Source organism: Chenopodium album, chromosome 16 (genome assembly GCF_948465745.1).
Source record: "Chenopodium album chromosome 16, dcCheAlbu1.1, whole genome shotgun sequence".
NCBI lineage: Eukaryota > Viridiplantae > Streptophyta > Magnoliopsida > Caryophyllales > Amaranthaceae > Chenopodium > Chenopodium album.
In genome coordinates, this window is record NC_137849.1 from 9393442 (window position 1) to 9461149 (window position 67708).

The 67708-nt window shown below is 34.8% G+C and overlaps 4 protein-coding genes and 2 non-coding genes across 7 annotated transcripts; 3 read left to right on the plus strand and 3 right to left on the minus strand.

Moving 5' to 3' along the window:
* Positions 1–1208: 1208 nt before the first annotated feature.
* LOC145586214 (pectinesterase 31-like) lies at positions 1209–7432 on the plus strand. The gene is made up of 6 exons (XM_081642992.1): positions 1209–1672; positions 1786–1890; positions 2222–2299; positions 3336–3523; positions 5870–6043; positions 6995–7432. The coding sequence occupies exons 1-6, from the start codon at positions 1412–1414 to the stop codon at positions 7155–7157; spliced, it is 969 nt and encodes a 322-aa protein (XP_081499118.1). The 5' UTR covers positions 1209–1411; the 3' UTR covers positions 7158–7432.
* A 2898-nt stretch (positions 7433–10330) lies between these two features.
* Positions 10331–11629, minus strand: LOC145583864 (uncharacterized). Its single transcript, XM_081640824.1, has one exon. The coding sequence runs from the start codon at positions 11627–11629 to the stop codon at positions 10331–10333; it is 1299 nt and encodes a 432-aa protein (XP_081496950.1).
* A 1366-nt stretch (positions 11630–12995) lies between these two features.
* LOC145584859 (uncharacterized) lies at positions 12996–16516 on the plus strand. Of its 2 annotated transcripts, XM_081641644.1 has the most exons (5): positions 12996–13325; positions 13402–13488; positions 15089–15238; positions 15364–15561; positions 16121–16516. In XM_081641644.1, the coding sequence occupies exons 1-5, from the start codon at positions 13101–13103 to the stop codon at positions 16220–16222; spliced, it is 762 nt and encodes a 253-aa protein (XP_081497770.1). In that variant the 5' UTR covers positions 12996–13100; the 3' UTR covers positions 16223–16516. The 2 variants fall into 2 exon arrangements, with proteins under 2 accessions (XP_081497770.1, XP_081497771.1); XM_081641645.1 differs by lacking the exon at positions 15089–15238.
* A 1024-nt stretch (positions 16517–17540) lies between these two features.
* Positions 17541–17613, minus strand: TRNAA-UGC (transfer RNA alanine (anticodon UGC)). The gene has a single exon. It is a non-coding gene; the product is annotated as a tRNA-Ala (tRNA).
* A 12250-nt stretch (positions 17614–29863) lies between these two features.
* Positions 29864–29936, minus strand: TRNAA-UGC (transfer RNA alanine (anticodon UGC)). Its single transcript has one exon. It is a non-coding gene; the product is annotated as a tRNA-Ala (tRNA).
* A 120-nt stretch (positions 29937–30056) lies between these two features.
* LOC145584860 (hyperosmolality-gated Ca2+ permeable channel 2.3-like) lies at positions 30057–53706 on the plus strand. Its single transcript, XM_081641646.1, has 11 exons — positions 30057–30096; positions 33529–33950; positions 34048–34200; positions 34413–34476; positions 34719–34928; positions 43652–43822; positions 45513–45811; positions 47252–47528; positions 48894–49169; positions 51382–51615; positions 53403–53706. The coding sequence occupies exons 2-11, from the start codon at positions 33670–33672 to the stop codon at positions 53562–53564; spliced, it is 2127 nt and encodes a 708-aa protein (XP_081497772.1). The 5' UTR covers positions 30057–30096; positions 33529–33669; the 3' UTR covers positions 53565–53706.
* The last annotated feature ends 14002 nt before the right edge of the window (positions 53707–67708 follow it).

Genomic DNA, 67708 nt, shown 5'->3' on the forward strand with positions numbered 1-67708 from the left:
GTTTGGGTCAATCATAAACAGGTTGAAGACCCCCAAACTTTGACACGACCCGTTTAATAAACGGGTTAGAGAGGCTAAACACGAACACGACCTGTTTATTAAACGGGTGACACGAATTTAACACGTGTAACCCGTTTAGCTAAATGGGTCATGTTCGTGTTAAAAAATTTAACCCGATTTTCTTTCCCTTTTCTTTGTTAGTCAGATTTATATGTGTCTCCTTAACAATTTCAAGCTCTGGGTCATCTTATTCTCCATCAATTTGAGTGGATTAAGGCACAGATTCCATCTAAGAATGAAACACGAGATTACGGAAGCAAATTAGGAAAATGATGAACAAACTAATAGATGAACATAAAATTGAAAAGTTGTATAAATTGATAATCATACAAGAAATTATCAACTGAAATGAGGAAGAAGATGTTTGTGCAATTAACTTTAGATGTATGTGGGTGAGATTTTGAGAAATTGAGAAAAGGGTAGAATACTAGAATGAGCGAGAAAAGTATGAAATAGTGAAACACCTTTATATATGACGGTTAGGTACTAGGTAGAATGTAAAATTAGGTTAATATTTTTGGGGCCATTTTAATTTTTTGGGCCATAATTAATTTTTGGGCCATTTTGTAGTATCTGATTTTTTATGATTTTAAACAGGTTAAGCGGGTAAACAGGTAAACGGGTTAACCCGAACATGATCCGCCTATTGTGCGGGTTGGGTCGTGTTACTTTCGTGTTATAATTTTCAACACCAACCTAACCTGTTTAACTAGTCGTGTCGTGTTGTGTCGACCCATTTAATTAAACGGGTCGAAAACCCTCAACACTAACCCGCTTTTTTCGTATCCGGTTCTTGTCGGGTTATCGTGTCATGTCAGTTTTTGCCAGCTCTAGTTATGGTGCTATTATTTTCGGGTATATGGTGAAATAAGTTTTATTAGTGTATATATGGTGAAATAAATTTCCTCATAATGGTATATGGTGAATTTGTAAAGTATCATAAACGGAAGCCTAACGTCTGTTTAAAAAATAGACATTGTGTGATAATGTGTAAAAACTGAATGGTATATGGTGAATTTGAAAAAAGTTGTGATATTTGACAAATTTTGTTAAAACTTAGTGGTATTTTGTGAAAAATCCGTTTAAAAAAATGTCATTATATAAATATTTTTTTAACTAAGGTTTGTATTATCCCCTAGATTCCATATAAACACCCGACAAAAAAGCTGAAATTCGATCATCTCCATCTTTCCTCTGTTTCTCAGCGTTTACTCTCCGCACCTCTATTCCATTCCCACCATTTTCGGGGTTCGATTCTCTCTCCTCCATTTTATACTCCCCATTTCATACTAACCCATTTATCCCAAATTTAAAAAAAAAAAAGAAAAAAAAAGGTGAAGGAGGAGAGACAATGGCGGCGTCAGGCGCCGCATCCGCGGTGGTGATAACAGTGGCGCAAAATGGTAGTGGCTATTATTCCACGGTGCAGCAAGCGGTTGATGCTGTCCCACTTGGTAACACGCGTCGCACCATCATTCGTCTGTCACCTGGGGTTTACAGACAGCCTGTTTATGTACCCAAGACCAAGAATTTCATCACTTTCGCGGGGTTGTCTCCTGAACAAACTGTTCTTTCTTGGAATAATACTGCCACTAATATTGAACATCACCAGGTTTTTTTTTTATATATATTTTTTTATTTTATTTTAATTGGGGTTATTTTTTGATTTTTAAATTTTTGTGGGTTTTTATTTTTTTGGGATTTTTTTGATTAATTTATGAGCAGGCATCAAGGTTGATTGGAACAGGAACATTTGGATGTGGGAGTGTCATTGTTGAAGGAGAGGATTTTATTGCTGAGAATATTACATTTGAGAATTCTGCACCTCAGGTAACAATTTACTGTTTTTTTTTTTTTATTTTGTAAAAAAATAAATTATGAACTTGAATTCTGATTTTTGTTGAATTTAGCATGTATGAATATATATGATTGAGGATCAGGTTTCGAACTATACTTATTTCGAGTTGTCCGTACTTTAGGAATAATTCTAGTGGTAGAGTGTGTTTATATTTTGTCAAAGTTGTGCTTGTTGAATTGTACATGTATGGTTATAAAATGTGAAATTGGAAGAAAAAGAGGTATGAATATGTTTGAAGTAGAGGTACATGAAATTTATTGGTGGTGAAGTACTTCATATTATGTTTGGGAATGTTTGTCGTAGGGATCAGGACAAGCGGTGGCGCTTAGGGTGACAGCGGATCGTTGTGCATTTTACAATTGCAGGTTCTTAGGGTGGCAGGTATAGATTACTCTCTATTGTTAGAACTGATCTATTGTATTTATAATAATCACTGTAAGTTGATCAAGGTGTTATGTCCATCTCAGAATTTGAAGCTGCAATGATGGTATTGATGGTTCTGTATTTGTTAGCATTGTATTAGAATGCAGTCTAACTATATAGCGAGTAAAAGAAATGCTGCTCTGCTTATGCTAGCATGTGATAGAATGCTGTCCTAGAATAAAAAAGTAATCAATTTGATAGCCACAATAAGAAAATGTCGCTTATCAAACGTGTGCATTTTGGTCGCTGTACTGTTGGAATTATCTCAGGAAATCATGCAATTCTACCTCTACTATGTTGATGCTTTTGTAATCAAGGGTTGACAGAGAGTAAATACTTATTATATAGGGTTGCAAGACTGAGACTTTTTATTTTCATTGCTTGAATCATCATATTTGATATTTTTAAAAAAAAAAAAAAAATTATGCTTTGCGTGAAGTATAGCCAATTGGTAGTTTTCTGGTCAAGAATACTAGAAATTGTTTCCCCTTTATCTAGTGGAGTTTTGTGAGAGGCACCAGGTCTGTGCCTTGTAATGGATGCTAGGGTGTGCTTCCTAATAACTGATGTAGGGTTAGGGTCATATGGGGTATAGCTGATGTTCCTCGGTTCATTGATAATTGCAGCTTTTGGAGTTTTACGTTTGCTAACTCAATATATTTGATATTTTGAAGAATTATGTTGAGACTAACCAAGTTTATTTTTTATTTTTTAATTTATTTTTTAATAATCTTAATAATTATGTATATGTGGTCAAAGTTAGTATATAGCTAATTGACTAGTGTAAAGTCCAGTTTTTGTGATGATTAAAGAATGTAGAACATATTTATCTTTGGTAAATCCTGTGTACTTAAGGATATGCAAGGTGGGCTATGGATTGAAGAACATTCTAGGTAGCATTTCTGCTTCTGAAAATTAGTTTTTGTTATCCTTTTTTTGGTTACTTGAGAATACCCAAGAAGAATTTATTGCCCCTTTTGTGCTTTGTTATCAGGATACTTTGTATTTGCATTATGGAAAGCAGTATTTAAGAGACTGCTATGTTGAAGGAAGTGTAGACTTTATCTTTGGGAATAGTACTGCTTTATTGGAGCATTGCCATATTCACTGCAAGTCAGAGGGTTTTATAACTGCACAAAGCAGGAAGTCATCGCAAGAGACCACTGGTTATGTTTTTCTAAGGTAAACGAGAAGCTTCTTTTAAGTTCATCTGCTATTTAGGCCCTGTTTGGTGGTAGCGTTTGAGGTAGCGGGTAGCGTTTTGACCGGTCAAAACACTACTAGAAAAAAATTGAGAGGGTTTGGTAAGGTAGCAATTTTAGTAGCGGTTAGCAATAAAGGTAGCGTTTAGGTAGCTTTTTTCAAACGTTAAAAATAGTAGCGTTTAGAAGTAGCGGGTAGCGTTTGGCAAATTATTATTAATTTTAAAACAATAATTATATGAATTTTGATATATTTTGGTATTGCAACCGCTACTTTTGCCAAACACTCATACTATCAACCATTACTTTAACAGCTAACCTCTACACACTACTAATTGACCGCTACTCGCTACCTTAACAGCTACCCGCTACGCGACCGCTAAAAGCTACCTGCTACCGCTACTTTTGCCAAACAGGACCTTAAAATCCGTGTTACACATTGGGATGTAAAATGAATATTAATTAAACATTTTTGTTTTGGGTTGAGGTGCATATACCTTCATTTTGTAGCTAGAGCTGATTTATATGGGCATCTATTTCTTTCAGTTTTTCTAAGGTAAACCATTGATTAGTCGTCAGTATTCAAAGTATGACTTATTTTATGGACTTTTGTATGTCTTGTTTAAAATTTGAATTATAGTGCGAGGACAAATTTACTTGTCGCTGAGTGATGTAGGATTTACTTTTATTGCTGATACATGTTTGCCTTTTGCTTTTAATGGTAAGATTGGTAACTATTTCTTTCCCTTGTTCTTTGCTATGTTTTTTTTTCTCTTGCCAAAATTTGTTTGAACATTTACAAGAACATGAAAAATTATACTCCATGAAATCCATGATTTCGGTCCAAAATGAAGTGTCAAGGATTTTAATGTATGCATGAGTTTTCAAGATCTGAGTAAAATGAAGGGTCTGTAACATACTCCCTCCATATTTAAATAAGTGAAATATTTTGACCTTTTGAACTATTTATCTATACACTTTGACTAATGTTTATGAATTATACATAAGAATAAATATAGTCTTGTGGGTACTTGTTGGAATCGTCTCAATGAATAGTTTATTAATATTCAATTGTTATAATTTTTACTTATTAATAATTAAGGATATTATCAGTCAAAGTTAGTCAAAGTTTTGCATTGGCATACATATACAAGAGAAACGTTTCACTTAGAAGGGAGTGTTAGATAACGATGAAATGTTGCTTATTGCTAGTCAATTCGAATATGAATGCAATTAATTAACAAGTCCTTTATTTGGGTACATACCCTTCAGATATCACTAAATGAAGGTTGTATAACTGATTATGACCTGTAACAGGTCTATCTTAGTCTTTACAATGTAATACACTCTAAATAAGCACATAGGGTACTGATTAATTTATAACATAAGTTATAAAGCATTGACCCGAGATTTATTGTGTTAACTGTTGCCTTTCTTTATGTATCAGATTTCTCAAATTTGTCATGTTGAAATAATCACTTAAGTTCAGTTACCACTGTAAGAGATTACATCTTTTTTTTTTATGTTGTTTGGCTATTACTAAGCAAAGTATATTAAAAACCAAAAATCAATGATACATTACTGATGTAGCAACCTAAGCTCAATTAAACCCGACCCTAACTATGTAATAGAATAGCATCATACTCAATCCCTTTACCTTCTAGGAAAGGTTAGGCAATATAATCTTCACTAGCCAGAGATAGCTATACAGCTTCTCACTTGGTAATTGATACCTACAATTAGTGTTTATAGTTCAGGTGGATAGTTTACTAATAGAGAAGAAGCTGCCTCTGAACTTCAGTAGTTTTACAATACATTTTGGTCCTCTGCTGGGTAGTGAATCTCTTTTCAATTCTTTGCAATCATGTGCCATGAACAGAGTCTCTTATCCCGTACTGTGTACATCGTACATCATTTCTTTTTAGGCACTCTCATTTATTGGAGATATAGTTTAATAAACGTTAGACAATATAAATTCCAACATACATCCATGAACTGAACCCACATTTCAGTTTCCAGTTTTCCCAATTTGGATAAAATTGTTGGAGTCCAGTTGTTAAAAGTAGAAATGAAATTTAATGACAGAATATTTGGAATGATCTACTCTTAATTTTGAGTCACACCCTGAACAACATATTGGATCCGAGGCTTGAAATTTCAATCCAGTTGCTTCAGTTCCCTGCGTAAAGTAGTATATCAAGGATGGTTCTAATTCTTGCAGCATACTGGTTCGTCTCTTCTAAGTTTTGCACCACCAAGTTTTGCATCTCCATCAGTAGTCCTGTATATATTTATAAAAGTGACAGTTTGCAACTTTCTTTTTCAGATGTGTGATCACCGGCAATGGGAAGGCATCATATGCATATCTTGGACGGCCATGGGGACCTTTTGGAAGGGTGGTTTATGCATACACTTACATGGACCAGTGTGTTAGGCATGAGGGTTGGCATAATTGGGGAAAGTGTGAGAATGAAAGAAGTGCTTGCTTTTATGAGTACAGGTATGTCTACTTGCTATGTTTATGAACCTCTTTTTTGTATAGATGATAATCTGTTGATGCTCATTTATATGGACATTTAGTGAAGTTCATATGCATGCTAAGATAGATTGTCACCTGAGTCAAGTTTGTTCAGCTACTTAATTCCACTTTTCTTCTGACAAGTATGGCTGGGAACTCATTAATTGTATTTCTGGCAAAATTTACAAGCTATGATTGTGAATTAAAATTCTGGTTCTGCTACCATAATATTCCAAACTGTGATGAATAGCATTAGAACTGACAATTTCTTACATAAATTTAGCATTAACAAGATGATTTCATTGTCGGCACCATAAAACTCCCTGTCTTTAATATTTTATAAGCCACTCAATTGGGGGATAATTTATAAGAACTCAATACCTCACTATTTTAACTTATAATCTTGGTGGATATCATTAAGTTTTATGGGACAAAGTTTAATTTGCTAAATTAAGATAGTAGACTGTTTAATCTAGTACAATTTACTATAGAGATGTGGCCTTGGTACAATTTACTATAGAAATGTGGCCTATTATTCAGGGATAGTGGAAGTAAGTCTTTAACATTTTTTGCTTACTTGATTGTCAAAAAGAAAAAGAACTTCAATAATCAGATTGGACTAGTGCTTGATCCTTGAAGCTGTAGCATAGAAGAAGAAACCCTGGTCAAGATTGTGAATTTGCTTGGATTTTTCAGTTTGCAGGGGTGCACCTTCTAGTTTTGGTGGTGTAATTTATACCAAAATACAAATGTCCAAGACAAAAACTTCTTATTAGTACTCTCGAAAAGAACTAATTTTTTGGTGGAAATTTTGGTTGGCTATGCGCTTATGCCTATGCATCAGCAGATAATAACAGGAAACCTTTTACTTGAAATTTGATGCTATAAATGCTGATATTAACCAACAATTTGACATGTTTGTGCATGGCAAAGGTGTTTTGGACCGGGATGCTGTCAATCAAAGCGGATTGGGTGGGCAAGAGAATTGATGGACGATGAAGCAATGCAATTTCTTGTCCATTCTTACGTGGATCCTGATCCACAGAGGTCGTGGTTAGCCCAGAGAATGGGCATAAGGATACCTTACTCTGCTTAAAGGCTCCTTATTCGCGGTCTATCTATAAAGCTATAGTATTGATGGTGTGGTGTAATCAGATGAATATATTTGGAGGCCCTTTTGAATGAATATACTGGATTACAGGGTGGGGAATTTTCAGGAAGTAGCTTCTGTAAAAGCAGCTGTAGAAGTTGCCCTGTAATATAATGATCGGCAGTAGTAATCATCTGGAATGCATATAATGTGAACTGAAATTGTACCCCTATGAGAAATAGCAAATATATAAAATAAAAGTTAATCCCTCTTTTTTTCTCTTCAAGTGTTCCATTTTGACTCACACATATGCCAAAGAGAATTTTGACAAATAATCTCTCTTACAATCAATAAGTATTTTTTTTTAAAGATACAATCAATAAGTATTAATTAGAAGTGTAAAAGTTGGATATTCAAAAACTATTATTGCAATGATTGCAAGTTTGCAACATGTATTCACATGACTATGTTTAATCTTGTGTATTTATGTGTGTAGTGCTAAAGTCAAATAGGATAACATTATGTACTGTATAAAAAATTATAACAATATGTTGCTTTCCACTCATTACTAAAAATGTACTTGTGGTTAACGTGCTGAATATATTACTAAAATGTACTCATATTACTAAAACTTATAACAATATGTTGCTTTACGAAAATATACTCGTGTTAACATGTTGGATATATTATTTGTAAAAGAAAATAATACAAAATACGACGAAGTACTTTGTATTAAATAATGGAGTCTCTTGGAAATATAAAAATTGCAAAGATTTTGAGGATTAGTTCGGAGAATTGTGGTGAAGTGTTGTCAAAATTATTAAATAGATTTATATATTTTTTATTGTTAAAATGTACTTGTGTAAACACACGGGATATTATTTGCAAAATAAAACAATACAAAGTACTCTATATTACGTACTAAATAATGGAGTCCCTTGAAATATAAAACAAAATTTTTTGTGTATACCTGGTTTACACTAATATTAGTATACATCGAACAGTATAACGGTAATTTTTGGCCAATTTGGTGTAACTTTTTATCTTTTTTGGGTAACTTTGAACCTGATACAATTTTTATGTAAATAGATAATAAGAAAAATTTTATAACGGTAATTTAATTATTTTTAATCACTAATATTTAATTTTTAGTCATTTAAAATGTGATTCTTTACAAATAAAGCATAGATAACTTATATTTGTATTAGGTTACTTTTATACATATTAGGATAACTTTTATTTATTTCAGAGGTAACTTTTGATCACTTTATAGGGTAGCTTTTATAATGGATGTACAATAATTATTGTACACCCGATTTTTTTAAAAGTTCAAGTTAGCGGTATAGTAGTTTTTTTTTTTTTTTTTTTTTTAAACAAGTGGTATAGGTTTTTTTGATACGAAGTTAAAGATATTTAATTAGCAATAAAAAAAAAAACCCGCAATGTTAAATTATGTCTGAACTTATTTTTTCTAAGTTAAAATTATTATCTTAGATCAACTTCAAAATAAAAAAAAGTGTTAAATACGACATACTCCCTATGTCTCTTTATTTTTGCTGCATTTGATTTTGCACGGTCTTCAAGACACGTGTTAAGGTGTTTATATCTCCATTTTCATATGCATAAAAAATTTTAAAAAGTTAATATTAATTAAATTTACAATGAGACGAACCAACAAAATTCTACATAACTATTTTTTTTTTTTGTAGAATAACGGGAATTCAAGGTCAAAGTTTTCAAAGTTTGACCCATATGTTGGCAATGGGGCAAAAAAATCTAAGTATTAGGGTGAAATATTCAAACTGAATCAACTTCGTATGTCTCAATTAGGGGTGTTCATAAATCTGTGCGGACCGAAAAAATGGACTGGGCCACCTCGGACCGTCTCCGGACCGGACCTGACCGAACTAATCGGTCTGGCATTCTGGTCTAGAAATTTATTTTGCCGGTCTTCGGTCCGGTCCAGTCCAAAACCCTATAAAAATCGGTCTTGGAGCGGACCGATTCTTTTATTAAAAATATGCGTGAAACCTTAAATAGTGGTTAAGATTATCCTTAATAAGCTTAGAAAACTTTAAATTTATGAGCTTTTTTGTACTATACAAAAAAAACGTTAAAGTATAGAAATTCCATTACTTTTTTCGAGTTTTCCATAAAATTATTTTAAAATTAGAATTTTTTTAAAAAAAATTCTTAAATCGGTCCAAAGCGGTTCGGTCCGAATTTTGGACCGATTCTTTCGGTTCGTTTCGGGTTTGGTCCTAGCTTTATCGGTCCTGTTTTCGATTCTTAAAATTCTAATTTTCAATCCGGTCCGAGTCAGTCTGGTCCAGTCCGGTACTCCGGTCTTGGACCGATGAACAACCCTAGTCTCAATCATTGAAATTGGAAATATTCAAATATACAAATCTTAAGGTGTCCAGATTGAGATTATTCCTAATCTTAGGGTATGTTCTCTTCAGTTTAATTTCATTTCAGTTCAGTTCAATTTCTAATTTCCTTCTCTCATAAACAATTCATTTCAACTCTATTCAATTCAATTCAATTCCTAATTTCCTTCTCTCATATTCAGTTTAGTTCAGTTCACTTCAGCTCACTTCAGTAAATCAAAACAGGCACTTAGTCAATTAAAAATCTAACAATTTTGAGAGTGAGGTATAACTCAAGTGGTTAGAGATTTCCCCCCGATTTCAGGAGATCCTGCAATCGATTTTTACCATCGCTCTTGTATCTTGTATGTGGCTCTCTAAATACCAAAAAAATCTGACAATTTTGCAAAACTAAAATAACTAAAATGAAAATCCAATAATTAAATTGACGTCAATTTACCAAATCTACAATTCTACATGATGAATTGACTCAATATGTTGACAAGTACTTCGTACAATAATCATAAGTAGTTAAATATAGAGATGCCATTTTGGGCTATCCTTGGATTCCAATTGAGTCATTTCAGGTTGGGCAAATATAATGTTGCCTGACCCTACTAAAGCATGTTTAAATCATGCTAAATTATTATTAGCAATGTATATCAAATTCAGCTTCAGGCCATTTCTTATTATTACCAATGCATATCAATTATCAAATTCTGCAAAGGCCATTTCAGACAATTTCGTGTTACTCTTTACTTTTTTTTTTTTTTTTTTTTTTTTTTTTTTTTGACAAAGAGAACTAAGAAATTAAAAACGTAAACAAATAACACGACGACTACGAGCTAAACCAGCTAGGTGATGAGCAAAGCTAACTTCCGTCCGGGAAACCTTTTGGATGGAAAACCTGCAAAAACCTTGAATAATTTGCCGAATTTCCCGTAATATCCAAACAACTGAAATAGCTGCAGAGGAATGGCCTTCAATGGAAGTCTTAGCAGAACAGCAATCCGTATAAAGTCTCACCCTCGAATAGCCTTTATCCCGAATATGACGCAACCCAAGCAGGCAGGCCAATAACTCAGAATGAAGAGCCGATGACGCCAAAGCTGCCTGGACCCCACCTCCCTCGACCGAAGAACCCAAATTAGAGCAAAAAAACCAGCCCATACCAGCACGTTGGTCCTTATCAAACCAAGAACCATCAGTAACCAGACAGATATCATAAGGGCCTGAAGGCTCATCCAAACAGAGTCTACGCAAGGAAGAAACCCCAAACCCCGGAGGGCAAGAAGGTTGAAGACAGTCAGCAAATTCCCTAGCCTTTCGACTTCTAAAACTCCAATCTTCTGCCATAGCAAAAATCCCCGCAAGAGAATACACCTCCGATCGAAATCTAAGATTATTCCTTGTTAACCAAATAGCCCATAAGAAAGCAAGGAACTCATCTAAACCATCCCAGTTCTTAGCAGTCGCAAAACTGGCAATAGACGTAACCAACCAAGCTTCAAAGTTCTGACCTACAGTCAAAGTCCGAATCACCTCTAGTTGGTGAGTAGCCCTGACCAAACAGGTGAACTCACAATTTTGAAAGAGGTGAGGGGTTGTCTCAAGAGGACAATGACAAAAACAACAAAAAGGAGAAATAGGCACCCCTTTTGAGATCAGAACATCCGCCGTCGGAAGACCTTTGTGAAGAAGTTTCCAAATAAAGATCTTCCATTTCGGAAAGATCGGAAGACCCCAAAATTTCCGCCACCAACATGGCAAAATAGTGGAATGCATCGTCCTCATTAATGGACTATGATTCAAAACCTGAGCATACGCTGATTTAGTAGAAAAAGCACCGTCCCGAGTGTATTTCCAGTACACAAAATCGTCCATTTGCTCATGCGGTCTTTCCAAACCCAAAATAGAAGTGGCAATAGGAGGGGAAAAGAGTTGGCGGATACGAGTACTATCCCAACCATGAGAAATAGGATCAATAATATCCGACACCAGCGAAGGAAGGTCTTCCACTGGAATGGAATCCTTGAAACTTACAGACAGTCCTGGAACCCAGTTGTCAGCAGTAATATTGATCTGAGCACCAGAGCCCACCTTCCACATCACACCTTGAGAGAGAACTTGGGCCCCTTCCAACAGACTCCGACAACCCCAAGAAGGACGTGCAGGTAAAGGAGAAGCTTTGTAGTTTATAAGATGAGGATACCGAGCCCGGAAAACTCGCGTGTTACTCTTTTCATTTCGTATTAATCACAACACTTTGACTTTCACACTATTTATATGCTTACTTTGACTGTACTTTTTTATTTTTTTTTATCAACAAATAAAAACCATATATTGTCATATAAAATATTTTTAGATAAGTCTTTATGTATATTTTTATTATATCAAATTTTTATACGTAGTATTTCTTAATAATATGTAATTACAAATATTATGGTCAAAGTTATACATTGACATATATATCGGTCAAAGTGTAGCGATTATTATGAAAAATAAGGAACATTCGAGTTGGATTTCTTCCTCGGTCTCCAAATATTTGTCCCTCGCCATTGGCGACCCTAAATGTTCTACCCATTTTTTTATTTGTGCTAATATTTGTACTAATTTTTGGGACCCATAAAATGACTGCTTTAAGCTCATTTTTTTGTCCTTATTATATGCTATTCCTATTTTACCCTCACATTTGCAATAAATGTTATGCCAATTTTTAACTACATGTCCATAATAAACAAATATTTTAAATGAACCCACTTGTAATTTTCTTAAGCTATGTGTCCACTCCAATATCCTAATTATTCTGGCACGGAGGGACTAATTTTATTTGAATCTTGCTAACGAACAACCGGGTCGTTAGATAAACATTTAAAATAATTCTTAAAGTGGTATTAATTTTGAAATGCATGACAAAATCACGCGTTGATCGATATCTATGATGTTCATTTTAATATAATATATCTACTTTTAATTGTCTTATCTAACACCCTGGGGCGTTTGATAGCTTTTGCCATTTAATTTTTTTATCCATAAAGTGACTCTCTCTAAGGGCTTGTTCACTTTAGCTTAATTTCAGTTCAGTTTAGCTTCACTTCAGCTCTAATCAGTTCAATTCAGTTCAGCTCTAATCAGTTCAATTCAGTTCAGCTCCAATCAGTTCAGTTCAGTTCAGCTCCAATCAATTTAATTCACTTCAATTCAACTAAGTTCAGTAAATGTAAACTGGCCCTAACTTCTTGATTTTTGAAAATGATTGAGAATTTCTCTTTTTTCATGAACTTTCATTACTCCACTTTATCCACCTTAATTCCCATAATTTTTCATCAAATGGGACAATTAGTTAGAGACGGAGTAGTTTTTTTTACACATCTAGTTAATTAAACATAAACATCAATCCACGTGGCTTTCTGCTGCCATGTCGTCCAATCAACTTATAAGGTATGATTACACTCATATTTCCACTTATCGTCCTTGAACAGAAAAAACACACGATTTCTTTCCTCCTTCCTTTCCTAAAAACAAAAACAAAAACAAAAATAAATAAAAAATTGCCCAAAAATTGCCAAGAAATTCAACAATGGCTGAAATTGCAGTAATCCCTAATCACAAATTTCCAGGTATAATTCACATTAATGCTCAATTTAGTGAAAAACAAGGAAGCAGGGCATTTCTACCGTGCCATGCAGTGAGCAAATTCAAGTCACAGCAGCCAATCAGATTCAAGTGCCAGGCTGTGAATCAACGCCCTTCAACTTACACTTCCCGGAATTCCACTGATATTCCCTTTTACGAAACTCCTGGGGTAATTTTATTTTTATTTTCTTTTAATTTATTTCGAAATTAATAATAATTTTCTGGGTTTTTGGGTATTTTTGCAGGCTACATTTGATCGGTATTTAGAGGATAAACCTAGAGTTTTTAGAGCAATTTTTCCGGATAAAAAAAGATGCCAACAAATTAATGAGGTATTATTTTTATTTTATTAATAATGCTAAGTATTTTGTGAAGATTTCCCACAGTTTTGAGTGTTCGAGGTAAAATGAATAGTTCCAGTAACATAGATAAAGTGTAATTCCAAATTTCTCTTATTCATAGACGAAAGATGTTTTTCAAATGACAAGCTTGTTATTAAATAGACTAAAATTAGTAGAACCGCTAACACTAGTAGTAATTTTACTTCAAAAGTTGCACTGTTCATGATAGAACAACTAACATAAGTAGTGGTTCAGCTGGTTCTATCATGAACAATGCAAATTTTAGAGTATTTATTTAGGGCCTCTTCTCTTCGACTTAATTTCATTTCAGTTTTGCTTCAATCAATTCAGTTCAGTAAATCAGAACATGCCCTTACAAGTTTGCCATTTGAGAAGCATCTTTCGTTTATCAACTAGAAAAACCAGGCTCGCTCCATAGATGATGTGCTAATTGTACAATATTGTCTATAATACTGTAATGTCCATGTAATGTGAGTAATAATTGCATTGTCTTGGATCATTGAATTGTTTTGTTCGTTTGACATGATGGATGGCACGTCGGTCCCTAAGAATCTAGATGTGGTAATAAATGGAGTGTATGGGTTCGTGGAAATTGAAATCGGTATATTCAATATTGTCAAGGAGATAGCAGTTGGTTGAAATATTACTACGAGTCTACGAGTATGTAATACTTGATTTTTGTCTTGGCAACAACGAATATTGTCTTAGAGTTCATTTTGGGTTATGTGTAGAATTAAATATTTTAATATTTGTAAATTGGCTTATGATGTTATTATATGTTCGACAACCTTTGAAAATCTTGACCTTGGTGTCATTTGCATATCATAGATAAAGAAAATGCTTCCTAATAGTGTTCTATGAATTGGATGGATGTTCGAATCTTTTCAAATTCTGTCGTGATATGCATATTGGAGATTATACCCTTGAACCGCGATCCTAACAACTTCGGGTGTGAATTCTAATCATTGAAAGACCACAACGTATGATTGTGTGCTTGTGATTGTGTAGCCTTGTGAGAAAATTATAATCATGGTAAAAGATTAAAAGGTTTCTAATTCTCTGCTGCTTCTGTTATATCTGTTAGCTTAAGCTTCTGTTCCCTGAGAGCATGATGATTATCTTATGTAGACTTTTTTGTAGTTCCCAGCATATTGTTGATAGCATAAGGCTTAATTAATCGGCACCAACCCTTGAACCTTTATATAGTAGATCATTGAACATTGTCTAGATGGAATGATGGATGCCTCTTAAAATAAACGCCTTTCTGGAAATTTTGAATGTCAGTCTCAATCTGCAGATACGTATGGGCCTTCATAGCTCCATTTTAAACTGATAGTCTTGTATGCCATGGTTAGAGAATAAGATTTACTCCATAGTTTAGTTGGTTCTGAGGTTGAATGACATCCTTATATTTCAACCAAATCAGCTTTTGACAATTCGTAGTATTAAGGTCTCACATGTTATTAGGGGATGTAGTTCAGGATTTTATCTGTGCTTGTCGTCTAAACTACTATGGTCCAACTTTAGGTTTTCTTTCTTCTGACCTCATTGTTTTCTTTGCTTTTTGTAGGGAGAATGGAGAGTACACATGCTACCCATACAGTTTTTCTTCTTTACTGTATCACCTGTTGTAGACATGAGGTTAAGGTGTAAAACAAATGGCAAAGATTATCCATCAGGAATTCCACCTGTCATCTCTAAAGTTCTTGAGCTTGATATTGTTCGTCATAAACACCTCATGAATAGAAGAACTTGATCCTTTATGTTTTGTTTTGTCTCTTTAGATCTGCTGATTTTGTTTGCTTCAAACTAAGGGAGTATCACTAGTTATTAACTCTTATGCAGGTGAGATGGGAGCTTCAAGGGCTAGATAATGTGGTGGAACCAGATCAGTTTAGTCTCAGTGTTAATGGAATTTTATATTCAGATAGACGAGGGGTAAGAAGCAGATTGAAGGGTCAATTGGAGATGAAAATAAGTGTTATTCTCCCGCCAGTTCTTGCCATGGTCCCTGAAGATGTTCTCCGAGGTGTCTCAGAAGCGGTTAGTCTCCTAAACTTATTTTACCTTACTGAAAAATATGAGGTTTAATTGTTACAATGATACAACTATGATGTTCGGACTCAAACATATTGTTGGACATAACCTATAAAGGGACACTGTGATATGCTTGTATGTTTCCAAGGTTATTAACTTACTATACAGACAAAAATAAGAAGCTACTTCCTACGTACCAACTCAATGCTGAAACAACAACAGCTTTTCACATACTTCCTCCGTTTTTTTTTTTTTTTTTTTTTTTCAAATTTTGGCTTGCAACATTTCTGTTTTTCACGTTTGCCCATGTATAACTTTAACTGTTTATATCTTTAATTTGCATTTGTAAAATTTATAATTATTATATTTTAGTAATGTAGGCATTGAGTCGAATCTAACAAGATCTCATATGACTATGTTTTCTTTAACTATAAATCGTGAAATGTAATTGAAGTTGAGTATGTTAAATAGTGTACACTATTGAAATGTTGCTAGTAAAAAAAACAAAAAAAAAAAAAAAACAGAAGTACATATCAACTAAGAAAATTAAACCTGTTGTTTATAGGTGCTGAGGGGACTCGTTGAGAACATGAAAGACAAGGTCAACAACAATTTGATAACTGATTACAGTAAGTTTCGCAGAGAGCAACAATTGAACCGAGTCTAGCTTGTAGAGAACTGAGAAAAGATATCATTGTGTGAAGTGGACAATCTGGGAAAGTACCAGCTATGCGAATTGTAGATTAACCCCTCCCCCTCCCCCTCCCCCTCCCCCTGGTTTCTGTTTTCTTTTTTTAATTTCGAGTTTTGTAAAGCAGAATAAGTTTCCAGTTTGTTTAAGAGTTGAATATCAACTTCATTAAGCACGAATGATATCTTGACATTTTGTATATTGGTAATTGTCCTCTCCAATAGTATCTTGTGTTTAAACATGTTCAAGGCTTCCCGTATTATTATTTCACTGATCATGCAACAATGTGATGCAGATAATTTGGATGGTGCTGGTTACATATTTGTTCTTTCAGCAAATTTATAAGATTATTATTAAATATTTTATCATCATCAAATACAATTTCATTAGTTACTAAAACTTACTGAGAGCTTGTTCAACCAAGAGGCTACGTACCTCAAAAGTTTTCTTGGAAATGAAGTCTATGGGGCATTTCAACTCTTGTAGAAGACAGTATGAATCATGTTACAGAGAGATGAACCCTATGGAAGGGTTGCACCATTTGCGCTACATACAACAGGTCTCACACAATGCGCTGTGCCACTAGCAGAGTCTCTTCGCTAAGACTCCCAAGAGGTAGCGCGCCAGGTCTAATCCAAGGGCATACCTGACTCATGATTGATCGTGTCATCCCAGCAGGCCAGCACAACAGGTCAGTTGTGGAAATTGAAAATTATTATCTTTTGATCCCTATAAATTCTTTCACTAGGACCCATACATGGAACAACAGCCAACTCCAAGAGCAAAAATGGGTGCACAGAAATCCCAGTGAAGCAGTAATAGGGATAGTATCTAAATGTGGCCTGTGGAAATGAACCAGTTCATCATCTTGATCCTGACTATTCTTTCCAACAAACATCGAGTAGACAGGTTCACGTAACCTTTCGCGTAACCTTTATTATTTATACTTCTTTGAGGCTTCTTGATCATTGTAACAAGGTAATCAAATTAGTCAGAGATCCGGCATGAACATCCCTCTTGTAGGCATATCTCATCCCTTGATTTCAAGCTCATGACAAGCGACTCATCATAGTCGGAGAGTAGTCCAGAACAATGAGGTCTATGAGGAGGCATTCCTTGACTTTGGAGGGAGCCACAAATCACAACTACAGTTTAAGTTATAAGCTTCAGCTAATCTTTTTTTATCATCCTCTGTAAAACATCCCATTTATTATACTTTGTAGTTTGTACATCTGAGATTACATGAAATTAGCATGTGAATTGTGAAAAAAAAAAAAAAAAGGTATAAAAAATATGGAGATGCGGGGGATCGAACCCCGTGCCTCTCGCATGCAAAGCGAGCGCTCTACCATTTGAGCTACATCCCCATGTGATACTAATTACTAGGAAGTCATTAATGTCTCGAAAATTTTAATAAATGTCATGCCCGTACTTCATACTTGCACTAGAGGCATTGTTAATAAATTCCGTCTAAACAATGATTTTTTTTTGTTTTTGTTTTGTTATTAGGAAGTCCACTTGATTCACTAAGATTAGCTATACTACATTTGAATCCGATCCATGTTGCATATCTGACTTATAATGGGTGAATATTTTAATAAGAGTTTCCGCATTGACAACATACAATGAGGTTCGAATCCGAATTTTCTTTTATGCGATATCAAACTACTTACCATTTGAGCATCAAACTGCTTACTATTTGAGTATCGTAAACAACATGCAATAATTTTAAATTGGGTCATTGGTTGAATTCAGACTGAATCTAGTTGAATATGGTATTATCAGTTTTGAGCCACGCTAAATTATTATAGTATAGAGAATATTTCAAGCATCCCACACTTGAGCCCCACTGTGATCATGCACTTAAGCATGATGGCGTCCAAAGGAAAGGAAGCTAGAGCAAAAGAGTCGCCAACAAGTTTTAGGAACTTGTAAACTGTTCACAGGGTGAAGGTTACACCCCTTCATGATTCAAGAGATCGCTAACTCCATAGTGGTCCTGAACCATGACTGGATATTCGGGATGAAGGTACAAATCCAACCTAAAAGAGATTGAACCTGCCCTAAAAATAGGCATCTACTTTATTCTTCTCATATTCATGTGCGCTTTCCGATCAACATACAATCAATATATCAATCCTAAACCCGTTTAATCTATTTGGTTGATTATTAATGCACAAATAAATCTATTATTGGCAATCACTTGAATTAAAATCATATAGCCTAAATAAAATTACTAATTATCTTATTAAGCGTGATTTCAAGTACAAATTCCCTTTAAACCTGCAAGAGAGGGCGTGATCAAGCAATAACAATAATATATTAAGCAACATAATAATATATTGATACAACAAATCATCATTATCACAATAATCTCATCAAAGCATAATAATATTAGCAAGATCCTAGGCATGATACTGACATGATTAATAACAAATTCTAACATGTCACTAAGCAATAAAAATTAAAACTTTAATCCTAACATGATACTAACATGATAGAAGAAATAAGAATCAACCTAAACATGTACTAGAAAGCAATAAAATAATCCTAACATGATACTAGGAACCATAAAGACATCCTAACATGATACTAGGAATCAAAATAATCTAAGCATGCTTTCTAAAGATATATAACAATGAAATTACTCACTTTGTTGCCTCGTACCTCTTTTCATCAAAATAATACACACGTTAGTAACTTCAATGAAAAGGGATGGACGAATGGTGTTTGAAAAGGGAAGGCTTAGAAAGAGAGAGAAAAAATAAGCTTCTAGCTTTGAGAGAGAGAGAGAGAGAGAATAGAAAGATGATTGTTGATTATTGTTGGTGATTGAAAACGGGGAAATACGACCCTATTTATAGAGAAAACCATCAGAAAAGATCGAATTCTAATTGAAGTAAAATTGCACCCATCGCGGCGCGATGGACCTGTCGCACGATGGTGCTCCCTTTTCCAATATAATTCGATAATTAGAGTCCGTACCTTATCATTTAAAATCAGATTAAATCCTTTAAAACACTTGTTTTATTCCAACTAAAATTCTTTATCTTTTCTAAAAATATAATTATTAATCCTAATCTCTTTAGAACTTAAAATAACCTTTTAGATTATTCTAGAAAATTAAAATAATTCCTAATGACTTTAGGAATGATAATTAATGGACCCTCCACTCGATCATTGGGTCACCCATAAAACTCATTTAATATTTGGGTCATAAGCTCCTCACTATTCATCGGAATTGAATTTATAATATATCGTTGGAAAGCTCTTTTCGAGCTTCAACCAACTACATTATTATTGGACCCATATCATGGACCAAACTAAATTGGATTGGACATTTTCATAAATAAGGTACGAAAAGGGATATTTTCGAAAACAGAAAGTATTTTTATTAAAAAGAGTAATCATGAGACTCTTTCACATTTCACCTCGTTCGATAATCAAATGACGTGAAAAGTACTTATAACTGGGTTTGGTTTTGGGGAGACACAATTTGATGTCTACATATAGCCATATAAATTAAATTCTAGATCAGATTAAGTTAGGTTAATATGAATCAAGTTAGTTTTTGACACTTCTATTGTTGTTACAATTCGCCTAATTCGATGGTGTAACCCTTAATAATATTTTCTTCAATTCAAAGCTTCGTAATGTCTGCAACAACTTATAAAAGCTTGCTTGAATTTAGTGAAGTCTAATTTTGTCTACTTTATTTATACAAGCACCACGACATATTATAGATGGTCAACGATTGGAGTATCAAGGCAATCAAGCCTATATAATACTCGTACGGAATATGAGCCAAAAATTACAATAAACTCTTCACCTTGATGCAATAAAGAGTTACGTGAATGACATTAAATGATGCTAAACATATATTATTTATTTATTCGCCATCAATTGTATCAATAATTCAATACTCGGTATTATTTTAACTCAAAGAGTTGATGATATTGTGCTCCTGATGTTCTTGAAGATAGACCTCAAGTTTGGAGTTTGATTTTAGATTACTTGTTACCTAATTGCTTGATTATTGAAGATATTAATCAAATTGAGCACCATTACGATAGGTTGGGTGGGTCAAATGTCATTAAGGGTTGGGATTCCTTTATTGATTTTAGACTTAAGTCTAGCTAGTTCACTTGCAACTCCCTTCAAAGGGCCTCCCTATACTTGGACGAATAATAGGGATGATGATCAACTCATTTTACAGTGTCTGGATCGGACCTACATGACCTCTGATTGGTTTCATAACTATCCTGATAGTCGTTTATTCAATCAACCGATTCTCAGCTCATTTCTGATCATGCTGCTATATTTTTTTATGACTCCCTGTTTCAAAGACAGTCTACTCGTCCATATCAATTGGACAATTGGTGTCTGAACTATCAAGAAATACATGACTTCATCCTCACTACTTGGCAAAGAAACATCGCTAGCTCACCAATGTTCATTCTCTCTAAGAATCTAGAACATGTAAAGTCACTAGTCAGGAATTGATGTCTCAATAATAAGAAATTTTTGGGAGTTGATTAGATTTTTTTTTTCAAAGGATCTTTCCAATGAGGGAGAGTTATTTCAATCAGTCGGTTACTGATGCCTCTCTCTATATGGAAAATATTGTTACTTCAAAGGAGAGTATCTTACTACAGCTACAATTCTGAGACAACATTGCAAGAAAAACTGGATACTGAAAGGTGATTGCCCGTCTAAGCTACTGTTCTCAAAGGTCAAAAGTCGATAGAAGAAAAATGAGATTAGTTCATTATTTGATGACCTTGGAGTTCTCCAACATGGGCAGGCGGATGTTCAGCGTGTTATTGTGCAATCTCTAAAAAAAACCTTTAAAAGTGATTGCATGCCTCCTTATGATCCAGAAATTGATATCGTCCTGCGTGAATTAGATCTTCCTCGATTCACTTCCTCTCAACTAGCTAAATTGGAACGTCCCTTCTCTGCTTCTAAGATTTGGAATGCAATGTTTGCTTTAGGAAACTGTAAGTCTCCGGATATAGACGAAATTACAGTCATATTTTTGAAATCTCACTAGGACGTGGTGGGAGAGTCGGTAGTTTCAGGAATTCAAAGTTTCTTTCAAATAGGGTTTCTCCAGAAAGAATGGAATCAGTCTCTCATTATTATGATTCTTAAGATTGGTACCCCAACAGATATGGGGCACTTAAAACCGATTAGCCTTTGTATCACAGTGTACAAATGCGCTTCAAAGTGCTTGGTGGCTAGATTGCACCAGTATCTTCCTCTTCTCATCTCGGATTCTCAACACGCCTTTGTTTAAGGACGTGTTATGACGGATAATATTTTTTTGAGCTATGAATTAATGGAGAAAATAAAATTTTCAAAAACTGGCACTAATTGGCTTGCTTCGATCAAAATTGATATGAGCAAAAAGCTTATGCCAGAGTTCACTGGAGTTTTCTTTTGCAGGTCTTAAAAGCCTATGGGTTTCAGGAACATTGGTTACTAATGATTCAACAATGCCTTGCCACAGTGTCTTACAAATCCTTGATCAATGGTACTACCTCAGACACCTTTAAACCTCAATTTGATCTTCGTCAGGGTAATCCCATCTCTCCGTATCTTTTCCTATTCTGCAGGCATGGATATTTTCTCTGGTATGTTCCATTTGGGTCAGGATCATTATCTAGAGGCTCCAATCGATTTCGTTGGAAAGAAGAAAGACCACTTCCAATTTATCATCGACAAAATAATAGGAAGAATTAATTGTTTAAATGCTATTCAGCTTTCTCAATCGCAGAAGTTAATTTTTATTAAGTCTATCCTTGTAGCGATGGCTTCCCATGTTCTTGCTTGCTATGAGTTATCGGTCTCTGTTACAGGGAAAATTGATTCTCTACTCATGTGCTTCTTCTAGGCGCATTCTGATACTAAAGGTATGCATTGAGTTAATAAGGGTACCATGCATCTTCCTCGTGGCTTGGGTGGCTTGGGCATTCGCTGTTTGTCTTCCTTAAACAAGGTGTTGCTTATGAAACAGGTTTGGAGACTCTTTAACAACCCACAGTTGCTAGTCTCTAAAGTTTTTGCTGCGCGTACGACCTTTCTTTCTAACAACCCTCACAGTCGGCCCACATTTTCTGGTCGTTATTCATATGGCCTTCCGAGGGTTACTTAAGGCGGATACTTTTTTAAACGGGGGTGCAACTGGAAAATTGGTAACGGGCAGTCTACCCTAGCTGGTTCGACTAATTGGGTCAATGGTTTAATTCTTGAGTTCAAACCCGAAATTCCTTTGCCAAATTCTGCAGATCATATGGTTAATTTTTTCATCCATCCTTAGACTATAGGGTGGGACACTATTAAAGTAGTCGACTTGTTTGTTCCTGTGGATGCTTCAACAATCCTAGCAATGGAGGTACTTGATGATACGACTCAGAAAGACTTTCATTATTGGGCGAGTACCCCATTGGGAAGGTACTCGGTGAAATCAGGTTATGCAATGCTTCAACAACAAATTTTCTCTACTTCCACACATGGAAGTTCTTTGGTCTCTCCAGTTACAACCTAAATGGAAGTTGTTTTTTTTTTTTGGAAACTACTACATTGTACTTTTACATTTAAGGTGGAACTCTATCAAAGAGGTGTTTTGAGTCAAGATGTGTTATGCGACCTCTGTAGTTCAGAACCAGAGGATTTACAACATCTCTTCAAAATGTGCTTTAGTGCACGATCAGTTTGGAGGGGTGGATGCCTCGGTATCCGCTAGAATTTAATGGAGAACTTTCTCTCTCAGATTGGATCTAATATCATATCTAACTTTTTATTAGTTAGAATGGGCCTTCTAATACTCTCTTAGGTACCTTTGTCGATCCGCTTTGGATATGTGGTTATGTTAGAATTCCAGAATCTTTAGGGATTCTACCGCGTCCCGGCCGTTTGATTCATAGTTCCCGGAGGTAATTGATAAGTGTCACTTATGTCACTATTTTTTTTGGAGTTTCTAGTTAGTTTTTCATTGTTTGATATCTTTTTACTTGGTTTTAATAAGCAAGTTTTATTTCATTTGACATGTTTGCATGTGAAATGTCATAATTGATCAATTTTGGCTTTTCTTGCATATTTTTGGTTGCTTCTTGCATTACATTAAATGTTATTGATTTATTCTTATGTTTAGGAAGACTTGGATAAGTTCATTGCTCAATATTGAAGAAATATAAAACATAAAAGAACAAGTAATGAAGAAATGTACACTAGATTTGCAAATATGGAACTTCAAACGCCTATATCTTTTGATATACAAAACATTTTTGAGTGATTCTAATTGGAGATGAAGGCTTATCTCAAGAGCTTTCCAATGACATTTCATATGCTCAATTCCGATGTAAAGAAAGGGAGTTATGTTCGTTTGAAGCTGAGCAGTTTTGTCCAGCGCAAAGGAGCAAGCGCGCAGTCTAAGAGGAGTGCCCGCTCCAAACTTTCTGGAACGATTCGGCTTCTCACTGCTGCATTTAGGAGCGCCTGTGCACTGACTTTGGAGCGCCCGCTCCTATACGTGCTGCTCGACTTTTTGGGAGCTTCCTAGGCAATTTAGTAAGGGGTATAAATATATTTTTTGCTCATTTTAGAGGGAGAATTTTATTTTTTCAGTAGTTTTTAGGTTAATTTTAGGTTTTTAGAGAGAGAAACTCTGAAATTTAGGAGAGAGAAAGTGAGAAACACAATGGTTTTCATGGATTTTGGATAATCAAAGGAGGAATTTGATGATTTGAAGATCTTCATCTTATATCAATGAGCATTCTTACTCTCTTTTCTCTTTATGCTATCTTTAATTGCTTTGTTAATCATGTTTGAGTAGATTTCCTTCTACTAGGTGTTGAGTGAAGCTTTGTAATGGTTAATTGAGTTATTTGAGATAAATTTAATGATAATTGTGTGATTAAATTGATTGAATTGATGATGGCATGTTGTTTGTTTTAGATTGGATTGATCTCCCATGATAGCAAACTTAATTGCATATTAGCTCTAGTTTGACAAGAGATTGTGAATTAGAATTGATATATTTGATTGCAATTTGGGTCAATTTCTTTTATGCACCTAGTCATAGAGGGATTTAGGCTAGGAATTTGAGAGATTGCTCTTGAGTGTAATTAATTCTCATTTTAATTTTTTTTTTTTGCATGATTGATTATCAAATGGATTCTCATTAGCTTGTTAATTGTTCAAAGTGGATCTTGCCCTAATAGACTTTATAATACCTTGTTCTTTATATGTGTGTTAGTGTAGTTATAATGTCCTCTATCCATAAACCAACTTCGGCCTAGCTTAAGCATTAGATAAAAAATTATCTAGCATTACCGTTCCTTGTGGTTCGACTCTGAATGTAGCACCTCAATAATTCTCTCTTTAGACCTGTGAGTACCCTGAACAATATTCAAGAGAATTACTGGCGTGCCACCGCCACGTGTTCAAACGTTAAGACTATTTCAAAAATTAGCAGCGGAAAAACTAAATCAATTATAAATAAGTTTCAAAACCAACAAACAAAACCAAATTAAGTCTTACAACTTGGAACCATTAAGGCCCTTATTCAAAACTCAAACCAATAGAATTAGTATAAAAATGAAATCGAGTTTAAGTAACTTCAAAAGTAAATAGCAATTAAAATGAGAAAAGCAACCAACACTCCACTCAAGATTCCCACCACCTAGATACGAATGCTGCATGTGAAAGAACCTGTGGTTAATCTGCTCCTCAGTATTACAAGTGTAAAAATTGGATCGTCTCAGGGTTATTGAAAGGCGAAGGCCATGACCAAAGAAAGGCACACAAAGTACATAATCAGCCAAACTGAGTACATACAAGCTGCGAAACATAATAAGAAATCTCTAGCATGCTACTAATAATCAATCATCACACATTATTAAATTGTAGACTCAACACACGACTCAACTATCAGTTTACTAAGACTTCACTATTTAAAAGTAATTAAATCATCATTTTTATTCATTGGATTAAGCAATAGACAAGGTTGTCCAATCCATGCTCCATTTGGAACATCAATAAAAGAAAAACCCCATGCCTCCTTTCGAAAATATCAATAAAACATTCAACGACCATGGGCGCGACTCCGTGACCGTAGCTAGTATGAGATCTCATCTAACTCCTAGTTTTTTTTGAAAAGTATTTGAAATAAGAGATTCGTAAATCAAACGGCCTCAAGAAAAGTGCACGGCTAATACCCCGTGTACCCCAACCCCTGATTGTCATTACTCCAGATGTGCACAAATTTAGAGTTTTATTGCTCTTCCATTTTGCATTTTACGTGATTTACAAGTTTAGACTTAGTGATGACTCATTTGCAAAACAATACAATCAATCCAATATCAATTTAATCAAGTAAATCAAGCTTCCAATTTCAATTCTTTATTTATTAGTGACAAGCAACATTTATTATTTATTCCCTTAACTACCTCGGTGTATAAACACCTTGAGTGCATAAAGCACCCCACAATCTTAACCTCGTCATATAAGACTTAAATTTCCTCCTTTACTCATTCTATCTCCATGATCACGAACGAGTAATAAATGAATCATTTCACCAATCACATACCTTTGCCTCTATGCGCACCTTGCATAATTAGAGCATAAACAATACTTGCAATATAGAATAATGCACAACATAAATCACAATGTATAACCAAACAATTTAGCCCACTCTTCTCTATACATGGTACTAAGTTCTTGAACCGTCCCTAAACACGCATCTAAAAGCAAGTTTTCATAACTCGTACGTACCTTGTGTAAACAATTCGGTTGGCCACTTTAAGAACTAGAAGTCGCCTTCTACAAAGTCCTCTCCTAAACCAAACAACAAGAATCAAATCAACACCCAAGCAAATAAATTTACAGCAATACGAAACTACTTTAAAACCTCTTAAACCATCAAAATAAAGCTTTTAAATTGTTCCCATTAGTCAAAATTAATAATATAACATTCCAACTATAAGTTTATATGCTAAAATCATGAAAATATAGCGTTTAATACAAAATTACAGCAACTTTAAAGTAAGTGAATAATCTGAAAATTTGGTTTAAATATATAAAATAACCCCATAAACATAATTACTTGAAATAATCATTATTTAGTAAGTTAGTGTGTTAAAAACCCAAAAATATACCAATTCAATGCAATTAGAGGCTTCAAAATAAAAAGTATAAAATCTGAAAATTTATTCTTGAGATTATAATTTAAAGTTCAAAGCTTTTTAATCATAAAATACCCACAATAATTATTTTATAGGATTAGAAGCATAAAAGTATGAAATTAACAAAACTTGTTCATAAAAATTGAAACTTTAATAATCTGAAATTTTATTCATAATCAAAATAATTATACTTTAATGTAATTTAAACGTAATATGATTAGATAACTTGGTTAACATATTTTCAAGCCCTAAAATATGAAAAATCAATACTTTAACCCTTCTTTTCTCGTTATACTAATCTGAAATTTTCTATAATAAATTAAACATGTCAAAACTCATAATCAAAATTAAGCAAATATTAGAACTTTAAATCAATTTAATAATAAAAAAAAAATAAAGAAAGAGAGGAAGAAGGGGGGGGGGGGGGGGCGAACTACTGCTGGGTGGCTGTCTGGGCGGTGGTGCTGCGGTGGTCGGTGATGGGGCGGCGAGCAGGTGGCTGGGCGTCGGGCTTCGGCTGGGCAGCAGCTTGAAGTTCGAAGCTTTCTCTCTCTTTTTTTTTCCTTGTGAATACGTGAAGAGGAGGAAGAGAAGTGAGGGGGAAATAAGGGTTTTTGGGGTTTTATATTTTTGTGGGCTTCACTTTCCTACTCCAAGTAGGAGTAGGATTGGTTTGGGCTTGAGTAAGATTTAAATATTGGGCTAATATAAACTTAAAAGGGGATTATAATGTAGACTAAAACTTAATAATTTAGCTTACTAGTAATAAAATCTTATTACTTTATCAAATAATTCATACTATAAAATTCAAATTAAAATATTTATATAAATAATAAATAAATATACTTTAATTAGGTTAAAAATATGGGGGATTACACTGAACTTACCACTAGACTTGTTTAGGGGGTTAGTTTAGGATTTATTAATTTGTTTGACCGAGAGGAGGTTAGTCAACGACCTAATTTTCCCCGCGTTTAGTAATGGACACACATTCAGTTTTTGTAAACACGGACGCTTCTACAAGCACCCCTAATGTTGCGGGGGATGATGATGGTGCCTCTCCTCCACCGGGTTTTTACATAGCTCAGCTTGGACTGGTTACCCACGGGAGTGCTTTACTTTCTCTGCAAATAGATGGGTCTTGGTTCATAAATTCTCAACAAGCTGGGATGGGATGGTGCTTGGATAATGATGACTCGTTGAATAATCGGATCATTGGTGGAAGTAACTTCGAGGTTTGTACTTCATCTTTATATGCGGAGGCATTGTCATGCAGTATAGGTTACAATGGGCTTTTGATTGAGGGTTTCATTACCTTACGATTTTTACAGATTCATATAATCTTGTTACCCTTCTTTGGGGGGATGGGCATGGTAATGTTTCTTATCTTTGGCTCATTCATAAGATTAAACAACTTGGCTCAACCTTTCAGTATTGTAGTATACACAAGGCGGATCGTCAGCGCGTTCATCGATCTCATCAAATAGCTGGAGAAGCGGCAGTTTATTTTATTTACTTTAGTATTAACATGTAATTTGTTTGTATCTATCCTTTGTAAAAAAAAAAAGTTGATGACATTTAACAATCATAAATTCATAATATAAAGTCAAGTGCTTCATCAATATAATGAATATATATGTGTATCATAACAATTTTTAGGCTGCTTTTTATTGACTTGTAACAAATTTTCGTAATCTTACACAAAATACTCCCTTCGTTTCACAATGATCTTCTCATTTTGACCGTACATATTTGCCATTTGCCAACATAATATTTTGACCATAAATATTTTTAATTAATAATTGAATATTAATGACTACTCGTTGAGACGATAGTGTTATTTAAATGATGCTCTCTCATATTATAAATACAAGCTACAAGACACATGCTACGCGTGTACACTATAGGAAATTTATTAATTTACTCATAATATTGTTATTGTGGATTTTTTTCGAAAATCAATACTTACATAAACTTTAAATTTAAGAACGAAAAAAAATTTGTCAATAGGACATCTACTCCACTTTGTGTACCTCAATTAACCTTAAAAAATATTGTTGAACGTTGAGTTTTTATATAAAAGATTGAAAACTATAGAGTAAACATCTACGGTAATAGTACGTATATAGATTAGATAGATGTATAATTTTTCCTTTTATTTTTTTAAAATAAATTTTAAGGTTTTTTTTTCTTTGTAAGGTAGATTTTTTTGATGGAATTATATTGGTATTAATTTTCCTTTTTTTTTTTTTAATAAAATCATGATATAGTTATCTTTCAACAGAGTTTAATGTGGTTTTTTATAATAAAAAAAAAGTAAATGTGGTTTGTGGTTAGTTACATTTTATTTATTTATTTATGAAAAGTAGATCATTTTGGTTTGTTTTTAGTGATAATAATTCTGGTTTGTGGGTAGTTAGGGTTCGTTTGGCATCACTGCGGTTTTCTGTTTTTTGGTTTTTTGTTTTTTAAAAGTATATTATATATGTCACATAATGAATCAAAAATTATTTAGACTTATTAAAATCATGATAATTTTGAAAACTGACAACAGAAAAGTGAAAACACCTTTTTCTTGTTTCCTGTTTTTGGTTTTTAGTTTTAAAAAAAATAGGAAACTGAAAACCAAAAATGATGCCAAACAAGTCCTTAGGGCTTGTTTGGCATCATTTTTGGTTTTTAGTTTCCTGTTTTTTTGAAAACTAAAAACAAAAAACAGGAAACAAGAAAAAGGTGTTTCCACTTTTTTGTTGTCAGTTTTCAAAATTATCATGATTTTAATAAGTCTAAATATTTTTTGATCCATTATGTGACATATATAATGTACTTTTAAAAAACAAAAAACCAAAAAACAGAAAACCACAATGATGCCAAACGGACCCTTAGTTTTTAGTTTTGTTTTTTTATTTGAAAGAATAGATAATATTTTTTTTTTTTAGCAGTTATGAATGAATTTTTTTCATTTTTTATAAAAAAATATTAATTAATGAATAAGTAATTTTGTAAATTGAGAAGGGCATTTTGGGGAAAGACAAATTTATCACCCAAAAGACCCTTTCTCTTTATATAGTAGTATAGATTGTCAAGATTCCAAATGAAAAGATAATTATGGATACTTAACAAGTACCAAAGCTATAAAATTACTTCTTGTTCTTTTCAAGGTTGAACAATCACATGATTCGTAAATAAAACCAGCAGCTATGCGGTTTGTATCTATTGAAAAGTTAATGATTACAAAACTTGTTTATTAAAGAGATCGATTAACTTGTATTTTCTCGTTTAAGTACTCTCTATGGAATATGCCGAATTGCAAACTTACACTGGAATCTAATTTTGTTTATCAAATGGTAAATATACTAATTAAATAAATTAATAAAACCTTTTATTAGATATGACTCATTTGTAATACGAAGTACAACATAAAAAAAAATGGAGATGCGGGGGATCGAACCCCGTGCCTCTCGCATGCAAAGCGAGCGCTCTACCATTTGAGCTACATCCCCTAAATTGTTAATTTTAACTCTTTATTTAAATTTTATTGAGTAAAAATATGATTATTACACCTTATTACAAAAGCCGATTCAATTTCAATTTGTTACACTATTGATTTTACTTTCCTTTCACAGACGTAAGCTCCTACTTCTGCGCCAACACCGTTTGCTGGTTAGTTTCTTCATCTGATTTTTTTTTTTTTCTTTTAATTTCTTCTTATAATTTTTTTTGTTGTATTAATTTTTCTGTTTAGTTCGTATAATTATTTACCCTTTTTTATGTACTTTTTGTTTGATTTTTATGTTGAAACACAGTAACGAATGATCATCACATCACAGATGTTGATTATTTTAAAGTTTTTAATTGCATAAATTAATAGATGTATGAGCTTTGACGATAATTTCACAAATTTGAGGAATTTAGTAAGGGAAATTAAAGGGGTGTAATGGTAAATGTATGAGAGGATAAAGACGTAGTAATCATTATTTTGGTGCATAGGAAGCCATGAAGGGCAGTAGACGGGATTTGATTGTAGGAAGAACGGAACTGTTTTGGCTTACAATTAGGGTGTTATTGAATGATGGGTTTCGTAATTACTTTGTATCTTTGTCAACTTGAAGCAGAATATGGGTGGATTGAGGAAAGTGTTATGTAAGAGAGAAGAACAAAATAAAAGCTAAGAAAAATGAATTTATTTATTTATTTGGCAAATCCCTTATGAACATGATTGCTATGCTGTAAATTGAAATGGACCTTATGAATTTGTTTCATTCTTTAATGTTTATCGCACCGCAGGCCGTGTTTCTCTAGTGTTCTTAAGTCATTTATTCTATTGATGTTGTTGTGACCGAGTAAATTGAATTATAAGTTAAATTGAAAATGAGGTCTTTTAGCTAAGCTGCCTAAGTGGTGACGAAGATTTGGTTCTTGTGAAGATTGTTAAGGAGAGAGGGTATTTGCCTATTTGGTGCAAAATTTCTTCTTAATAAAGATTCTAGGTTGTTGATTTGAGTCAGGATTTTGTCAGGAAGGGTGTTGTTGATGCTGGTAATTTTATTGCTGCATTTCGGTGTGCTCCTATTAGAGAGTGTTTGGTTTGATCCTGATCCAGTGGTATCTAAATTTTGCCATTTAGATTTTGGATTGATGATTATTCGGCTCAAAGTTTTTATTTATTTATTTAATTTTCCTCCAAGTTTGTCCACGCGATTCAATATTTTCATTTAAATGTTCATTTCTTCATTGGTTCGAAGCTGTATATAGTTTTAACACACACTTAAATACACAAGTTGCCTTGAGTATGCTACATTAAGTACAATCTTTATTAGAATTTTTACCTTTGTTGTATAGAATTTCTCATGGAGGTCACGTGTCTCTCTCAGGGTAATGGGAATTTGAAAAAACTCACTATAAATCTCCAAAAGTCCAAATGGCTTTTGGTAATTTTTAGTTATATAATTCCCTACTCTTAATCCAAACTAACTTTATTACCTTCTTTATCTATTTAACAATTATCTTTATACAACAAAGAAAGGGATTTTATATCTCTGGATAAAAGATGCGGTCATTGTTTTACAAATTATGCTTCCATGTTGCTTGGAAAGGGAGTTGCAGATTACATCCCTTGAATTTAATCGCATTGGATAATTTTTTGGTCAGTATATAGGTGATTGAATGAGTGGGTCATATGGGATATTATTAAGGTGATTAGATAGTCTTTAGTGCAATATAAATTTCAGGTAAGATACCTAACAAACAATCTCTATTTTAAGGCATTGCTATTAAAGGAGTTTAGGTGGTTCGAAGCTGCCTTTCTACAAAAGATTTAGTGTTTGTTTTTCTGGAATACATGCTTATAAGTTTTTTGATTTGTCGTATCAACCGAGATGAGTGTGTCATATAATACTGTCTCTTAAAGTCCCATTTTTGCCTATAATATTAAGTTGAAGTAAACATATAAACCTGTTCAAATAATAATACTTTGTAATATGAAGAAAAAAAGACATATTAAGGGTCTGTTTTGTTCGGCTTAATTTCAGTTCAGCTCCGCTCTAATTAGTTCAGTTCCTAATTTCCTTCTCTTATAAACAATTCAGTGCAATTCTAATCAGAACAGGCCCTAAGTACATTATATTTTTGAATTTAAGAAAATATAATACAAGATACATACCTCAAAATAACATCCACATTGATGAGATAGCTTTGAGTTACTTGAATACCGAGTAACTACTAATTCTTCTTAGGAATTATCGACGGGCTTCAAGGAAGAAATCTTCTATTGGTTCCACATCTTTTGCAGAAGTAATTATTTGATTTTTTTTTCTTTTTGGAAGTAAACTATATGTAAGCCTTGAATCCTTGATACAATTTTAAATATTATTTCATGAATTAATCAAACTCTCCCTTTCATGACCTTATTTGGAGTTTTAGTTGCAATGCCATAACATTTTTCCAATGTTTGTGTGGTGGCTAATGACATTTGGTACAAGACCATGGTAGTGATGACTTACTTTCATGTTTCAACTCTATTGGTGAAGCTAGTAGGTATTTTATTTGTTTCAGTTTTCATGACGAGACTTTTAAATGCTAACTATGAGAGTTTAGTAAAGTCCACTAGTATATTCTAGCCTTAGGACAGATTTCTTTTTGTAAAAATTATTATGCTTATGGCATTGGACGGCGTTTTGGGGTTTTTTGTACGTACTCGAGAGGGGGGGGGGTGTGTGCTTCCCGCGGGAGACAGTTCCGCAATGCAACACTCGAACGGCTTGGTCACCTGCAAAGCAACGAATCTCCGGTTTGCAGAAGGTTTGCCTCCGACGATCAAGTTAGTGACCGGAAAAAGGTATTTTAGAGAGAGAAAGTAGAGAGAAGGGAGAGTATTTTTGGGAGTCATTGCACTTTGAGAATATTGGTTGTATCTCAACTAATGTAAATGATTAGTATTTATGGTGCATTGGGACATGTGCCTATTAGTTTATTTAACCCCTAAGTAGATAGGCTTCCCATCGTGTTACGGTTTCTAGGGTTATGGGCTTGAAGCCCATTTTTCCCCTTTTATCATTGAGTGACATTTGTCATGCTCTAATTGACTCATTGAGCGTTGAGATTAGGGACACGTGTCACAGTGGCATTGGTCCACATGTCAAGGGTATTTTTACCCTAAACAGAGGGGGTTTTAGCACTGCTAGGAGGCTGATATGTAGATTTCAGTTTGCAAATGGTGTTAGTTTATTGTTCTTTTACGTAAGCCATCATTGTCAATGCTCTTCATGTGTTGGACTAATAAATAATACTTTCTTTTTGGAAAGACTAAACTTTTGGGTCATTGTGCTGTTACATATCCCAATATACCAGTGCAAAATGTAAAGAAGATTTGGGTGCTTTTGTGAAAAATCTTCTTCTGAGAATGATAATATAGTGATCATGGAGTTAGTTTGTGCAAGGCAATAATGTCTTATGCATTTATCTTTTGTATGTATTAATTTTGCCAAAACTTACTAGAATAGTGTAGTTTTAATGACATGTCTCCACATGATGTATGAATTACAAGTGATCAACTGTTATATCCACCTGGCTTACAATTTTTCTCTTCTATTTCAGAGGATTTGCTGTTTGGAATATTACAGATTTCTTGTGGTCACTCACTAGTCTCTATACTACTTGTGGGGTAACGTAAACGTTGGGATTACAAGGAGGTCTGCAGTTTGCTGCTGGATGTGTTTCTGATATTATCTGAAAGGAATGATCCTCTCAGCACTTTTGACGTCTGTTGGAATAAATCTTGGCCTTTGTTTTCTGTTTTTCACTTTGTACTCTATTTTAAGGAAGCAGCCGAGTAACCTCAGAGTTTATGCACCACGTCTAGTTGCTGAAAGAAAGCTTAAACAAAATACTGATTTCAACTTAGAGAGGCTTTTGCCTTCAGCTGGTTGGGTAAAAAGGGCATGGCAACAATCAGAAGAGGACTTGTTGGAGAAATCAGGTCTGGATGGTGTTGTATTTATGCGACTCTTTACCTTCAGGTAGTCTGGAACGTGGAAAATCTACAAGTCTCTTTTGTTAGTAGAAAAATTATTTTCCTATTTTAAGTTAACTTATTTTTTATTTTATTTTTTGCAGTTTAAAGGTATTTTCCATTGCTGCTATCATCGGTGTTTTCATTCTTCTTCCCATCAACTTTTTGGGAAATCAGCTGGTTATTGATATTTCTGATCTTCCCAACAAGTCTTTGGATTCTTTCAGCATTTCTAATGTCAATAATGGCTCAAACAGGTGAATATTCTTTTTTTCATGAGATGTGCAATTGCAGCATCTTCCATGTGGTAAAATTGATATTAAAAATTTAATAGTTTTAAGTGTAAGCATAGAACAATTTTGCAGAGAGTTCTTGTAAGAACTCCTATTTTCTATGGTCCATTATTGTAACCTATGAAGCAGTTTTTTCTTCAAGTCTGCTGATTTTGTGCATCTTTTCTCCTGTGAAGGTTATGGATTCACTTTTGTGCAGCATATGTTTTTACTGGGGCTGTGTGCTATCTTCTTTATAATGTAAGTAGGGCTAAAACCACCTAAGGGTTATTATAAACTTGTCACTTAAGGTTTATGTGGTTTACTGCTTCAAAATTGTTCATACACTTGCTATTACTCTTTCTTCAGAAAAATTATGGTTTTGCAAGATTCTTTTGTCTTGTGTGTTAATGATATGTTATTCAATGAGTCTCTATATTAAAGGGAGTGTCTGAGGAGAGTGTACATTCTTGTAATATTCCTTAACTGGTATTTCAATGCAGGAAAATAAGGTCATTGCTCTGAAGCGGATTGCTTATTTTTATGCATCCCAACCTCAGTTTCACCACTTCACCATTTTAGTTCGTGGTATTCCTGTCCAGGCTGGGAGCAGTTTAAGTGAAAGCATAGAACAGTTTTTTAGAGAGTATCATCCTTTGACATATCTTTCTCATACAGTTGTTCGTCGGACTAGCAAACTTCAACAACTTATGGTAAGTATAAATTTAGATGTTATAGATTCTTAGCATAACATAGATCTAAGTATAGATGCAACCAATTTTGTGGATTTTTTTTCTAGTCTCATCTTTCGTATATTCTGAAATTCGGACTTATTATTGCAACAACCTCTTCTTTGTTGTTTGCTTATTTTTAGCATATTGGTATGTACTACATGATTGGACATGATTTGTAGATCAAAGTTGTATGTGATGGTTTGTTTTTGCATTGATTAGTCACTAGCTAGCTAATTACTTCCATTCCAATAAGTCATACTTAGATTGTGCAAATCTTTTGTGTATTTCACACCCCATTCCAAAGCTGCTTGTGTTTGCTTCTCTTATGTATTCCATAAAAGGTTTTAGTTACCTCGGTTTAAAACTCTTTTGTCTCTATCAAATCTCTACTCATTCTGAAAGTTTAACTTGATGTTTTTGGCATATAACCATACCATAGTAACACACAATTTGGTTACAAATGTCATACTACCTCCGTTTCATATTATTTGCAACGATTTGACATAAAGTGTGAGTAGAAAATGTCTAATCATTGCAAATAATATGAAATGGAGGTAGTACATATGGCTAGTTAGTCCATGTGCTGGAAAGTTCTATTAGCATAGTTACCATTTAAGAAAGTTGATGGGCTTCCTAATGGTATGAAAGAAAAATCTGCTCCCAATATTCATTTTCATAGCTCGCAAAATAAATGGTGAAGTGGATAATAAGTTTGTTTATTAATCATAGCCAAAGCTATCTTTATCTTCCATGTTTGCTAGAATTGCTACATCCTACTAGTTTTATGACTTTAATCTTTTACTTTTTATAGTCACACAAAGAAGTTCTTAGTTGCTATTAGTTAAGTATTTTGGGATCCTCCAACCACAATTCTCATTTTCTGACACCGTGGGGGTTAGATAGAATTAGCTAAAGACACCACGTCGGTCGGCTGCTCCGACGATACAGTTCTACTTATTCCTAGATATAGAAACACCACTAGGAACAATTGAGAGAACCTTGGATACAGTATCACCACCAAGGGGTTGAGGAGATAGTACTCTACCTAAAATACTAATTATATTTTCATATTCAAAATGCTTGAGTTTCACAGTCATTCAACCTTGCGCCTTGAGTTTTATTAACACTTTTGCCGCCCCTCTCACTGAAATATTGAAGAAAGAGAAGTTTGAGTGATCCTAAGCTGCCATTGAAGATCATGATCACTCATGCACCAATTCTAGCCTTGCCAAGATAAACTCTTTGAGGTAGATTATGATGCTTCGGGAGTTGGTGAGAAACTCAATGAGTCAAGGCGCATGTACTTAACATAAAAGAGGATTTCTATGCAATTGTACGAGCCTTAGATCATTGGAGTCACTATCTTTTGACTAAAGAGTTTGTGCTTTACTCAGATCATGAGTCAGATCATGAGATCATGAGTCAGATCATGAGTCACTTGAGCGTCTTCACATCCAATAAAAACTCCACCGTCGTCATGCAAGATGGAGCGAGTAAAAGGCACTTCGTCCTCAAGCACAAATCTGGGACACAAAACAAGGTTATTGATGCCTTAAGTAGAAGGCACTCATTGCTTTCTATTCTTCAAGTCAAGGTTATTGATTTGAGGTCCTCAAAGATTTATATGAAGATGATGAAGACTTTGGAGACATATGGAAGAATTGTTCAGAAGGCCCTCACCGCTAGTTTCATCGACAAGATGGCTACTTATTCAAGTGTAATCAATTGTGCTTGCCAAGATGTTCACTATGCAAGATGGTACTACATGAGTGTCATGCTGGTGGTCTTGTTGGCCATTTTGGTTGTGATAAGACATTCGGCATTATTAAAAAAATTTCTATTGGCCACACATGTAGGGGTGGCAATTGGGCCGGGTCGGTGTCACTTTCAGGTTCGGGTTGACCTTTTCGGGTCAGAATTCTTGAACCTGATCTTTTCGGGTTCTGGTCAACCCGATTGCAACCTGATTTGTCCTGATTTTATTTACTTATATTTTTTATATAAGAAATTAAGATGATGATTTTTAAACTTTACTCAGATTTGTCTCCTCAGGCTTCACTCACTATTGCACATTATTGCAGTTTCAAAAAAAAAAAAAAATCCTTGTGTTAAATCAGCGGCGAGGAGTGAAGTTTGAAACAAATTGACGGGCGGCGATAAATTTGGATGGTAATAACGTGTTTCACCAAATTCAACCGGAAATTAATCAACATTTCATGAGTCAATTGGATGAATTGGGGAAGATAACAAAAACAGGTTATAAAAATGATGGAAATCCAATTTAGGCATGAATTTGAAAAGAAAACAACATGTACCACAACAATTAGTAAAATGCAAATAAAATAATAATTTGTATCAATTTCTATTTTTCAGATTTAAGAAAAAAAAAAGAATGTGAAAGAGAGATGGAGATGGAGGAAATTTGGGTATCCGTTTTGTGAGTATGTGACTGAGTGAGGAAATGGAGAAAAGTAGGTTTATAAAGCTAGGGTTTAATCTAACTTTGGGCTGATTTAGTTCGGCTGGTTTAGTGATTTGTCCCCATATTATGAGAATGGGGAAGAGCAAAGACTCAAGGTTTGACACCATGTAGCTAAAGTTTGACAAGGTTTGACACCATGTAGAAGCTCCCTCATGTCGGCATCCGATATCCCCCATGTTGGCTACACCAAAATTCAACATTGTCATTTACTCCTTGCATTAACTTAGTTAGTTGTAATAGTGACTAAATCAAGGCTATAAAAAGCCATGAATATAACCGTGAAACTCAAGCATTTTGAATATGAAATTAACACTTTGAGTGTTTTAGGATAGTACTATCTCCTTATCCTCTTGGCGGTGATATTGTATCCAAGGTTCTCTCAATTGTTCCAAGTGGTATTTCTGTATCTAAAATAAATAGAGCTGTATCGTTGGAATAGCCGACCAACGTGGTGTCTTTGGTTAATTCTATCCGACCCCTAGTACGGTGTCAAATTGGTACCAGAGCCAAGGTTTCACTTACATTTCGGCCAACCTCCATTGAAGCTTCCGTGTTGCCGAAATCGACGCCACTTTAATACCCATTGGCGTAGCTTTAATGTAAATACCCACAAGATTAAACCACCCAACCTTCCACTGTAAATTACCCCTTCATTCCTGAATCGCCAACCACCATAAACCAACCCACCGTCGTTTTCACCCTTGCATTATCGTAATTTTCAAAAGAAAAAAAAAAGACTTATGTAGTCGTGAGCTCCACCATATCACCACCATTGATCAATTCTTTGATCAAAATGTAACTGATTCCTTATCCTTGGTATGCTTTGTTTTCACTTTTTCTCTCTTAACTTGCTAAAGTTATTTGCTCTTTTCTCCAGTTTTCACTTCTTTATGAGTGATTTTTTTATAACTAAATACTTTAGGTTACACTGCTATAAGTATAATTGTGTTATTGAATTATTTAAGAAAAATGAAAATTAAAAAAAAGGTTAAGGTGTGAGACAGTGTGTGCAGTAGGAGTTTAATGAGTCCATTTAACTTTTATTCTCTCCACTTTTCATAGCTTAAAATCTACTACATATATTAGCTAGTCTACTAGTAGTTCACATTAGACATTCTAGCAGGGGTTTTTTTTATTTTATTTTATTTTTTATTTTTATTTATTTATTTTTTATTTAAAAAAATGTGAAGAACCAAAGAAAAATAAAAGGTTCCATTTTCAGCTTAAAAAGATGCCGCTGAGAACACGTAGAGGAGGAAATCACCAACCACGTTTGGTGTACGACACAGTAATAGCGGACATGCAAAAAGAAATCCAAAGACTTCAACGTTCTTGCATGTTATGAAGATGGTGTTAATCCTTCCCATCGATTCAGATGAAGAACAATTAGATGGATGTAGATGAAGATTTCAATTCATTTCACCAATCTAAGGGTCAATCTTCAAGTGGAGAAACATCTCGTTCCCGACGACGAACAAATCATCCACGACTCCAAGAAATAGAATTTGGAATCAAAGTTAAAAATCCTGATTTTGAAGGAGGTGTTCTACCGAGGAGTTCATTGAATGGATCCACACCATGGAATGTGCCTTTGATTTTAAAGACATCCTGGAAGAACGGAAGATCAAGTTAGTCACCATCAAATTCAAAAACCATGAATCAATTTGGTGGGAGAATTTAAGGTGACAACATGAACGAGAAGGTCGCAACAAGATTTGCACATGAGATAAAATGTAAGGCGAACTCAAGCGTAAATATTTGTACTGTCATTATCGCCAAGATATGTTTCTAAAGTTTCATCACGTAGGACACGGAAACAAATCTGTGGCCGAATATGTAGCTTAATTTGAAGATTTATCAATGAAGTGTGACAATGCTGAAGTGGAAGAGCAGACTATTGCAAGATTCTTAAGTGGCTTGGATCCAAATGTCTATAAAGTCGTACAACTCCAGCACTATTAGTTGTTTAATGACGTCACTAAGCTTACTTTGGAAGTTGAAATCGAGCAAGCAAAGGAGAAATTGGATTTAAGTTTGTCACTAAGGAGGCTTCTTATCGTGGAAATGCTTCAACGAAGTTTCCATCAAAGGTCAGCAAAGAAAGTTTAGAATCCAATCGCAATAAGCAAACTGCAAAGGCAAGATAACAATAATTCCACTTCAAGAAGATGTTTTAAATGTCAAGGATTTGGACATGTCCAAATTCTCGAATGATATCTTTTGTCAAAGAGGAATTGTTGGGAGAAGAACTAGTTAAAGATAACCCTAAAAAACGACAACAATCAGGGTCTTACACACAGACGAAGGCAAATCATTAGTTGTTCGTTGTATCCTCAATGCCGTTAGTCAAAGAAGATGAGTGGTTACGCAACATTTTCCACACTCGATGTACATTTCATGAGAAAGTATGGGATTTCATTATCGATAGTGATAGTTTGTGAGAATGTGATTGCTGCCACCATGGTTAAAAATTAAAGCTGCCTACAGAGGATCACCCTTATCCTTACAAGCTCACATGGTTAAGGAAGGGGAATGATGTCAAGGTCTCTAAAAGATGTCTCGTTGATTTCTTTATCGGGAAGAAGTATCAAGATAAGGTATGGTGTGATGTCATCCCTATGGATGCTTGTTACCTACTTTTGGGTCGCCGGTGGCAGTATGATCGTCATGCAATTCGCTGACAATGATGGTGTTACAATTATTTTAGCACCACTAATAGGATTTGTTAACAAGACCAAGCCAAGAGAAGAGCTTAGTTGTGTCAGAATTAATGTTTACAATGGCCTTGGAAGAATCCACAATTGCTTGTGTTCTAGTCATGCTCGAGGAAAATAAAGAAGATCAAGGTATACTGGACGAGATCCAACCTCTGCTTCCTGAATTCAATGAACTTCTCCATGGTGTTACAATTGCACGACGATTATAATGCCACGGGCGACCCAAAAGTAGGTGACAAGCATCCATAGGGATGACATCACACCATACCTTATCTTGATACTTCTTCCCGATGGAGAAATCATCGAGGCAGTTTTTAGAGACCCTGACATCATTCCCCTTCTTTAATTGTGTGAGCATGTAAGGATAAGGGTGATCCTTCATAGGCAGCTTTAATTTTTCGACCATGGTGGCAACAATCACAACTACCATTATTGATGATGACATCACATATTTTTCCATGAGATGTACATCGAGTATGGAAGATGTTGCGTAACCACTCATCTTCTTTGAGTAGGGCGACATTAAGGATACGACAAACAACCAATGATTTGCCTTCGTCAGCGTGCAAGACCTCTTGATCGTTGTCATCCTCAAGGTTATCTTCAACCTGTTCTTCTTCTAACAATTCCTCTTTGACAAGAAATATCATTCTAGAATTTGGACATTCAAAAGCAATATGTCCAAATCCTTGACAGTTAAAACATCTTGAAGTGGAATTATTGTTACCTTGCCTTTGCGGTTTGCGACTGGATTCTCATCCTTGTTTGCTAATGTGCTAAAGTTAACCTTCGGTGAAAACTTTGTTGAAGTATTTCCACGCTAAGAAGCCTCCTTAGCGACAAACTTAAATCCAGTTTTCTCCTTTGTTTGCTGGCTTTCAACTTTCAAAGCAAGCTTAGTGACGTCGTTAAACGACCAATATTGCTAGAGTTGTACGACTTTAAAGACTTATGGATCCAAGCCGGTTAAAAATCTTGCAATAGTCTGCTCTTCTAGTCAACATTGTCACACTTTATTGTTAAATCTTCAAATTCAACAACATATTCGGCCGCAGGTTTGTTTCGTGTTCCAGGTCCTGAAACATTAAAAACATATCTTGGCGATAATGACTGTGAAAATATTTACGGTTGAGTTTGCGTTTCATTTTATACCATGTGCAAATCTTGCTGCGACCTTCTCGTTCATATTGTCGCCTTAAATTCTCCCACCAAATGGATACATGTTTTTTGAATTTGATGGCGACTAACTTGACCTTTCGTTCTTTTGGGATGTCTTTAAAATATAAGACATGTTCCACGATGTGGAGCCATTCAACGAACTCATCGGCATGAACACCTTCAAAATCTGGAGCTTCAACTTTGATTCCAAATTTTTTTTCTTGGTGTCACAGACGATGTGTTCGTCGTCGGGAACGAGATTTTTTTTTACTCGAAGATTGATGGGCTGGTGAAATGGATTAAAATCTTCATCTACACCATCTGATTGTTCTTCATGTGATCCATGGGATGGATTAGCACCATCTTCATAACATGCAAGACGTTGAAGTCTTTGGATTCTTCTTTACATGTCCGCTATAATTGTGTCGTACACCAGACATGGTAGGTGATTTTTCCTCTACGTGTTCTCAGTGACATCTTTTTAAGCTTAAAATGGAACATTATTATTTTTCCCTTTGGTTCCCTACTTTTTTTTTTTAAAGCACTAAGTACATGTATTACACGTACAAGAAATAAAACAAGATAAAAAATGAGTCTAAAAAAAACCTACTAGAATGTCTAATGTGAACAACTATTAGACTAGCTAATATATGAAGTAGTAGACTTTAAGTTATGAAAAGTGGAAATAATAAAAGTCAAATGAATTCATTAAACTCCTACTGCACACACTGTCACACAAACACATATTATACTTAAAGCACTGTATACAGAGTCGTGTAAACTAAGGAAAAGAGCAAATAATTTTAGCAAGTTAAAAGAAAAAGTGAACATAACATACCAAGGATACGGATTCAGTTGCATAATTAATCAATGGTGGTGATATGGTGGAACTCATGGCTGGGTAAGTCTTTTTTTTTTTTTTTTTGAAAATTACAGTGACGCAGGGGTGAAGACGACGCTGGGTTGGTTTATGGTCAGAGGAATGGAGGGGTAGTTTACGGTGGACGGTTGGGTAGTTCAATCTTGTGGGTGATTACATTAAAGCTACGACAATGGGTATTGAAGTGGCGTGTTTTGGTAACACGGCAACCTCAATAGAGGTTGGCCGAAATGTAAGCGAAACCTTAGCTCTGGTACCAATTTGACACCGTACTAGGGGTCGGATAGAATTAGCCAGACACCACGTCGGTCGGCTATTCCAACAATACAACTCTATTTATTTTTAGATACAGAAATACCACTAGGAACAATTGAGAGAACCTTGGATACAATATCACCACCAAGGGGATAGGGAGATAATACTATCCTAAAACACTCAAAGTGTTAATTACATTTTCATATTCAAAATGCTTGTGTTTCACGGTTACATTCATGGCTTTTAATAGCCTTGATTTAGTCCATATTACAACTAACTAAGTTAATGCAAGAAGCTAGTTAATGCAAGGAGTAAATGACAATGTTGAATTTTGGTGTTGTCGACATGGGGGGTATAGGATGCCGACATGAGGGAGCTTCTAGATGTTGTCAAAGTGTCATACCTTATCACTTTCATTTTCCAGAAAAAACCAATAATTCTCTCTCTCTCTTGGTCCTCTCCTCTCCACAATACTTCTTCTTACGGTTCTCCTGTAAGTTTGTTGTTAGACCTCTTACATTTTCGGTTCTCCCTGTAAGTTTGTTGTTAGACCTCTTACATTTTTTTACATTCTATATATATTTTTAAAATTCTGTGCTAATATAAACTAGTTTCTGTGAGACGACAACAATAGCAACAATAAAGCCTTAGCCCCAATGTGATTTGGGTAGGGTAACATGTCCTAAGGAATCACTCTTGAAAAGTGAAACACAAAAGGTAACAAAATAAGTCAAGGAAACTAAATAATAAAAGTGAGAAAGTGAAAGTGTAAGAAAACAGGAGAAAACTTAGGAATCAAGAAAACAAGGGTAGTGTAAACTGTAAAGTGAAACCCCTAAAAGGAGAATACAAAAGTCAAATTTAGGAAATTTTATAAAATAGGGAAGGATAGATTTGGAAAGTAAGAAGTAAAGCAAGATATCACAGTTTTTGGTTGGGTTTTTTTATTTCATTTTTTATAAAGTAGGCTTTAAAAGGAATCATATATTTTTATATGTTTGTCTAGCTGATACAAAAAGAAAGTGAGGAAACTTAAGAATTTTGTGTTTGACATCCAAACAACTAGTTTTTTGAACAGTAATTGTGTATTTTGTGCTAGCTTTTCCCTGCTGATAAATAAAGATCAATTCTAAAAGATTTATAAATTTTTATCATTTTGTTAGACGATTTCTTGTTTCTGAAGCTTTAAAATCTGCATAATTTTTTCTAGGACAATGCAGAAAAACTTTACGGAGCAGTTGACCAGCTAAAGTCTGAAGAACGTTCTTGTCAAAGTTTAGGGCTGTTTCACAACAAAGATCGTCATTTACGTACATTGGAGAAAAAGTTAGAGGTTACGGAGGACAATATGAGGATGGAGCAATCATCATTACATGAAAAGGTGTGTGCCTGTGTTCTGCTTGTATTTAGTAATGATCAACATAATTATGTTCAATTGTCTCATTTGTGTGGAAATTTGCTGGAGTAAATATTTTGTGCACTGCACCACAAAATCTCATAATTATTTTCTGTCCTTTATTGCATGGTTATTTTTGGGAAAACCCACAAACATGTAGACGTAATGTAATTGTTAAAATGTTGATATAAGGAATCTAGACAATAGATTTTTGCATGCTAAAGTGATTTTGAGACTTAATTTTTGACAGAGTCCAGTAATGCCTACAAAGAGGGGACAAACACCTTAAATAGTGACTCTTTAATATTACTTTGTTTGGTGATTTGCAATCCTTTTTTATGTTCATGTGTTACGGTCTCTAAATTCTAGGAGCAATATTCTTTTTTTGTTCCTGAGGTTAGAGGCTAGACTGAACGTTCAGGTTTTTTTCCCCCAGTTGTACAGGCTATTGCTTTATGAGAAAGCTAAATTACCTTAAGGAGAAGTAGAAAGGGTTGAATAATGAAGTGTTCTGATATTTAAGGCAAATGATGGAGGACCTTCAGAAACAGATTTTTCCATTGATTGAAAATTTTGTGATGAAGAGATGAAAGTGAAGTGAGCAACAACAATAACAACAACAAAACCTTATGAAAGTGAAGTGAGCAAGAGAGAAAATGGTTGCTTTATACTATTTTATAAATTAGTAAATGGAAGGAAAAGAGGTAACTTTAGTGATGAGATAGGGAGTGAAATTGGGGTTGTTGATGCTATTAGTTAGGACTCTAAGGAGGTCTCACAATTTTATAAAAGCATGTTCACTAAAGATTGGGCTCACTAGTCTACGCTTGAAGGTCTTGAATGGGACCCAAAATTTCCACATGTGACAGGTTGCTTAGAACGATTTGAGGAGGAGGCGACAAAAGCAATTCTCTCAATGGATTGGGAAGGCACCACTTCCAGATGTCATTTTTTTTTACAAGTGATGAGGATTTAGGTCTGATTTGTTGGACTTTAGAAAGATTTTTTTTTGAGATTCTTGGGAAATGCATGATTTCAAATTTCATTGTCTTTGCTCCTAAAATGGAATGTTTTGATAAGGTTATGGATTATTGGCAAATCGATTTACTTACTAGCTCATACAAAATTGTCATTAGTTGACTTACCTTATTTGCGGAGGTACTTTCATTCACAGTTTCACAATCTCGATGTGCTTTTGTGTAGAAAACTTTTGATACGATTTTTGTAGAAAATGAAGTAGGTGAGGCTCACTGAAAGTCTTGAAGGGGTTATTTTTTAGGTTAGAGGTTCTGAGAAGGTCTATGACTGGGTGAGCTTGGAGTTTTTAATGGATAGAAATTATCTAATTACACTTAACTGGTTTGTTGTTGTTGTTGTTTTTTTTTTTTTTTTCCTCTGTCTCAAAATTTCCCAAATCATCTCCCCCTCCTGTATTTTTGTAAGTCACATTATTGAAACTGTGTACTGCATGAAGCACAACCTTGTACGTCTGCTCCAGAGACCCTTTGCTCCTGGATTAACAAAACACAATTGATAATATATTCAAGATATGTTTCTGAGTTCATTCTACCATCAAGTCAATTGCTGTGACTTAATTTGGTTGTACTATTATTAGCATTATCTTATATAAATAATTGATATCTGATAGCTCCTGCTCTTAAGTTGTGATTTTTAGGAAGTTCCAGCTGCTTTTGTTTCTTTTAAGTCACGATATGGTGCTGCAATAGCAATACACATTCAACAAGGGGTCAATCCCATAGAGTGGGTCACTGAACAAGCTCCTGAACCTGATGATGTTTACTGGCCTTTCTTTTCTGCCTCATACTTCCGGATATGGATTTGCAAGTTGGTGGTGTATGTTGCTTCGTCTGTTCTTACAATTCTGTTCCTCTTTTTTGTCGTGATCGTGCAAGGTCTTACTCATCTGGAGCAACTGGAGAGCTATCTTCCTTTCCTTAAAAGCATCTTAACAATGTGAGTGGTTAGCTTTACTATTAGATACACTTCAACAAAGAAGTCTTCCCATGGAAACAGATTCCCATAATTTATAGAAATGAGATTAATGGGAGTGGGGCTTGGGGTTGTTCGTATTCTATGAAGCCCTATTATTATAAGAAGACCGTTTGATGACAAAATACTTTACCCTCTGTACCAATGTGTTAAATATACTTCTAGACTTGAAATGAATGGAGGCATCTGATCTTGTTAGTGGAATGGAATTGGAGGTAGTATCGAAAATGTTAAGTAATTCATATATCTGGATAAAGTTTCTTCTTAAAGATATCAATACATGAAAATCACAAATCAACCATGCTCGATAGCATGAAGATATAATTTGTTGTGAAAACCTTATTGGATAGCATCAGAATAGAAGCAAAGACAACTCTGTCTCACAAGAAGTTACACCATATATATCTGCTGATTTAAAATTCTTTCCTTTGGTTTGTCCACAAAACCCAAAGTTTTTTAGTTGGGTATGTTGATCTCCTGAGTAAAATTTTTTGGATCTTACTCAAGTAACGTGCAGATATGCCATGATAGATATCAAAGAAATCCAGTAAAGGATGCTTATGATCTTAAAATTTTGTTCCAAGGACACTTAATTGCCACCTAATGCAAGAAAAAATGGTTTCCTGCATCACTGTAGCAGAGCCACAACACATATTAGGAGTTATACACTTGTTCAGTTACAGTATCTGTAGATTATAATTGGTTTTGAACCTTCCAAACAATTATCATGCTTCCCCTTGCTGCTTTTGAGATTTACAGTTCCCTTGATCATCCTTTTATATGCCGGAGTAGTATGTTTGAATAAATGGAAGTCTCTCACTGCTTGATATAAGTTTCAAACTTGATTTAGGCACTGGTAGTCTGGTATGCCAACAGGGACTCGTGCTTGAGTAACTGGATCATGTAAAAAAGAGTGTGAGAATGTATGCTAGATGTTTTAATAGGGACCAATTGATTGCGGTAGCACAATGTATTAGCTTCCGTTTTGCTGATGACTAGTCTGACTGTTGTTCACATACCCTTGTCTTACAATTCTACCATAAGTATTGTAATTAAAAACTTAAGTGAAAATATATAGTCAATCCATTTAAGTTATAGGTGTAAACAGATGAAATATTATATCATATGTTTTGTAAATTACCTATGGACTTTGGAATACTTTAATCCCCATTAAGTTATATTTAATTTATTTAATATTTACATTTATTTTAATTTATAATTATTATAATTTTTTTAGAGAATTTTCTTGAGAATTCACCATATATCAGGGTGGTTGTTTTTATTATAAACTACAAGGTTTAGACTTCTAATTTGCTCTTTTAGAATGCTGTTCATCTTTTCTTCAGAAGCAGTATATTATGTTTGATCACTTATTTACTTGTTTATTGTGGCTTTGTATTACAGAGCTTTTGTCAGTCAAGTGATAACTGGATATCTTCCAAGTCTCATTCTTCAGTTGTTTCTATCATTTATTCCACCCATTATGAAGATGCTGTCCTCTATACAAGGCTACATTTCCATGAGTGCGATACAAAAAAGTGCTTGTAGTAAGGTGCTCTGGTTTACGATATGGAACATATTCTTTGCAAATGTGTTATCAGGAACAGCTTTAACTCAAGTTAATGTATTGTTTGAACCCAAAAAAGTTCCTGAATTACTTGCTCGAGGTGTTCCTGCTCAGGTAAATATCTCCTTTGCTAAATTTGTGCTGTTTTAGTTTAGTATATCTGCTATAGCAGTCTATTCTTTCCTGTTAATATGGAGAGGAAGGGAGGATCAGAAAGTTTGACATATATGTGGGTTTCTCTATATAAATACACTCTCTCTCCTATAAACATGAATAAATTATTCTCTTGAAATATTTTTAGTGTTAGTGCTGTATTGTTCTCGAGTACCTAGTGTCATTCACAGTGTTCTGGCTCGAAAATTCAGTTTTCTTCTTAGACTTGTATGGAGACTCTGTATCCCAATCATTAGTATACGTGTAACTGAGTGAGCTTTGGCCTTCATTGACTATTAATAAGTTTTTACTAAGTAATTGCTAAATATGTTTGCCTATGAATTAACCATGTGAGCTTTCAAAAAAAAAAGAAAAAAAAAAAGAATTAATCATGTGATAGATCACACTAAAGCGGATAAAATTTTAAACGTATGTGATGTGGATGTGAAAATTATTGAACAATGCATTAGTTAAACAAAGGTGTAGTCTCACTGGAAGATGAAGGACAAGAAGACTGACAGATAGGAGGCAATGGAAACAAAGGTTCACGGGGAAAGAGAAAGACGAATTGCGTATATGATCATCTCATTCATTGAAGACTCGCGCTCTTTTCTTTCTTTAAGAGACCACTCTTGATCTGGGCGGGCTCTATCATATAAGATCTGGGGTACATTTGATAGTCTTTAAGATTCTTGAATACGACAACAACAATACCAAAGCCTCTGTCCCAAAATAACGGGGTTAGCTAAGTGGGATGAATGTCTCTCTGACTAGCTTCTTGATAATGTAGGCAGCCATATCTTGGTTCTTGGCCAGTCCTGGAATCAGACTGGTTTTGGTCATCTGTGGAGTGTATTAAATACTTGCACCGATTTAGGTGCAATATCTAGTTCATGCTCACCAAATATATGGACTGATCAGAACTGGAATGGGCCTATTTTGGCCCATTCATTTCAGACTTTTGAAAGAATTTTTACAAAACAAACCATCTGGAGTCTCGTCAGCTCTAGATCTGGTTGGTAAAAATAGTTTCCCTTTTTGACCTTGAATCACCCATTGTTATTTGTACAGAAGGTTTGAGCTGTTTGCAAATAGACCTGATATTCAGCTTTTACCTTGCAAGATATAGATGCCATATTCTTGGACAATCTGCTATCTCGTGTAGTTGATAATTATTAGAATTGCGTCTGTTTTGATTGTTTCCTTTTACGCAGGAGTATTATTTTATTCTACATTTTGGATAAATAGTAGTTTCTAATAATATACTCACCTAAAATTGCAAAAAGCTGGGCAAGTAATTATGTTAGTTGCCAACTTCTACTGCAGGCTTCATTCTTCATTTCCTATGTTGTGACGAGTGGGTGGACTAGTTTATCATCGGAGCTGTTTCAGCTAGTCACTCTCATCTGGAATTTTCTGAGAAGAATTTTTGCTAAAGAAGAGGCTAATGATTTAATACTCTCATCAGTTCCCTATGAGAGTGAAATTCCCAGGATACTTTTTTTTGTGCTTCTTGGAATAACATATTTCATTCTTGCCCCGCTGATTTTGCCGTTTCTTCTAGTTTACTTTTGTATGGGATATCTCATCTACCGAAATCAGGTAATCTTCTTTTCTGTACTTTTAAACTATTTGTAATTTTTTTGCTCTTGGTATAACATACATGAGAAGCAGCTGATGTGAAAAGCCCTCAGTCTATCCCGGATAGACCAATTTTCATACATCTTTAAGTTGGGGCTCGAGCCTATCCTAAAAATTGGGATAGCCCAACTCTCATACATCTTTAGTTTGGGGCACGTTTAGCCCTCAGCTTAAACCACAAAATGGGATATCCTAGCTCTCACGCACATCTTTAACTTTGGGCTCGATTAGCCCCTCGGCCTATCCAAAAAGATAGGATAGCCTAGCCCTCATACATTTATGACAAAAGGGCTCGTCAAGTCACTCGGCCTGTCCCCCTAGCTGGTAGAGCGCATCTCTCATGTATCAATAACATGGGGCTCGTGTAGCCCCTCGGCTTATCCTAATGGCTGAAATAACATGTCTCACCCGGTGTCATTTTGGGGCTTTCCTCAGCCCCCAGCTAGCTATCATTTTTGGGGCTTTTAGCTCGGTAGCCCCAAAGCTCAGAAATTCATGAAGGGAAAACAAACACTTGGCAAAAGAAAGACGAAGGAAAACATGCAATTAAATTACAAATAGTTCAACTACAGAGATAGATTGTTCATAAAAATAACAACTACAAGTTCAAATACACCCCCAGGAGACAAGTGAAACAAATCAAAAATAAGAGCCAAACTAGTAGATCAACTGATCTCCCTCAGCCTTGTAATCCTCATAGGCTGCCCAGCAAAACAAAGATATAATTGCACCAAATTGATAGGTTGGGGAAGTTTGGGGGGGAATGATAAACATAACCTCAAATCCATAAATGTTACCACCCTTCATTACATTTCTTCATTATCTCACATTTATCATCAACTCTCTTTCTTTCAAAGCCTGGTTTTCACCCATTCTAAGTTGTAGGTGCACATAGGTTGCCATTACATCAAAATGATATTCAAGAATTACTTGTCATGAAGGGAAAAAGAAAAAAAAAAAAAAAGAGCAAACAAAGGAAGGAAAGAAAAACCATTTGCCTAAAAATTCGCAATGGGAAGGAAATAGGTGATTTTAGTTGATGATCTTGGTATTCAGCTTTGAATCTGGTGCTAATTATTGTCTTATTTTATGGATAATGTAAGGGATAGGAAAAAATGTGATTGTGAGAGAGGTTATCTATTGATAAAGTTTGGAGGTGCTTGTCGAGTTGTCGATGCCTTGGCTTTTTTATTTGGCATTTTGTCAATATTATTGTTTATGTCCCAAAGTAGACCATTTTACTTCAACCCAGTTGACAAAACTCTTTCTTGCATCATGCACAAATTAGGTTTGGCAACTTTGTAACACTAGGCTGTTGATGCATATGTGTAGTTGGTTTGGTGTGAATTTTTCCTATAACAAAAATTATGAGATTTTTGCATTTGATATTGCATCTTTATGAGTTGAAATGACTGCCTTGTTATTTGGTTGATATTTATAATTTTAGCTATGCTCAAAATTGATTAGAGTTGGAGAGGTAAGTAGGAATGAAGGGGGAAAAAAGGAAGTGGGTAATATATGAACAAATACAACGTAATTGGGCTGCATTTAGTAGTACAAGATTACTCAAGGGTAGTCTTCTTCTGAATCTCGAACTAGAATAATAATACTTGTGAGAACTGAATGGATATTTCCTTGCTTTTATGGCATCATTCATGGAGTCCATTCTTCCCATTATTCCAAAAGAGTTGGTTAAAGTTCACAATTTCTTGTACTCTAAGGGACGTCCATTTGAAATTTTATTTTGAACTATACTTGGAGTAATTTAAAACTCTTGGCTCCAAAATTCTTGATTGGTTTTATTAGGTTTGCTATCCAAGATTTATTCTTCCTTGATTGTCTTATATACAGAATAAGCACTTTTGGTTCTTGTAGCCGACCCCACTTATGGGATTCAGGCTTTAATTGATTGTCTTCAATTTCAATTATGTTGCTGGTGCTTCATAGTGTGCCTCCAGGTCAGGTCAATAATCAATAATGGAGGTTGTCGATTACATGTCAAATTCTTATTTTCTTTTCTAAATTGTAATTGCTAAGACTTTAGTCCAGAGGGTGAATTAGGGAGTTTTTCCTTCACTCAATGGTTTGAATACGTTGGGTTTCTAATTAGAATAACTTATTTATAGGCCTTTGTGGATTGTAGCTTTCTGATGTATTTTGCTCATTATTGCAGCTTCTGAATGTCTATGCACCGAAACATGAAACTAATGGTAAATTCTGGCCTATAGTTCATAATTCAACAATATTTTCCTTGGTCCTCATGCACGTTATTGCTATAGGAATATTTGGGCTGAAGGATCTCCCTCTGGCATCTAGCTTAATCATCCCTTTACCTATACTCACACTATTATTTAATGAGTATTGCCGCAAACGCTTCCTTCCTATATTCCAGGCGTATGCTGCTGAGGTATTTTTCTCTCTCTATCCTTTTCTTATTTTTGCTATTTAGCTTAATAATTTATTTACCGTTATACGTTTTCATTCAAAAACAACCTTTAACGGGTATGTTCTACAAAACCATTGTAACTGAATAATATGAATTGACACCAACTCTACACATACAAGTCATTCAGTTACTTGTTTCGTTTTTCTTTATTTAGCCATTAGTAAGTGGTGGTATTCTTAATAATGACTCCACTAAGAGGATATATATATATAAAAAAAAAAAATAGCTTTTCTATTTTGGTAAATGAGATGCGCTACAGTTCATAGAAGAAAAGAAAATATTAATTTGATTTTTTCAGTGTAATCATAAATGAAGATATGTTAATATAACAAAAAATGGGGAGATAATCATTTCTTGTGTTTAGGTAAAAAGCGGAAATACTACTAAGTTGGGGACCTAGGGTGTGAGTTATGTCTAGATGAGAATTCTATGTAGAGGCTTTATCTTGTTTGTGTAGATTTGATTTGTTTGCACATTTGGGGAGGACTTCTGTCTAGTCAAAAGTGACAAACTGTCAACTATAATTCGTCAAACTCGGTTACCCATTCTTAATACAAATCCTGGCTATGTTCTTGTTTGTGTTTGGTTAGTGAATGAAATGAAGCTATGTATAAATGAAAGTACTAGAAGGTACTGTGATTTTCTAGATTGCTACCCCTAAATTTTCTAATTGTTGTTCGCCTGCTTCTGATTTGATGTTAGTAGTTTTGGAACAAGCACGATCTTTCTTCAGTCACTGTCTACATTTTATTCCAGTTCATAATTTTCTCATTAGAAGTAACTCTATGGGAATATGTAGAGCCATCTTTTTTCTGTTCATTATCCTCATTTTCTCTTCACTTGTCTTACATAATAAGTTCTCTTGGCATTTCCACAACACAACATTGTTTTTAAACCAAATTCCTAGTTTAATGACAATGAGAGTTTTCTCATCCTGTCATTGTTTTTCCATTCGTCATTACCAATTCAAGGGAACGGCAGCTGGAAAGATCACATGATAGTGTTGCTCTCTGTCAAGTTAAATTACACCAGTTTACGTGATCAACCTCTTTCAGACCTTTGCTGCACCCAAATTTCTTGTAGCAATAACCTTAAAGTACTCCCTTTTCGATGTCAGAGATTATTTCATGGTACTTCAGAGTGATCCATTCGAAAGCTCTACAACTGACTTAAAATAAATACATCCTCACTGGAAGCCATATAGGCTAACTAAAAACGTCCTCATTGCGAGTTTAGATCGTTAAAACCTTGTCATCCATTTCACATGTGCATTTTTTTTTTTTTTTCTTTTTTCTTTTTTCTTTTACCTTCTAGTAAATCACAGGTTAACTTTAGTTAACTATATTTTTTACACTTTTTTTTTTCTTTAAATTGAGGTATGAATGTATTATAAGTTCTCTCAAACTTTTCTCTTTTATCTCCACTTACTCTTTCATAAAGTTTCTCAAATTTTAGTTTTTATATCCTCTTTTTGGGTTTTCACTTTACACTGCCCTGTTTTTTTTTTTTTTTTTTCATGCTGTGGTTTATCTTGTTTTTCTCGTTCACTTTATCCCTTTCTTTTGTTCCATTTTTTGCGGACACTTCCGTATGACAATTTATGTTGATGGACTCTCTCAATCATTTTTGGGACTAAGGCTTTATTGTTGTTTTTACTGGTATCATTTTTGTTTCGTAATGCCTAAAGAGTTGCCCTATCCCAATAGCATGTTTCCTGCACTAATATTGTATAACTGTTATTGTTGCAGTGTTTGATTAAAAAAGATAGGGAAGAACAGAATGATCCCAGAATGACAGAATTTCTCGATAAGTTAATCGTTGCGTATCAAGATCCAGCTCTAAAGCCAAGTCAATATTCCCGGAACACTGATAGTCAAACCACTCCTCTTCTTCAATCTACTGATATATGAAGTACCATAATTTCTCCATGAGGAGTATGTGGAGAGATTGCAGAGATGAGGGATACTTGTTTGAGTTATATCTGGAGATAGTACGATTTCGTAGTTTGTAAAGATTTTCCGGTGATCTGCAATTCTTTTGTAAACGGTTTGTTTTTGGTGGTGCAGACTTAATACTTTGGGTTGATTGAATTTTCCATGTTTTAATTTGTGGGATTAGCTTAGCAATTTAGTAAAAAAATTCTCTGTTTTTATTAGACATTGTCCTCTTATTTTGTCTTTGCTACTAACTTAACATTGTTTAACTAATTTTATTTTATCTTTTTGAGGAAGTTTAACTAACACTTTGTTTGGATTAAAGGAAATGTAGGGGAAAGAAAGGAAGAAAATTGGAGGGGTAGATAAGCTTTCATTTGGAAAACAAATGAGGGAGGGAAGGAATTGGAGGGGAGAGAAATTGAGGGATTAAATTGTAATAAATTGATCTCTCCAACAATGGAGAGATTTGGAAGGAAAACTCATCCTTCTTCCCTCCCCTCCCTTCCCACCCTTTCCCTCCCTCCCCTTATTTTCCTTTCTGAATCATCTATCCAAACACACTGTAAAGTATTTAGACTATTTTGTCGTTGCATAAATTTTTAGCTAGATCCTATTCAGTTGGTCCAGACGTGGATAGAAATATGAATATGATTATAATACAGTTATACTTCGTATATATGGAGTATATTAAACCTTTATTTATTTTTCATGTTAGTTAAAGTTGTCCATAAGCATTTTTATTAAAAATAAATAAATAAATATGCTTATACATTATACCATTGATGACTTTCATTTTGTGTAACAATTTGATGATGAGTTCTCTATACTCACCTTTTTTTTTTATGTGAAACTAGTGTGTGACACGGACGATGTACCGGGTTATTACTTTGAATACTTGTAATTAAATAATTAGAAAGAATAAATTTACTTTAGTTTCATCGTTCCTTCTAGGTTTTCTCCTTGGGAGGGCCTTTTGGTTCCCTCTAGGGTTTCTGCAATGAATCAAGTTAGGTCATCCACACCACCAGTAATTTGGGTTTATGAGAGAAGGAGGAAACAACAAGAAAGCAAAGGACAAGATTAAGCAACAGCAGAACAGGAAAAAATAGTTAAGGAACCACTATGAAGTGTGGTGACTGATCTGATAGTCTGAAAGCCATAACAACAGTACAAGGTAAAAGCTATTAATTATGGGAGTACTTCTTGTAATGGGGAATGCTTGGTATATAAACTCGCAACAATAGAACAATAGGACTTATGTGATTTGTGAAGTAAATTGTAGTGTAGAAGTAGTTAATTTTCTTTAGTAGTAGAGTAGCCCTAAACATACAGCCTTGTAGCCGTTATCTTCAAATTATCATCAATCAATTATACAAACTTTCTCCTACTTCTATAATACTTACATTGTTTTATTGTCCTGAGAGTCTAGTCTATAGCAACTTGGTATCAGAGCAACGATCATGGTGACCCATATGCTCACACAATGGGTGGACGCCGTCGAGGAGCGACTCACGACAATGGAAACGCAACCCACGGCCATTGATTGGAAGTTAGATACCCAGGAAGCGACCATCAGTATGGTGGTTCAGGCGGCCGTGGCTCAAGCCTTGGAGTCGGAGAGAGGAAGTGGTCGGAGGAGGCTCTAGGTAACACCACCCACTCGATTGGAGGCCAGAATCAACCGGTTTCGGGCTGACCACGAGAGACAAGTGGCGGTAGAGAAGGAACAAAACCAAAAGTTTAGGAAAAAAATGAAGAACGCGACAACTGGAGCACAAGGAATCAAACCGCCACCTATTTTTCAACCGATCCTCCACTTGAAGGGGAGAATAGTCAAGCAGAAGGAGAGAAAGAAGTCCGAACTTCGGCGATAGGGTTTAGAGGCTAGAGGGGACAAGGTCACGACGAGGAGGACCAGTTCGCGCAGAGGAACTGGCCTGGCGAGGGTGGCCGCCACTAGAAACATCGAAACTTGGAGATGCCCATTTTCGAGGGGACCGATCCGGACAACTGGATATTACGGGCTGAGATATTTTTAAAATTTTATTAGTTGACATAGAAGGAGAAGCTGGAAGCTTCGGTGGTGGCAATGGACGGGGTGGCCCTCAAAGGGTTTCAATGGGAGAAGAAGAAGAGGCCGATTGTGGGGTAGATGGATCTCAACAGAGGCTTCTCAATGAGTTTATACCATCTCACGCCGGCTCATTGTACGAGCAGTGGTTAGCGGTGGCCCAGGATGGAACGGTGGAGGAATACCGGAGGAGGTACATCTAGTTAACATCTCCCTTGCTTGGCCAATTTATAAATGGCCTTAAAGGGGATATCAAGACCGAATTGAGGATGTTGAACCTGTTTAATTTGGAAGGAGTGATGGAATTAGCGGATCGGATCGAAGAGAAAAATCGGGTCTGCTAACCTAAGAAAATGGGTCAAGGCTCTCGGAAGCTTGGGCTGGCCTAAGGTTCTTATAACCCAGCTCACTCCAGTAAGTCTAATGGACCGGGTTTAATACAAACTTATGGGGTTCCACCTCATACCAGTTCAATGAAAATCGGATTTAAACCCCAAGAATCGCAAGCTTCTGTTAACATGGCAAGAGCACGTCCAACAAAAGTTTGAACTACACTATGAGACTCAGTGAAGCCGAATTACAAGAAAGGAAGGCAAAAAATCTTTGTTTTCGTTGTGATGAACGGTGGAAAGCGGGGCATTGATGTAAAAGAAAGGAGATAAGTGTTCTCTTGGTGGCCGGAGAAGAAGAACCACAGCCATCGGAGGAGGAAGGGGCGGACGCGACCGTGGAGGTGTTGCTTTGCTTGATTATTGGGATCACTAACCCCAAAACGATGAAATTAAGAGGTGAGTTGGCGGGAAAATCCGTGGTGGTGATGATGATAGACCTTGGTGCGACGCACAATTTTGTAGCAGTGGACTTGGTGAGCGAGTTAGCAATGCCAATTTCGAAAGGGAGTGAATTTACGGTAGCATTGGGGAATGGTGAGTTAATTAAGGGTTAGGGAGTATGTAGAGGAGTGAGATGGATGTTGAATGGGGAAGTTCCTTTGTAGAAGATTTCCTACCTCTTGAATTGGGAAATGCAGATTTAATTCACGGGGTACAATGGCTAGAGAAATTGGGTGTGGTAACAACAAATTGGAAGACACATCATGAAATTCAAGATGAGCAGGTGATCCCTCACTAGAAAAAAGGGAGATTTCTCTTAAGGCGATGATCCGCAATTTAAACAAGGAGGGGTAGGGAGTTTGGATTGAGTTGAGTAGTATGAGTGGTAAAAAGGAGGAATAGAGGGAAGCATCAAACCCTCCTTCATTTCTAGCAGAATTATTACATGAATTTTCAGCTATTTTTGAGATGTCGAATGGTCTACCACCTCGCAAAAATCATGAGCATGCAATTATATCAAAAGGGGGAAGTGATCCGATTAGTGTCCGACTGTATCGTTACCCTCAAATACAAAAAGATGAGATTGAACTTTTGATCCAAGAGATGCTTCAAGCTGGAATTATTCGACCCTCAACAAGCTCTTTCTCTAGCCCGGTGATTCTTGTGAAGAAAAAGGATGGCTCTTGGCAGTTTTGCGTCGCCTACCGAGTCTTGAATAGGGAAATTGTGCCGGATAAGTTCCCTATTCCGGTGATCGATGTGTTATTGGATGAATTGAGTGGAGCTAAGTGGTTTTCGAAATTGGACTTGAAATCGGGGTACCACCAAATTTGAGTGAAGGCGGAGGACATTCACAAAACAACCTTTCAAACTCATGAGGGCCACTATGAGTTCCTAGTTCTGCCATTTGGGCTAACCAACGCCCCAACAACCTTCCAATCTTTGATGAATGATGTATTTAGGCCTTACTTGAGGCGGTTTGTTTTGGTATTTTTCGATGATATCCTTATTTATAGTGGGGATGAGCAAGAGCATGTGAGGCACGTAAGGTTGGTGTTGGAGTGTTTGGCAAAACATAGCTTGTATGCTAATTTAAAGAAATGTGAGTTTGGAAAGCGTGAAGTAGCTTACTTAGGGCACATAAGTTCGGAGGAAGGAGTGGCAATGGAAATGGAGAAGGTGCAAGCAATAGTGGAGTGGGAGGAACCAAAGAATTTTAGGGAATTAAGAGGCTTTTTGGGCCTCACCGGCTGTTACCGGAAGTTTGTAGCCCAATATGCACAAATAGCCGAGCCCTTGTCAAAAGAAGGACAGTTTCGATTGGACTAGGGAGGCGACCCAAGCATTCACGGCACTTAAAACAACCATGACAACCGCTCCCGTGCTATCTATGCCAAACTTTTAAGCTGAATTTGTAGTTGAGATGGATACATCAAGCTTTGGTCTTGGAGCGGCTATAATGCAACAAGTAGGCCAATAGCTTATTTTCGTAAGTTACTTGGGGTGAGGAATCAAGCTAAGTCAATTTATGAGAAGGAGTTGATGGCGATTAGCTTAGCCATAATGAAGTGGTGCCATTATCTACTTAGGAGGCACTTCATAATTAGAACCGATCAACAATGTTTGAGGTTCTTGACTCAACAAAGGGAGGTCGGGGGGGGGGGGGGTATCAAAAATGAATGGGGAAGTTGATGAGCATGGATTTCGAAATTCAATATAAACCCGAAGCTTCAAATAGAGTGACCAACGCCCTATCTCGCAAGAGGGGTAATCAAGCACAGTTTGGGGCCTTGATTTCTAAACAAGTAGTGGACTGGTCAGACCTTGAAACTGAGATAGCAGCGGACCAGTGGCTGGGAGAGGTGCGTAAGGGGCTGTTGGAAGGGTAGTAGGTAGCTAAAGGGTACACATTAGAAGGGAATAAGGTGATGTACAAAGGCAGACTGGTACTAAAAAAAAAATTCAAAATATATACCAAAACTTCTCAGTGAGTATCATTGTACTTCGAGTGGGGGACATGATAGGGAAGTAAAGACGTATTTGAGGTTAGTAGAGGAGTGGTTTTGGCCTGGTATGCGGAAGAAGGTGGGGAAATTTGTGTAGCAATGTGAAGCTTGTCAAAGGGGAAAAATAGTTCAGCAAAGTCCATATGGGTTGTTGCAACCACTTCCAATTCCAGAAGCTATATGGGAAGATTTATCCATGGACTTCATTGAGGGTTTGCCTTTTTCTAAGGGGGTGGATGCGATATTAGTGGTAGTAGATCGTTTGTCGAAATATAGTCACTTCATTGACATTGACATCCCTTCAATGGTTTGAGAGTTGTTGACATCTTTGTAAGGGAGATAGTGCGGTTGCACGACTTTCCTACTTCCATTGTGTAGGTCTTCATGAGCCTATTTTGGAAGGAGTTGTTTCAGCTTCAAAGGACTCAAGTTAAGAGGAGTATGGCATACCACCCTCAAACGGATGGTCAAACTGAAGTAGTCAACAAATGCTTGGAGACTTACTTAAGGTGTTTCGTAGCAAGCCAACCCAACCCAAGAATTGGGCGAATTAGCTGCCATGGGCCGAATTTTTATATAACACCTCGCCACATACAACCACGAAGATGACACCTTTAAGCGTGGTCTATGGGCGTGATCCTCTAAAAATTTGGAAAGTAGGGAGGGATACTACAGTGGTGCAGAGTTTAGAGGAAGGGTTGAAAGAGAGAGATTTGATCTTAGATGAATTGCGCATGAATATCAACAGGGTGCAACTACTGATGAAAGAAAGTGCTGACTCCAAGTGGAGGGACGTGCAATTCGATGTGGGGGAAGAGGTATTCCTCAGATTACAGCCTTACAGGCAGAAGTCGATCGCTAAACTCCCCTATGAGAAGCTGGCTACTCACTATTATGGCCCTTTTGAGATTTTGCAGCACATTGGTCCAATGGCGTAAAGATTGAAGTTACCTCGCTCAAGACAGCAAAGTTCAACTTGTTTTCCACGTTTCTCAGATCAAACAAGAGGTGGAGCCAACAAGTACGGGATGGGAGTACATTACTGAGTCAGATTTCTGCCGAATCAGAACTTGTGGTAGAACCGGAGGAGCTGCTAGTAGTAAGGCACGACATAGGGGCCAACAAGTATGGGATGGAGGTGCTATTGAAATGGAAAGAACTACCGGAGTTTGAGGCAACTTGGGAGGACTTTGAGTGTATTGATCAGCGGTTCCCATCATTCCACCTTGAGGACAAGGTGAAACTTCAGGGAGGGAGTGATGCAATGAATCAAGTTAGGCCACCCACACCACCAGTAATTCGGGTTTATGAGAGAAGGAGGAAACAACAAGAAAGCAAGGGAAAAGATCAAGTAATAGCAGAACAGGACAAAATAGTTAAGGATCACTATAAAGTGTGGTGACTGATTTGATAGTCTGAAAGCCACAACAACAGTACACGGAAAAAGCTATTAATTATGGGAGTACTTCTTGCAATGGGGAATGCTTGGTATATAAACCCACAACAATAGAACAATAGGACCTATGTGATTTGTGAAGTAAATTGTAGTGTAGTAGTTTATTCTCTCTAGTAGTAGAGTAGCCCTAAACATACAGCCTTGTAGCCGTTATCTTCAAATTATCATCAATCAATTATACAAGCTTTCTCCTACTTCTATAATACTTACATTGTTTGATTGTCCTAAGAGTCTAGTCTATAGCAATTTCCCCTTGGAAGGGTTTTTCTAGACTTCATTGCTAGATTTTTTTCTACTTTTTTGAAGGTTTCCCTTCAATCTTTTCTTTTCTCTCTTTCTCTTTCATCTTTTTCTTCTAATCTCAATTGTAAATTTTTGTAGGGGCCTTCACTGGTGTTTAGTGGTAAGCCCCAAAAAACTTTTTATTTTCTTTTAATAAATGGATCCCATTTTTATGATGGTGCTTATTTTATAGGCTTAATTTCTTTGTTTTTTCGTCTGCTAAAGATTGAAGATTTAGGGTTTCACGGTCTCTAAAAGTATCTAGAAGACCATATGAGATTTTTCCCCCAAAGAACTACTTATTTGTGGATCTCAAGCCGAATTAGTGCTAAATCACAGATTGTATTGCTTCAGATGAAGTTTTTTTATTAAGGCAATCGTTGATCGAACCTGCGATGTAAGTTGTTCTAAGGTGATTTGTACTTGTGTTGGAATTTTAGATTTCCTAGAAATTGTTTGTAAGTGTCGTTTTACTATCTTTCATTAATGAAATTATTTTTCTTCTTGTCAAAAAAAAAAAAGGTTCATTATGTAATTACTACTATTTATTTATTCATTATTTGTTTATTTATAATAGTTTTTAATAAATCCTTTGAGAACAACTATTGACTAATTATATAAACTTGTCCTTCGTATTTATAATATAATATAATTAAACAAAGACATAATTATTATCAATCTTTCTTGCATTCATTACCTTGATGAGTATTATTAAAATATAATAGAATCGTTTTTTTAAATATATATTTTTATAAAAAAAAAATTGCAGTTATTAAATGTTCATATCTCTAATCCATATATCTATTTATGAGTCAAGTATAAAAGTATCATTATTCAATAGATGAGATAGTAAAACTTCTACTACATATTTTAGTGGTTGGGAGTTCAAATCTCATGACGTGCGAGGATGCCATGTGGCACACAAAAGTACTTGAAACTGGTTATTAATATACGTTGTAATTTATGTTTCAATTTTCTTGTAATTATAATTGTTGTTTATATTGTCATTTGCTACATAATAATATTTTGTATTCAAAGATTGCATAAAAAATCACATAGCTTGGATGGTAAGACACTTAGGTCTAAAATTAGAGATTGTAAGCTCAAATCTTGGGGAGATTTTTTTTTTTTTTTTTTTTAAATTATAAGTGCATGACATGCAATGAAAACACAAATGAAAAGAATGCCACGTGGCGTAATGAATAGTTGAGTGGGTAATGTGGCGTAGTGAGAGGGGTTTACGTGACATGTAGAAGTTCTTAGGAGCGCCTTTTATTTTAATACTAGTGTGTAGCTTAGGTGATGCCCCGAATTGTTGTTTTGAACACTTATACTTGAATAGATAGGTTCATTCTTTATTATTCCATTTATTCATTATTTGTTTATTTATATAATAGTTTTTCATTAAACCTTTAAATAATTTATTTATGGAACAACTACTGACTACTAATTGTATAAACATGTCTTTTGTATATAATTTATAATTAATATAATGAAAATAAAGACATAATTATTATAAAAATAATTAAATAACTAAAATTAGTCTATAACAATACTCCCTCCGTCCCTTTTTTACATTCATGCTTTCCTTTTTGGGTATTTCAAAATTACATTCATACTTTCCTTTTTTAGTAAGTAAATTTTTACCAAATATCCCAAATTATCCCTATTTTTCTGTTTTGTAATTAATGTTTTATCTATATTCTCACTCTTATTTTCTAATTCTCACTCTTATTTTCAGAATCCTGTGCATCAATTTAGATGAATATGATTGGTCCTTTTTTTCCACCAAAAATTATTATTGGTCCTTTTGCTTTTCAAAGGATTGATGACATGCGCATCATTAAATATTATTCTATCTTTGGTTTACTCAAAGACATCAATTAATGTCTTGTAATTCCCATTGGACTTTGTTTTATTGATCTTTGTTTTATTCCAAGTTCCTTAATTCCCGTGTAATTTTACAAATAGAAATGTAAAAAAGGGACGGAGGGAGTAGTTAATTTTTCTTGTTTGCGTTAACTCATCTATGTGCATTATTAGCAAATAATTGAATCGATTTTTTTAAGAATCGCAGTCATTTAATGTTCAAATCTTCAACCCATATATATATATATATATATATATATATATATATAAATTGAGATCATGTGAGAATCAAGGTGAATAATAGGAATTAGGAACTCATCTGGACCATTGATCGCACTTAATCTAACGGCTCATATTCCACCCGCCTCATTAAGGGCAAAATGGTAAATTCGCGCTTTGATTGACTAGCTTCAATTGATCTGATTTTCATTTTTCTTTCTCTCTCTTTATTTAATTTTCTCTCTCTTCCTCTCTAATTCTCTCTCTCTTCCTTCGAATTTTTCTGTGCTCTTGCTGTTGTTGGATTTGCTTTTCTTCTACGCCTTTTTTCATTGCAAATTGATACCGGACAAGTAAGTTATTTGATTGTGATGTTCTTGTGTTTAATTCAATTGTTGTATAATTTTTTGGTTTTTTATGATTTCGAGTCTTAAATTAGGGTTTTCGTTATTTTCAGTTTGTGCCAATTGCTATTTGGTTTATTTTTGCTGAGATTTTGTTGCGATTCTTGTTGATTTTTCTTGCGTTTTTTTTTAGTTCAAGGTAGAGAATTTAATTTCAATTTAATTATTGATTTTCTATAACTAGGTTTTCGATTGAAATCATATCAATCTGTTTTTTTTTTTTTTTTTTTGGGTTTTTTCAATTTAATTTAATATTATTGAGTAAATCATGTGAGAATTTAGAGAAGTTTGAATTTGGATTTGTTGTTTGGACTGCCATGATAATTTTTTATTTTGATTTGCTAATTTTTTTTTTCTTTTTTTTTTTTTTGAGTGAATTTCGACAATACTTGATTTTGTGTTAATGTATGTTCATATTAATAATTCTGTAACTGAATTATTGGGAGATTATTCGCACTTGAATCCATTTATATTGTTGTATAGTTTGCTGAATTTTTGTTGTTTTTAATTTAATTTGATTTTTGAATCAAGGTTTTACTATTTTGATTGGGGAAATTAAGGTTTTCACAATTTTAGAACAATTTAAGAGCTATATGTTTCTATTGCTTATTTTAGCTTATAACTAAATCCAAACCTGGTCATGATATTTTTGGTTATTTAATTTACTTTGGAGTTTATATTATTTACTTTTAAGTTGATTGTAGTTATCGAGTTATCTAGTTGAGTATTTGATTGTATGTAAATAGAAAACTATTTAGAGTAAATGTCCATCAAGAGCTACTGACAGAGTACGGACATGATCATCATACTATCTAAGCAAATAAGGTTTGGGGGAGTTTTAGATGATTCCAGACTTGCCTTATACTTTATAGATTGGTTTATTTACTTTAAATAGTTTTCTATTTACTTTTAAGTAATATTAATTTACTATAAATGTTTAATATACTAGCTCAATTCTTTTTGTTGTCTTACTTTGCATGATACTACCCCTGATATAATACCATTGTGCTTTAGATGTCATTAAGGTCAGGTACCACAAATAGAAATTGGGATGTTGATCTTTCTCTCTTCTCTCTTCTGTTTTTTTTTTTTTTTTTCCCTATTTAATTTTTGTAAGAAATATAAACTAGTGTGCTGAATTGCTAGCAATTTCCTAGAGTTGAATCGTGGAGGTTGTGGCAGTGTCATCTTAAATCTCAATCAATATTGCTGGTATGCACTGTATGCCTATTTGATAAGCGTCTTTATTTTGTCTGTGTAGCTCTTAATTTTTTTTTCCATCGGGAGTTCCTAAGGTCTTGTCCTGTACACAGTGATGATTATACGGGACTGAGTGTCGTGGAAGGGGAGATAATGTGCCTATTGTACGACGCATAGCAGTAAGTTGGGAGGCTGAAAATACAGATGCAGTAGCAGCTAGCAGCATGGTTTAGGCTCCTTGCGGCTCGTAGATTGGGTATGTAAGAAATATGGTTGGGAGAAGATGTATTTCTTTGATTAAGCTTTTTCTTATTTACTTTTGAGTATTTTTTATTTACTTTTGTGATTATTCTGTATAAAATGGATCAATAGTGCTAACTAACTATTCTTACTCTATAATAGCCTACTAGCTCAATATGTAGAGCATTGTGCAATTGCACAAAAGATGTGGGTTCGAATCCCACGTAGGTTTTATGTGTGAAATATGAAGATTAGAATTTGTAATGTTTTATTAGATTTCTTCTTTTTTTGTTTATTTTTGATATAGTTTTATTTACTTTTAATTTGAAAAACTCTACATCATATCGAACTCAATATATTTGTTTCTTTTTTTTTGACAAAATATATTTGTTTCTTATGACTTAACTCATCTTATAAACATATGAAAGTCAATAACTCGCAGTATTTGTGCTATAACAAAGTACCCTTAGTCATTTATCATTTCAAGATAATTTATTATTCATATACTTTAATGATGATTTGATTAACTTTAATGATACTTTGATTTACTTTTTAGTATTATTTATTTACTTTAGAGTAATTATGATTTACTTTTGACATAGATTAATTTATTTATTTTTAGTTTTTGTACTTTTGAGATATTTTTATTTACTTTTGAAATATTTTGAATACCTTTAAAGTGTTTTGTAATTACTTTTTAAGATAACCTATGTAGGAATCAAACCTACACCTCTATGCATCTGCATAGTGCTCACCCACTTGAGCTAATAGGTTTACTTTAAAGTCTTTACCATGGTACATGTTCAAATTATGATTTAGACCTAAAAGTTGCTGACGTGATGATCCTAAATGTGGGGAATAGGATCGGACATGGATAGGCTTAATTCCTTGGTTTTTGGCAAAACTAAGTTCAATGCCTTGCCATCTGCTGCAGGGTGGTCTTTCCCACCTGATGGAGTACTGAAGGTTAATATGAATGCTTACATTGCTGTTGGTGCATATATGGGGCTAGGGGTGGCAACAAGAAACCGTGTGGGTGCCTTAGTATGGACTGCAGTCTGGAGGATTAAGGGGTGATTGGGGAATTGAGCAAGAAGAAGCTGTAGTAGTCAGATTTGGTCTACATGTAGCTCATCGCCTTGGTTATGCAGGATTTGGATAGAAAGTGATTCTTCTAGTGTGCTCAAAAGGGTGGACAATAGAATGCATGGTTTTACTGCTCTATGCCTAGTCAATGATGACATTTTTATGCTTGCTATGTACCTTGATTATTTTAAAATTTCTCATTTAAAACAGGTAGGAAATACAAAAGCTGTGACCTTATCCAACTCATCCCTAATCAACGTCCCAAGCCCAATAGCCTACCCACACAAACATAGGCATCCGTATCCACCTTCACCGTACCTGTAGGAGGGCACCGCCAAGATGTTTGAGCAGCATTAGAGCAAGCAGCAGCTTCCTCAATTCCCATCTTTATAGCAGCACCACCAACACGAGTAGCAGCACGCATACACCTACCTTTAGCAATAACAGCACTCACATGTTTAGATGCAATGGCAGTATTAAAATGAACAGCAACAAAAACACGTTTCCCCCCCCCCCCCCCCCCTTTCCCCCTCTTGCAGCAGCAGCTCCAGCATGTTCAATGACTCGGTTCAATGTTTATTTATCATGTTCAATGAATTCGTTATACATTTACCTTTAAATTATTATGATTTACTTAGAGCTATTTTGATTTACTTTTGACTTTTTAGCTATTTTGGTTTACTTTTTAGTTATTCAATTTTATTTTGAGATATTTTGATTTAATTACTTTTAGAGTTATTTAAATAAATATTAGTTATAAGGTATACAACTTCTTTTATATACGATTATACCTTAAACTAATTTGATTTACTTTTACATTTTTTTAATTTACTTTTGAGATATTTTTAATTACTTTAAACTTTAAAGTGTTTTTAATTATTTTTATACATAACCTATGTAGGAATCGAACCTACACCTGTATGCATCCGCATAGTGCTCTACCGCTTGAGCTAATAGGTTTGCTTGAGCTAATAGGTTTACTTTAAAGTTATTTTTATTCACTTTAGATTCGCTTTTATTTACTTTTAAAGAACACTAATGTAGAAATCCACCTTTAGCAACAATATAAGATCAAATTTCGCTCAAAACCAATGCACACAAAGAAAATGAGGAAACACCCTTTCCATGACCTGGCTGCTTTACAATCATATACTTCATCAAACCACAACAAAATCATATACTTACCTTAATCACCACTTCCCCTTCTGGATATATGCCTTGTGGTTGTGATAGTTATTGGTCCAGAATGTATTTCAGTAGCATATCAAAAATTATACTACAACACTTGTACATAAAAGTGACTTAATAATCAAAACTACAAAGCAACTCTTGGATTCTAAACATTTTATCAGGAATTACGAATGGTATCTCCAACTTCTTCTCTCTTTTATTTCAATTATTTTTATTTTTATAGTACTAGTGCACAAAACATTTGATTATGAACTGCTCTATCAAGGTACAAACAGGGACAAAATCCTCATGATACCCAAAACATCCCGCAACAACAAACATCAATTAAATAGATTACTTCAACGGACAACTAATCCAATCTTGACAAACACCGTCAACTTCTAATTTGCAATTACAGAATATTAACAATAATCAACAGAAACACCAATTATATATCCAACACCACAATCAACAAATATGCACCAAACTATCATCAAACCAACAATATCTGTCAACTATCATCAGACTAATTGAGCAAAGAAGAGACTTACAATCAAGTGGAGAGCATAAACCGTGAAATTTCAACCCGAAAATCAGATTTCAGCAAGAACTCACTTGAGCAATTGAACTCAGAAAAATCAAACTTGAGCATAGTCTAATTACAAGGTGAACTGTATGAAACACACTCATGTTATTTTAAAGTAAATCCAACAAGTATACTATGTTGTAGCATTTTGTCAAACATTTGGTGAGCACCAAAATATTTATTATACTTTTAGAGCAATATAGTTTACTTTTGGAGAACTTTAGTTTACTTATACGCATTTTAATCAAATTGAATTGCTCGAGCTAGATCTATATAACTAAAAAATCTGATTGAAAAAAAAATAAAAAAAAAATAGCGCATTCAACCATCTATGAATTCCATCATGCTCACTTCGATGTGCAGCAAAAGTTAGCCTAATATTGAGCAGCAAAAAATCGCAATTTTTGCAACAAAAAATCGACTAATTAGATTAAACAACACGTAATTCAGAATCAAATTTCGCAATTTTTGCAGTAAACAATTAAACAACACATAATTGAGTGAGAAGAGCGTCGCGAAATTCAGCAAATCCCCAATTTAAAAAGTAGTCGCGGAACTTAACCCTAAATTGAAAAAAAAAAATTAACGAAAAACCAGTGAAATTGAAATTCGTGATTAGGAAAATAGAGGAAAACAAACATCTTACCTCAAAAGCTGCTTCATTATATAAGAGAAAGCTTGAAAGGCTCTTTAAT

Excerpts from the sequence above, each read along its gene's own strand:
- LOC145583864 (XM_081640824.1), bottom strand. The coding sequence starts at position 11,629 with ATGTGGAAGGTGGGCTCTGGTGCTCAGATCAATATTACTGCTGACAAC.
- LOC145586214 (XM_081642992.1), top strand. The coding sequence starts at position 1,412 with ATGGCGGCGTCAGGCGCCGCATCCGCGGTGGTGATAACAGTGGCGCAA. Across the intron at positions 1,673-1,785 it reads CTAATATTGAACATCACCAG|GCATCAAGGTTGATTGGAAC; the intron begins GTTTTTTTTTTA and ends ATTTATGAGCAG. Across the intron at positions 2,300-3,335 it reads GCAGGTTCTTAGGGTGGCAG|GATACTTTGTATTTGCATTA; the intron begins GTATAGATTACT and ends CTTTGTTATCAG.
- LOC145584859 (XM_081641644.1), top strand. The coding sequence starts at position 13,101 with ATGGCTGAAATTGCAGTAATCCCTAATCACAAATTTCCAGGTATAATT. Across the intron at positions 15,239-15,363 it reads AAGTTCTTGAGCTTGATATT|GTGAGATGGGAGCTTCAAGG; the intron begins GTTCGTCATAAA and ends ACTCTTATGCAG. Across the intron at positions 15,562-16,120 it reads TCCGAGGTGTCTCAGAAGCG|GTGCTGAGGGGACTCGTTGA; the intron begins GTTAGTCTCCTA and ends TGTTGTTTATAG.
- LOC145584860 (XM_081641646.1), top strand. The coding sequence starts at position 33,670 with ATGATCCTCTCAGCACTTTTGACGTCTGTTGGAATAAATCTTGGCCTT. Across the intron at positions 34,201-34,412 it reads GTCAATAATGGCTCAAACAG|GTTATGGATTCACTTTTGTG; the intron begins GTGAATATTCTT and ends TCTCCTGTGAAG. Across the intron at positions 51,616-53,402 it reads TCCAGGCGTATGCTGCTGAG|TGTTTGATTAAAAAAGATAG; the intron begins GTATTTTTCTCT and ends TTATTGTTGCAG.